General features: G+C 28.4%; 4 protein-coding genes and 1 pseudogene across 4 annotated transcripts; 4 read left to right on the top strand and 1 right to left on the bottom strand.

Moving 5' to 3' along the window:
* The first annotated feature begins 2,874 nt into the window (after positions 1-2,874).
* LOC130962165 (bifunctional 3-dehydroquinate dehydratase/shikimate dehydrogenase, chloroplastic-like) lies at positions 2,875-10,733 on the top strand. The gene is made up of 10 exons (XM_057888283.1): positions 2,875-3,143; positions 4,550-4,661; positions 5,339-5,560; positions 7,174-7,514; positions 8,347-8,410; positions 8,589-8,697; positions 9,032-9,181; positions 9,757-9,905; positions 10,008-10,170; positions 10,580-10,733. The coding sequence occupies exons 1-10, from the start codon at positions 2,941-2,943 to the stop codon at positions 10,621-10,623; spliced, it is 1,557 nt and encodes a 518-aa protein (XP_057744266.1). The 5' UTR covers positions 2,875-2,940; the 3' UTR covers positions 10,624-10,733.
* Positions 10,734-17,272: 6,539 nt separating this feature from the next.
* On the top strand, positions 17,273-28,601 carry LOC130963530 (bifunctional 3-dehydroquinate dehydratase/shikimate dehydrogenase, chloroplastic-like; annotated as a pseudogene).
* Positions 28,602-34,106: 5,505 nt separating this feature from the next.
* Positions 34,107-37,697, top strand: LOC130960204 (uncharacterized). The gene is made up of 9 exons (XM_057885533.1): positions 34,107-34,416; positions 34,617-34,742; positions 35,470-35,531; positions 35,620-35,856; positions 35,942-36,112; positions 36,336-36,385; positions 36,721-36,853; positions 36,939-36,976; positions 37,068-37,697. Exons 1-9 carry the CDS (start codon positions 34,377-34,379, stop codon positions 37,162-37,164), a joined length of 954 nt encoding a protein of 317 aa, XP_057741516.1. The 5' UTR covers positions 34,107-34,376; the 3' UTR covers positions 37,165-37,697.
* A 12,576-nt stretch (positions 37,698-50,273) lies between these two features.
* Positions 50,274-51,223, top strand: LOC130960797 (uncharacterized). Its single transcript, XM_057886258.1, has one exon. It carries the CDS (start codon positions 50,502-50,504, stop codon positions 50,934-50,936), a length of 435 nt encoding a protein of 144 aa, XP_057742241.1. The 5' UTR covers positions 50,274-50,501; the 3' UTR covers positions 50,937-51,223.
* Positions 51,224-52,296: 1,073 nt separating this feature from the next.
* LOC130960773 (rho GTPase-activating protein 2) lies at positions 52,297-55,601 on the bottom strand. Its single transcript, XM_057886235.1, has 4 exons — positions 55,086-55,601; positions 54,071-54,191; positions 53,611-53,961; positions 52,297-53,337 (listed from the first exon to the last, which is right to left on the bottom strand). The coding sequence occupies exons 1-4, from the start codon at positions 55,418-55,420 to the stop codon at positions 52,729-52,731; spliced, it is 1,416 nt and encodes a 471-aa protein (XP_057742218.1). The 5' UTR covers positions 55,421-55,601; the 3' UTR covers positions 52,297-52,728.
* Positions 55,602-58,202: the final 2,601 nt, after the last annotated feature.

The following is a 58,202-nucleotide window of genomic DNA, read 5'->3' as shown; positions in this document are numbered from 1 at the left end:
CAAATAAAAGAAGTCCTTTTTTTTTGGACATGATAAAACTTAAAAGTCTCTCTCATCATCATTACACAAAGGGCCCTATGAGGAACACCTTTTCCAACAACATTGGATCAATAATGTAGTCATCAAATCACTGTTTTTAATTATTTTTTAATAAAAAAATACGAGGCTAATTTTTTTATATTGGCTTGTTATTGGTGTTTTACGTTAATATATATTATGATGTTTTATTGTAAGACCGTCATATATATGAAAATAAACAAAAAAAATTTTGAGTAATAATTTTAAAAATAATAAAAAAAATAAAAAATAAATAAATTTTGCGATTTCAGATATAACAAAAAGAAATAAGAAATCGTGAGCCACAAATTTAAAAAATTGTGATTTATATAATCATGAATAACAATTTTTTTTTGTTATATAAATTATGAATACTGATTTGTGTTATGAATAATTAACAAAATAAATACATTTCAACTCATATTAATATATTACACAATTTTATCTATCATATAAAAAATAATTAACAAAAATATCACAATGTTTGGTTTTACTTTGGAATAATTGATGGATAATGATGATAGATAAATTTATTATATATTTAGACAAAACATTGAAGTAATATTCATTTTGGTTTTTTAAACTTGTTTGATGAGTTAATAGTTTTTATTTATTTATTTTTAAATGACTAACTAATTAAGTCTCCTGTTTTATTTTTTGAATATCATTTTAATAACAATTCAAAGGTGTAATTTAGAATCAAGTATCCATTAAGGCAGCGTTTAAATGACAATATTGTACTAACAGATATATGATGATAAAAATTTAGTTAAAAACCAATAGAAACTATATTTTTTTTAAAGTATGAAACTCAATTTGTCATTTTAAAAAATATCAAAATGGACATTACTTTCTTATAATTAAAAAAAAAAACTGTAACTGTTCTTATTGTTTTTCAATTATGGAAGTAAGAGATCCAAATTAGTACCACATGCATCACGTGAAAGAATAGGACCCTCATTTGGACGCGTGGCAGTAAGTGATTAACCTAATATCAACATATAAACCATTAAAATTTGCATTTATATTTTTTGTTTTTATTTTTAGTATTTTTTATTTTTTAAATTTTATAAAAAAAAAATAAAAAATAATAAAATTTTATTTTTTATTTTTATTTATTTTTTTACAAAATTTAAAAAACAAAAAATATTAAAAATAAAAACAAAAATTAAAAATACAAACTAAACACATGCCTTATATATTGTGAATAATTGAGCTATAGTAATATAACCAAATGTTATGGTAGTCACTGTCGTTATCATAACCTAAGTATATTATTTTGATATGCGTGCCCATATGATATGATATAAAACCAGTTCCACCACTGCACTTATAATAATGTGTCCTTCATTGCTCATGATTTGCACATGGCATGTTAAAGGGGATTAAAAAAAAAACAGAAAGATAAAGAAAAGAGAAGTGTGATTTTTGTGAAAATAAGGTTTATATGGGTTGAAATGATTTAAATTTCATTTTTCTTGATTAAAAACCTTGAATATATAATTCAAATTCGGCGTATGAAATTATATGGATATGCTCTAATGAACCGAAGTAAAAATGTTTTAATTTTAAACGAAGTAGTAGTATGACCGAACAATGAGAATGTGACACATTGAGTGGTTTAATTGTTTGTTCAAACTTGGTTTACTCATTCTTTAAACTTTTTCATGTCACATTCCCATTGCTCAATCATACTATTTTATATATGAAAAATAAATTAACATTTTTGCTCAAAAAAATTTCTAGAAAATCGATATTAAAGAGTCATATATATTTCTATAAAAGTTTTCAATGATTGAACATGTATGGTTATAACATGAGATAAAATTGTCTAACTATATCTATATATAATGGTTCAATTTGGCTTGAACAAAATTAATAATTGGAATAGATTCCACATGCTAATTAACTATTTGTACACCACCAACAACAATAATAGTAATTGTTCTTGCAACTTATCGGTATTACTTCTGTCAAAATTTTTCAGACAGTGTCGGTACTTACCAAAGATATTCCGTTACTTAAATAAATATTTTTCTAAAATGAATTTTTTAGTGATAATCAAAGAATAATTTTTTTTTTATTTTTCTTTTGACAATCAACAATCCTATATATTCCCATCCGAAATATAATTCGTTGCAGAATACGAAATATTTAACTATAATTTGAAATCAATAAGATAATAATAAAATAATATTTAACAGAGTTATATGTTAAATTGAGATATTATAGCTTATTATTCAAGTGTTTCTTCTGAATAATAATAATAATAATAATAATAATTGTTTATACTCTAATCTAAAAATGTAAAGTCAAGTCCAATAAGAATAAAAATTCACCTAAAAAGGTAACTTTATCTATTTATTCGACCTCATAGAGATTGGGTACAATAAAGATAGTTTAACCCTACTCATCTGAGTAAATAATTATCTCTTGAAATATTTTTTATTATCTTTCTATTTTATTTAAAAAGGAGATCTTAACATATTTTTAAGATAAAAAAAAACGGTCATCTCCCATCAAATGTAAAACTACTCTAAAAATGATTATCTTTTTACTATAAATACACTAACGAAGTCTCATGTATATTTAGAATCCAATCTATTAAAAATCTACTTAAACTCTTACTAACTCAAGTATCAGAATATGAACGCTGTCCTAAAAAGAGTATGAACTTTAGGTTCAGACCCAAATTCATCCGTTTCAGGTAACCTTCGAAACAATAATAATACTTTATAAACATATAAAGTACCATGAAGTTATATATATAAATAGTTACACCTTGTTCCTTTGCCTATAAAGTTGTGGCAAATCAGTTGCAAAGTGATAGCATAGCATAACACTCTATTCTTCATATCATCATCACTTATTAATTCATAATTCATGGGATCCATGAACAATTACCCTCTGGTTTGTGCAGCACTTGAATGTGAAACTATGGAAGAAATGGCGTCTTCCATGGTTAAGGCCAAAGCAGAAGGTGCCAACATTGTTGAGCTATGCATTCATGCTTTGTCTTTCATTCACATTTCTCAACTTCACAGCCTCATCAACTTCAGAACACTCCCTGCAATTGTGTCTCTCAGGTTTTACTTTTCTTCTTTTATAATTTTTAAATAATAATATAATTATGCTTATTAATTTATTTATGCATGTGTTTCATTATTTTTCAGGCCAAACTCTTATTAAATTGTTAAAACTTCTTTCAAAATTTGGAAAGGACCATATCCTTTACTTTTTCAGATCTTAACGAGTTAGATTTTTTTTTCTTCTAACATTTATCATCATATATAAAAAATAATTATACTACGTGTATATTAAAATCAGTTATTAGTATAAAATATATATTGAAAACGAGTTAACAACATATGTATTTATACACAAATACATAGTGACTGATTTTAATATACAAATAATATTTTTTATAAAAAAAAATACTTCATAAATAAATAATTTGAGAATAGAAAGTAGCATTTTATATATCTTAGCTTCATTACTTTTTTTAAAATTTATTATATGAATAATTAAACTGAGTCATTATGATAGTGTGTGTATCAGTGTATATATTATTTTCATATTTTAGCTTGTTATGTTTTTTTATCTCATTTTTAAGTTACTTTACTAGTTTTTACACTTTTTTATTGTTTGCATCAGTACTAAATACTATCAATGAATTTGATCGGTTGTATATCAAGTGGGGTTCACTTGGAAATAGTGACGAAAATAATAAGAACAATTTGACAAACAATGCAAATTTGATTAAAAAAAAATAAAAATATTTATCGATTAGTAGATTATCTAGAAATTACGGATGATTAGCACAACAAATTACTTAAATGTTGGTCACATCATTTAAATTTAAAACATAATATAATTCTAATCATTTAAAGTTATCCAATAATTATAAATGCAGTCTCTTATTCTTAAATAAAAATTCTATTCTCATAATATATATATATTATTGGTCCAGTTTTTCTTGGTATTAAAATGTCTTTTTTTCATTATTGTTATTATTATGTCACATGCAAATGGACCACATTTTGGTACAGTTTTTATTTATGTACAAAAGTTACTCTTGATTAGTTTTGTCACTATTGATCAAAATAAAAAAAAAAACTAAAAAAAAAAGTTTTTTTGTTACTTTTGGGACTAAAATTTGGAGATCAAAAGTGGTAATAATTTATTGTTTTTTATTTGTATTTATTAATTACTGTTATAATAAATATATAATATTAGACACAATAAATTTATAATTATAAATATTATATATAAAAAATAAATATTAAATTAAATAAAATAACTTTTTTTTTTGGTGACTAAATAAAATAACTTTTGATTATTGTGTTGGTAGCATCAGTCAAATTTTAAATGCACTAAAATGTTAAGTAATAAATACCTTAGAACTAAGGAGCGACATTTTATAAGTGGTGTATAGCATATGATTATATTGCTAATTTAAGCTGATGTTTATTTCATTAATTGTGATTAACAGAGACCAATCACCATCAAGTATGATAAACAAAACTAAAAGCAAAGCTACATTGTTGGAAGTACTAAGAGTGGCAATGGAATTGGAGGTGGAGTTTATTGAACTGGATTATGAGGTAGTCATCATACATTTCAAGGATTTGGCTTCTTCTCACTTCTAAAGTGTGGGTATATGTAATTTCAAGGTTAATTAAAATAATTGCAAGATCTCAGTTTTTTTGTTTTATTTTATGAAGAACTTAATAATGATTTAAGACTTTATTATAAAAAATAGAATAAAATATATTTTTTTCTGAACTTTGTCAAAATTTTAAAAATATCTCTAAATTTTATTTTGTTTTAATTTTATCTTTTAAATTTTTAATTTGCATTAAATATACCCTGACGCGATAGATAAATTTTCAGACAATTTAAAACTAATTCAACAATAATACATGACAACTATGTTTAATTTATTTGTGTTTAAGATTTTTTTATAAAATTATTACTGAATTGATATTAAATTTTTGAAAAATTAGCCATTAAAAATATATTTTATTTAATGTAAATCGAAAATTTTTAAAATAAAATTAAAATAAAATAAAATTTAGGTGTATTTTTTAAACTGGTAACAAATTTCAAAGATAATATATATAGATATCAACACAATATAATGGACCATTCATTATGTTTTTCTATGCATCTAATCCAGCATTTATTAATTAAGTTTTCGGTAACATTATTATTGTGTTTTTTTTTTAAGAAAGATTTAAGAAACCTATTTTTTATTTTATACTAACCTTTTTATTTTCAGTTGGCTTCTGATATATGCATATTCCAATACAAAATTCAGAACCCCAAGAGTAAATTTATTGTATCGAGGTATATCAATGGAGGGAAAGCTCCATCAGCTGAGACATTAGGAGATCTAATTGCAGATATGCAATTTACAGGAGCTGATGTTATCAAACTCAAAATTGATGTTAATTACATCACTGATTTAGTGCCCATTTTTCGGATGCTCACACATTGCCAGGTATCAAATAATTTCTAATTAAATGACTAGTTTGTATGTAAATGAAGTATCATAAACTTGTCATTGGCCACATATTTTTTTTTTTACAAACACTAAAATTTAAATGCACATTTTATCTATATATTTTGTCTTTGACTATTATGTACGGACTGAATATAGATACAAATATATAAATTTTAAATTTTTATAAGTTATGAAGATAATATATATATATATATATATATATATATATATATAAATTATAATAATATTTTAATATTTTATTGATATTAAAATATAAATTAATATTTTAATTATTTTTAATATTTTTTTAATTATATAAAGTATTTAAAATATTTTTTGTTTAAATAAATAATAATATATTTTTTAAACTCATTTAAAGATTACGTATTAAGAATAAGATTAGACATACTGACACGTAATAGTATTTAAATATATTCAAATATGTTTGAAAGCTTTTTTTTCATCTTTTATTAAAACGCAGTTAAACCAGAAGATATGCGTGTCAGACAAATATCGATGAATATTATATCTAAAATATATCCAACACGTAAACATGACAACTCAGTAAAGTATTGTACCTTATAGTTTTTCAACAACTAAAATTAAATACATACTCTATCTATATTTTTAACTTGTGTGTATATAACCTGAGTCTCTAAAAATATACCAATATCAACATTTATTTTTCTAAAATTTTTTATACAACTTATTCTCACGTGACAGCAAGAGTTATATTTAATTTTTACCAGTGGTATTAACAGATGCCAAAATTATTTGGCGAAAATTATAAATTTATCACTAAATAAAGCGTTGTCAATTGTCAAAATATTTAACGGCAGTTTTAGACAATCATCGGTATAACTATCGTTAAACTATTTGCAATAAATTTCTTTAAAAAATGTAGACATAAATCAATTATGGATTATAAAAGAAAATATTTACCAAAATACCATTATTGAATAATTAATTGATTGTATAAATATGTTATTGTTTATTATGTACAGGGTTTAATTGCCAATTTTGCAAATAAGTTCTTTATATTCAACATGGAGCAATAGATAAGTCAAACCACATTAATTTACCTAAAAAGTGATAAATAAATATTGTAAACAAAAAATTTGAGAATTTGTATTCATATATACAATTTTGTATCTTAAAATTATTAAGGCTGTATTTAATTTTGAAAATAGGATAAGACGAAATACTAAAATTAAAATATAAAAAAAATATAAAAATTAGTGTTATTGTATTTTATTTAGTGATAAAATAAAATAAATTATAAAAATTTAATTTATTCTTATTTTTTGTTCTAAAAATTTGAAAAAAAAATATAATAATAAAAAATATAAATATGAGAAAATAACAAAAATAATAAAAAAAATAAAAAATAAATTATGTCTCTGTATTTTTTCTGTGAAAATAAATATAAAATACATTAATATAATATTTTTTTTTGTGACTATTAATATAATATCTTTAAACACATTATTTCTAACTATATTTTATCTATTAAATATAATTTTATGTCTCTATATTCATACCTCAATATTTCGTACCTAAACAAACGCAGCGTAATGTATTTCATGATTGTGCTTACACTTTACATGCAGGTTCCCCTAATTGCCATTGCAGTGGGAAGTAGAGGCCTTATATGCCAATTATTGGGACCAAAATTCGGAGGATTTTTGGTATATGGTTCTTTGGAGGGAAAACCAATAGCAGGCTTGCCAACTCTTGTTAGCCTTAAAAATGTGTATAAATTGGAGCATCTGAATGCCGATACCAAAGTTTTTGGGCTTGTATCAAACCCAGTGGGCCATAGCAAAGGGCCCATTTTGCACAACCCTACTTTTAGACATGCAGGTTACAATGGAATTTATGTGCCAATGTTGGTTGACGATGTTAAAGAGTTCTTCAAGACTTATACAAGCACTGACTTTGCAGGTTTCAGGTATACATTTTCTTAATAAGTATGCTTGAATATTGCATTTTTTAATTTTGATATGATTCTGGATTATGTATTTTACTGAAAAATAGTACAAATATGTGAATTACGCAGATAAAGTGATGTTTAAAATTTACTCTAACGTATTTACTTTTCACAATTTGCTCTAGTAAAATTATTTTTCAAAAATAAAAATAACAATTTACAATTAGCTTCAAATGAATTGCTTTTTTAAAATATTTAAAATAAATATAAAAATCATTCAAACAAATTTACTTTTTAGAAATTAAAAAAATTATAATTTGCTCTAACGTTTTCTTAATTCCTCATACTTTGGAATAAGAAAAAAAAAGAGAAAATAACAAATCGATTTCTAACTTTTTAGTTCTTGGACATTTAAGTCTCTGAGTATTTAAAAATACATTTAAATCTCTAACTTCTTCAAAATATAAACACATCAATCTTTGAGTTTAATTTGTTGCATTTTAAAAACTCTCCCCGTGTGCATATGTAACGACTAACGACCAGGTTAGTACAATAAGAATCACGTTTGATTTATTGGTTGGGTCAACCCAAGTGAACATGAAGGATCGATATGTCTAGATTTTGAAAAGATCATAGATTTAAATATATTTTCAAATTTTAAAAGACTTAAATGTCTGCGGATCAAAAGGAAAGAACCTATTTCTCCTTTTTTTCAAAAAACCATTTTGAGGATATCACTCAAATTTTTCCCATATATAATTTTTTCCCCTAAATGTTGATTACTATAATAAGTGAAATTATTATATACATGCATGGAAAAAAGGAGTAATTCTTCTACATGAAATTTATGCAGTGTTGGAATCCCTCATAAAGAGGCAGCAATCAATTGTTGTGATGAAGTTCATCCACTTGCTAAGGTTTGTAATAAACAATAATCATTGAAGATGTGTCAATTTACCTAAATGACAATCAGAAACTAAATCATTATTTAGGTGCACAATATTATTCTTCACATGAGCATTATTAATTTATTCAAATTTAATTAAGATAAATTTCATGTTAATGGTCTTCCATTTGTATTATGTTATTATGTAGTCCATTGGAGCTGTAAATACTATAATAAGAAGGCCTATTGATGGAAAGCTAATTGGTTACAATACAGATTGCGAGGCTTGTATCACAGCAATAGAGGATGCAATGAGAGGTACCTTCACAATCAAACCATAATTTCTAAGTTACTATAAGCATATCTTTCCATATACTAAAAGTCAGGGTAAAATGTATTTTTTTTTATTTTAAATTTTTTAAAAAATTCTTAAAATATTTTTAGTGTTTAATTTGATTTAGTTTTATCTGTTAATATTTGAAAAATTTTTTTAGGTAATTCCTCACGTAAAAATGTCTTTACATAAAATTGACAGCTAAAATATTGATACGTATTCAATTAAATAATTTACTAAAATATGTAAATCTATCTAACAGTTTATAAAAACACATATTATGTTAAAAAATATATATATATTTATTTGATTGAACAGGTAGAAAATATGTGAATGGCAAAGACCCAGAATCCTCTCCACTTGCAGAAAAAATATTTGTGCTGGTCGGAGCAGGAGGTGCAGGTAGGGCACTTGCCTATGGTGCAAAAAGTAGAGGAGCACGAGTCGTCATTTTCAATCGTAATTTTGGTAAGAAAAAGTATAGATAGATAATGAAAATACTAAATCTCAGATGTTTATTTCATTAGGTATATGGATAATTATTCTAATATTAAAATTTAGGTAGATAATTTGGAGGTATAGTATGTTTTAATTTGATTGGTGATTGTTCATATTGTTCAAAAAAATTATTAGTTACCTAACATAATCCTTTTGATAAAATACCTTAAATTTAACTTTTATAAGTAAAAGAAATTATCATCTAATAAAAAAATTCTTAAATGTTTCTAAAATCATTTTGAAAAATTAATACAGTATAAAATATTGAACTAGAAATTAAATTAAAGAATATTATTTTTTATTAAAAAATATTCACATGATGAAATCTTCACATAAAGATGATATTGTAAATTTTTAGATAGTTAGTCAAACATATTTAGTCAAATATATTAAACATCTAATAATTCATAATATTATTTTTATGTGAAGAAGTCATTAAGACATTATACAATTTTTTTTCCCCTTACATACATAGAATCTAAATTTTGTCCTTGTATATATGGTACATAGAAATTACAAGAATATATACGGTTATTGTTTGATAGAGAGAGCAAAAGCACTTGCACATGCAGTCTCAGGAGAAGCTCTACCATATGAAGACTTAGATAGATTCTCCCCACAAAATAATATGATCCTTGCAAATGCATCTTCTGTGGGAATGGAACCTAAGTCCAATGAAACTCCTATAGCCAAGGTTCTTCCTCTTATTATTACTTTTACTCCTACCTAACTAGCTACAACTTAAAATCATTCAATATGCATAATTCACATCATCTTTTAATGGTTGCATACATAGGGTGCATTGAAAGCATATGAGGTTGTGTTTGATGCTGTTTACACACCAAGAAATACAAGGCTCTTGCAAGAGGCTGCTGAGTCTGGAGCCATTGTGGTCAGTGGTGTTGAAATGTTCATAAGACAGGCTCTTGGCCAATTCCGACTTTTCACCGATGGATTAGGTACTAATTTTAATTAAGAAATATTAGAAGATTATCAGAATTTATTATTTTCGACCGTCATCAATCGAATTACTTTAGTCTAGTAATTTAATAATATACTTTTAATCTACACTTTTAAACATTGATAACTAAACTGTTGGTCAAAAATAATAAATTCTGATAGCGCTCGAACATTTTTCATTATGATTTATTATCTTTTAAGATGTTAATATCTTTGTTGCTGAGTAATTAAAGTGTTTTAATTTGTGAAAACAGTTTATTTTTTGTCTATTTCAATGTTTATATCCTTTTTAATTAGATGTAGTTATATTTGTATGTGTTACAACTTTATGTTGAGATTGTTACTAGACAAATTGAATTTATAACATCCAATTTTAATATGTATTTGTTTTTCTTTTCTCTTGTGCAGCTCCAGAGGCATTCATGCGCAAGCTTATTCTGGAACAATTTTGATTTCTTATTAACGTCATATTTCGTCCATAAGATGAATTTGTTACTTGTTCTCTTGTTAATAACAAAACAAGAAACATATTACGAAGAAATGTAATAATATCAATGCAGAGTGATATGTATTATTTATGTATAATAATGTTTGATGTTGAATGAATAATGAAAGTCATTATTTATGGATCATTTGCTCTCCTTTTTTCAAAGAAGTTAAAGAATTATTGTATAGAGTATAAATAATAATTTTAGTATATAATTTTTATGATCATCATTCATTTTAAACGTTTTGGGATAAAAATATGATAATTAAAATGTTAGAGACTAAAATAAGATTCACCTCAAATATTGGACACAAAACAATACTTTATCCCAATTTTAAATGTTTTTTGTTTAATTTTTAGATATTTTTTTTAAACTGATAATTTGAATTTTAAAAATTTTTAAAATGATTTTACAATAATTTTAGATATTTGTTATTATTTAATTTTAGATGTGTTTTTTTTATTTTAGATTTTTTTATCAGGATTTGAATATTTGTTATTGTTTAATTTTAGATGTATTTTTTTATTAGAATTCGGATATTTTTTTTAATAATTTGAATTGACATTTCTTCTAAAAAAATTCAAAAAGTAAAAAGTGCTAGTTGGCTTAGTTAGCTGGACATTTTGTTGATTATTTAACAAAATTGAAAAAATGTATGTTCTTCAATGGAAAAAAATGAGAGAGAAGAAAAAAAATTATATTATTTTAAAATAAGATAAAAATGGTAAAATTTATTTTATTATTATATTCTTTTTCTTATTTTCTTAATTTTCACTTATTTTTTTTCATTTTTAAATAAATATTTGAAATTTAAAGAGCAACTTTTCATGTTATGAAATGTGTTATTTAGATTTTTTTTTTATTAGTTTAATGTTGATAGTAATTAATTATAGTAGAAATACATAAAGAATATATAAAGTTAACTATAAAATGTAAACTCCGTTAAATTAGTAAATAATTAGTCAATAAATTAGTTTTTATTAAGGAAAATTAGAAATGCGAATATTATATCAAATTAGAATAGAGACATAGAACTCATTGAAACGAGAATTTTGACATTAATTTAAAAAAAAAAAATAGTCTAAGACTAGACTGAACGGACCGAACCGATTGAACGGGCCCAAACCGAACCCATAAGCCCAACCGGTTCAGCAATTAAATGAACCCAAGCTCTTTCTTCTCCCTCATTTCAGCAGAAACGAAGCTGAAGGCTTCCAGGGGAGAAGAGAAACGAAACATTCTCGAACCCTTACGACAAACTTCAACCGCCGTAGCTCTTCCGTCCGAGCTTTGATCGCCGCACTGTTTGCGACCACACGTCCACCGCGTCGAGCTCTACGTTTCTACCGGAACAATTTTATAGGTAAGCCATTAATCATTCTCAGCCACTCCTTTCCCCCAATTTTTTTAAAATTGAAAAGAGATGTTGAATTTCTTTACTTTTGATGTTTTAAGATCCAATTAACTTGAGGAGAACGTTCACTCTTGCTTATGTGAAGCTTGGGTAAGGTGAGGATACCATAATTATATTTTAATTTCATTCAATTTGAGTTTTGAGTATTAAACTGGATATATAATAGGAATTTGAAATTGTGAATACTGGAACTTTAAGAAAGTTGAGCCTAATGTTTATTGAATTCTGAGTGGCTATGTCTGTGTTGGGTAAATTGCTTTGGTCGCTACGTGAGAATCGGTAAAGGTATGATTTAAGTTTCGTGCATTTAATGTATAATGTTCTGTGAAAACTTAGTGTTCTTGATATTTATGATGTGATTTGATTATGTGATGGAGGTTGTTATTATATTGAGGTAACAATGAAACATGAATAAGTTGGTGGTTATGAGATTGCAAATATATTGAATAAAGCCATGATGAATTTCTTAAAATGTAAAATGTTGATGAGTGGTGATTGAAAGCATGGTGTAGAATATGGTGTAGAATTGTGTTGAGTCTTGTTACTAGCATATATATAAAGTTGGAATGGTAAATTTGGTAAGGAAGGGAATGGAAATTTTGGATGTAAATAAGGTTTAAAGGGGTTTTGCAAAAAGTTGGTTTTCAGCTGAACTTCGGCGAGGCATAACCTAGCTTTCGGATTCTCAATTTGCTTCCAATTTGTTTTAAAATGAAAATTGGGTTTATGAAATTTATGCCATTCGAAGAACGGGTGAAAAATATTTCAAATCAAAGAAGTTATGGGTGTTGGAAGATTGAAACTCAAAAATGGTTTGTTGCAACTTTGCAGCTTTGCTACTGATTCTGCTTTTTTTTTTAAAGAATGCATGCCCATGCATGCCCACGTGTACGCGTGGCATGGAATCTTGGCGATGCGTACGCGACTAGTCCCATGCGCATGCGTAAGGGATTAGCAAGCATGTCCACGCGTACGCATGACAAGGGACGTGTGCGTGAGCTGCACTTTCATACTCCCACGCGTACGCGTGGCCCTTATTTTAACAAACATGGTTTTCAATGTTTTAAACTGTATTTCAAACCTCTAAACCTCTATTTTCATTCCTTTAATCATTAATAATAGTGTTAAACTTGATATTCAGATGAAATTAGGAAATGGAGATAACTTTAGAGGTGAAGTAAAGCTGAAAAATAATGAATTGACTATGAAATGTTACGGATGATCATGTATGATACTTGGCATGATAATCAAATGAATGATCATGTATAATACTTGGCTTGAATGGTTAAATGATCTAAGATACAAGATTCTCTGGGTAAAGTACCGTGGCTTGCCACCACGTGTACCAGGTTGAAAACTCGATACTCTGTTGACCCTATGACGTAAGGGTGACCGGACACTTATAAATTCTTCAGAATGTTAATCCCCATTGAGCAATATTGATTATTTGAGAAAAAAGTCATGCATAGACTGTTGGAGATGCACGTCGAGAGATAGTCTAAGGTTTTCGGACTTGTCGGGTTGGCTGGATAATTGACAGATGAACCTCATCAGCTATAGAACAGGGATACATCATATGCATACTACTTGAATTACTTGTTTGTGTATTAACTGAATGTGCCTAAATGTACTTGCCATGTTAAATGTATATTTATTACCTGTAGTATTTGTAACTTTCTTGTGTTTATCTTTATCTGTTTATTTGTTTGTGAAAATACTGATGAAAATGAAGATATAGAAAAATGACAGTATAAGACTTAGGAAATAAAAAGGTTGTCTCTAATGATATAATATAAGAAAGATGAAGAATAATGCAAACGAAGAAAGGAATATTGATGACGCTTTTGATTTTTGGTGTGGGAGAGAGAAAGGTGTATATCAATATGGTGTGAGCATAGGAGTGTTTTATTTGGCTATGGGAGGACACAAATCGGATGCACCGATTTGTTTGTATTGTTTTGTTTTTTAAACAAACAATCACAAATCGGACGGTCCGATTTGTGATTTCGAAAATAAAAAAAAATAAAAAATATAAATCGTACCATCCGATTTGGAGTTTTTTTTCTTTAAGGAAATCGGACCCTCCGAGTTGTAATTTATTTTTTTCATCAAACAAATCGGACCGTCCGATTTGAATAAAACACCATATGAAAAAAAACACCTAATTTTTCAATAACAATGTATTACACATCTATTTAACCAATATAAAAAAAATTAGCCATATTGATGAGTGTGGTGAATTGGGCTAATAACGATAATTTCATCGCCTACTAATACACTAATAGTTAACAAGAATCGAAGAACCCTCTCTTATGGCCCAGAAACAAAATCAACTTTTCAGCAACTGTCTCTTCCATTGTATAAGAGACCCCAACAAGCATGTCCTTTTATTGAAAAATTCTATGGAAATTGGTAGTAATTTGTCCTCAATAATTTTTTTAAAAATATTAATATAATAAATAAAAAATAATTTAAAAAAGATATTATTTAAAAAATAAGAATAAATAAATTTTTAACTAATTTAAATTTAGAGACAATTAAATTTGTATATATTTCTGAACTTCACATGTCAATACTTTTTTAGAGTTAACCAAGAAATAGAATTGTTCACAAAAGTAAAAGATAGAGATCTAAATGGATCATTTTTATCTTAAAGAATTGCGTTATTATTTTAAAAAATAGACCAAATTAACTTGATAGTTCACTCTATATTCAATAAAAATAGGACGATTGAGATAATCGCGCATCTTCTAAAATTTCTCTTAAAAATGCATAAACCTCAATTAAAAGAAAAAATTGACCAAAATAATAGAAAGATATTATTTAAATTATTTTTAGTAATAATATATTAATGAGAGTACATAAAAAATACATCATATATTAATAAAAAATGATTTAAATAACACCATCTCCCAAACAAAACCTATATAAATATAACCATTTTAACTTAAAAATTTGTCAAAAAAATGCACAATGCAAATCACTGAAATCAAGGAACAATGAATGACTTGCAAGTTGCTTCGTTCTCTTTCTTCCCTCACCATGTATAAGCTGTCAAATCCTACTCGTAACAACACATCTTTCTTTCCTCACTGTGTATAAGCTGTCAAACCCTACTAGCAACAACGCACACTTCACCAAAATTCATCTCTCTCTTTTCTTAATTTTATAGACAGCCAAACGCGCTTCTTTCCGAAGAACTTGTCATTTTCAAGATGATGAAGAAATTCAGTCTCTTTGTAGCTTCTGTCGCCGTAAAGTTGACCACCACAGTTTCTAGTTCGTCTTCTATGCATGTCTCCATTCGGGTTGGTGGATTTCAGAGTGACCACGGAGGCTCTTCCTCTCCGAAAGATTCAGCTTTGAAAGAAAAATTCGCTCCAAGATTTGACGGGTTGAGGTTCATTGAGACCCTTGTCACTGCTCACAGATGAAACCTTTATATTTTAGGAAATAAGAATTTTAAAGCTTCTTACTCAATTATCTGTAGTACTATTTTTTCTTTTTGTTTACAGGTTTTTAGTCCCGTTAATATCTTTTCTTATCTTGTGCTGTCTAAACAAAAATTAAATTTTTTAACTTTTTTCTTTTCTTCTTCTTGTAGGATTTATTATAACTAGGAAAGGAAATTTAGAGAGAGAAGTTGTAATGTTGTGGAATTATTTTGTTTTTATGCTCTTGTTATTTGTACTTTTCTTTTTTTTTTACCTGATCTTGTGATGTGCTTCTTGTAATTCTTCTGTATAAATTTCTCAGGAAATAATAAAAAAAAGTTTCTACAAAAAATTTTATTAAATTATTATACTTTATATATTACGTACTCTTTCTGTACTTTTATTATAAAAAAAATATAACAAATAAATTATAACAAATAAGTCTATATTTACTGTTGATTAAAAAAAATAATCTGAGTAATATTATTAAAAGTTTTATTTATAGTTCAATCTACAAAATAAAAAAAATGGTATAATTTCATAATTTGATTACTTAATATCATGTATTGAAAAATTCTTCTATGACGCTGAAGATGAAAAATTTCAGCACTTAAAAAAACTAACGTGGTTACAGTGCTAGATAAATACGTGCTTTTCATAGAACACAGACTTCTGAAAATAAAACTTGCAATTCTGTTAGTTTGTGTTTTTTTATATTACACTAGTAATGATAAAATTAATAATAATGATTTTTTATTAGAAATAATTAAATTATTATATTAAATTATTTTCATAATCTAATAAACATAATAAATATCTTAATTTTAAAATATCAATCATGAAAACAGAACTTATAATGACTTAAAGTAAATTGTTATATATTTTTTTACTGATTATTATGCACTTTAAATTACATATTTTTGAATTTTTAACGAACATTTTTTTGTAAAAAATATTTGATTTTAAATTAAAATGTTAATTATTTTTTCAACCACCTAAAATTTTTAAAATAGAAAAAATTAAATAAATAATAAACAATTATATTGTACAACAAATTTGTTTGTGAATTTTTGCATTATCTTTTATTATAGTTTCTTAAAACGTAAAAAAATAATTTAATTAAAGTTAACTTATTTTTACAATTATAAACAAAAAAACCCAAACATAAAAGAGACGACGTTAATGTGTTATTCAACCTAAGCAACAAATAATATAAAAAAATATAGTAATTTGATTATTATTATTATTATTATTATTATTATTATTATTATTATTATTATTATTATTATTTGAGAATGTTTTTTTTGACAAAAAATACCAATTTTTATTTTATTATTTCTTTTTTTATTTTATAAATTTTATTTTATTTTTTGAATATTCTTAAAAAAATATTCACCTTTTAACCAATTTTTTCAAATTAACTATAGTTTATAGATCCTTAATTCTAATGAGAAGACAAATGATGTCATGAATGACAAATGTATAGTACTTGCTGTAAAAGTAAAAAGAACACACGCCATTTTTAATTATCTAGTACATAGTTTCTATAAGTATTGAAATTTTTTTCATCAGTATCATAGAATTTAAAAAAAAATATCAATAAAAATTTCAAAATATATAATTTAAAGTGCATAACAATCAATAAAAAAATACATAACAATTTATAAGTAATTATAAGATCTGTTTCATAATTAGTATTTTAAAATTATACTAAATATAATTTTGGGTCTCTATATTCATACCACAATATTTTATACCTAAACAAATGCCGCGTAATGTATTTCATGATTGTGTTTACATTTTTTTTTGTCATTACAAATACACTCACATACCCACTCACACACACTATCCTAATTATCACTGCTAGAATTCGAACTTATATGACTTTAGTTAGAGGCAAATACTTTTTGCCACTGGATCACATGCCTTAGCCACTGTGTTTACACTTTACATGCAGGTTCCCTAATTGCCATTGCAGTGGGAAGTAGAAGCCTTATATGTGCTGTGATAAGAACAAAAGTGGATATCTATTGAATGGTGTAACTTTTTTTTTATGATAAATGATCATGTTATTAAGAGAATCTCGTTAAATGACGGTTGAAAAATGAACTCTTCATACATGTATAAATAGGACATGATCTAAAATCATATACGTACAAGTAATAAAAATAATTCTCTCTCCTTTCTTATATTACAAATATTACTCTCTCCTTCTCTTTTATTTCTGTGTGGTTTTAACCGACAATAATTATAATATCTATAAATATATAGATTACTTATATTATAGTGAGATAAGAGCATATTTATTTCTCTATTTTATATTTACGTTTTCCTTATTTATTTATTTATTTCACAACACGTTATCAGCACGAAACTCTAACGAAGTTTTAGGAAGACTTCAAGTAACAAATTTTTATTATATCGAAACTCTTTCATCTTGAATATAATGCTCTTGATATATCTGAAAATAATTATTTATCATGGATACTAGATGTTAAAATCCATCTTGATTCAATGGATCTTGGAGATACCATTAAGGCTAAAAATAATGTATCCCAAAAGGATAAAGCCAAGGTCATGATTTTCCTTCATCGTCATCTTGACGTATGATTAAAAAATGAATATCCCACATTAAAAGATCCTGCAAATCTGTGGAAAGACCTTGAAGAAAGGTACAATCATGTGATACTTCCTCAAACCCGATATGTTAGGGAAAACTTTCTCGACCTTCTATGTCTCAAATGTGCTCCTGCAGTAGCAATCGAAAAAAAAGATTTAAAAATTTTTTGAGCTAATTTCTTACCTTCTTGTTGATGAGCGCAACAATCAGTTACTCTTAAAAGAATCATGAAGCGCGTCCAGCTGGCGCCACCCCATTTTCTGAAATAAATGCGGCAAACTACCTCAGAAGAGGTAAATGGCAAGGTTTTAGTAACAAGAAAAATTATGGAAGGAAAAGGAATTATGTTCAAAAGAGAGGATCTCACCACGAGTGGGATAAAGAAAGAAATAATGGACAAAGTAAATCAATTGAGGATAAATGCTTCCGTTGTGGTGGAAAGGGCCATTGGTCGCGTACCTGTCATACCCCAAGGCACCTAGTTGATCTTTATCAAACATCCTTGAAAAAGGATGACAAAGGAAAGGAAACAAATTTTGTTTCAAATTATGAAAATTTCACCACTCATTATGATGTATCTAATTTCTTTGAAGATCTTGAAGGAAATATTGGCTATTTGATCAATGATAAAATAGTTTAATATGTGTGTTTGTTAAGTATTTATGTGAATAATTTTACTGTGCATGTACTTTTACTCATTTTATTATTATTATTTATTTTTGAAGAAAAATGGCAAGGACATATTCTGAAGATATTTGTCTTGCGGATAGTGCAAGTTCGCACACTATTCTTAAAAGTAATATATATTTTACCCATCTTGTGCCAAAAGAAGAATGTATTAATACTATTATTGGCTCGGACAATGTGATAGAAGGCTCCGGAAGAGCTATAATTTTGTTTCCTGGAGGAACAAAATTCATAATAAATAATGCACTGTTGTCTACCAAGTCTCGAAGAAACTTGTTGAGCTTTAAAGATATTCGCCGAAATGGATATCATATTGAGAATATGAATGAGAGAAATCATGAGTACTTATGTATCACAACTCATGATTCAAATAAAAATGTTATATTAGAAAAATTGCCCTCACTTTCATCTGAGTTATATTATACCAAGATTAGTGCAATTAAATCACATGCTACTGTAAACGAAAAGTTTACTAGCCCAAATGAATTCATAACTTGGCACGACCGATTGGGTCATCCGGGAACAACCATGATGAGGAGAATTATTGAAAACTCCCATGGACATTCACTAAAGAACCAGAAGATTCTTAAAACTAGTGAATTTTGTTGTGCTGCATGTTCTTAGGGAAAATTAATTTTAAGGCCATCACTAGTAAAGGTTGGATTTGAGTCCTCTGAATTCCTAGAAAGGATTCAAGGTGATATATGTGGACCTATTCATCCACCATGTGGATCTTTTAGATATTTTATGGTCCTGATAGACGCATTTTCGAGATAGTCATATGTGTGCTTATTGTCCTCTCGCAACCTGGCGTTTGCGAGATTACTGGCTCAAATTATTCGATTAAAAGCACAATTTCCAGAAAATCCAATCAAATCAATTCGTCTTGATAATGTTGGTAAATTTACTTCCCAAGCTTTTGATACTTATTGTATGGCTAATGGAATAAGTGTTGAAGATCCAATAGCTTATGTTCACACACAAAATGGGTTAGCAGAATCGCTTATTAAACGCCTCCAATTAATTGCTAGACCATTGCTTATGAGAACAAATCTCCCAACCTCGGTTTGGGGCATACTATTTTACATGCTGTAGCACTTATTCGTTTGAGACCAACGAGCAGTGACGGATCCAAAAAATTTTGTTAGTAGGGGCAATGTATATATAATATGACTATAATTTTTATAATTATTTTTTGTTATTGTAAAATATAATTAATTTTTAAATTGTCTAACGAATAAATTTAAACACTAAAATAGTAAGTTAAATAGGTTTTAATTTTCTTTTGATTGTCAATACAATCAAATATTTTTCTTTCTATATATGTTATTAAATAATTATTTAAAAATTTATTTTCCATATGATTACGAAATCGACTCTTTATAATATTTATAGCTAAAGAAGTTTCTTTAACTATTGTTGTTGTTATTGGCAAACTTAAAACTAATTTAAAAAAAAACACTAATAAAAAAATAATATTCTTTCGAATCTCTGTAACAATATTTTTTTTGTTTTAGAAACTAAACCATTTGATTTTAGACAACTTTTTTTTGTTTTATTTTCATTTTTTTTTGTTTTTCTTCAACAATTGATTAAATAAACATATCAAAAATCTAAAATTATTTTTAAATATTCAAATAATTTAGATATCAATTTTTTATTAATATTAAACAAACTAAATATATTTTTTATGGATAAATTTTTATTTTTTATAATAAAAAATATTTAATAGAGTCAAATTTTGGCTCTTCATTACATTTATTTAATTTTTTTAATTTGTTAAACACCAAATTAACACATAAAAACTAATTTTATTTTAACATCATCTATAGTGTATCAACTTTTAATGATAATATATTTATCTATTAAAATTGAATTGATATACTTCGAATTGGTATTTTTATATATTTATTATTGATTAATATTTATGTTTTGAATTTTTTTTTCCATTCTTATACATTAAGAAGTGTGTGAACCAAAAAAAAGAATTTTGTGGGGTCAAATTTATTTTTTGAATGGGGGCAAATATATTTTTTTATATATTTAACATGAAACTTTATAAAAATTCAATGGGGGCACTTGCCCCCACATGCTTAAATGTAAATCCGTCACTGCCAACGAGTTACCATCAGTTCTCTCCTATGCAATTAGCATTTGACCAATAGTCAAATGTTTTCCATTTAAGAATATTTGGGTGTGCAATATATGTTCCCATTGCACCACCTAATCGCACCAAAATGGGACCCCAAAGAAAATTGGGGATATATATTGGATATGATTCTCCCTCTATAATGAGGTATCTTGAGATACAAACTGGAGATGTATTTAAAGCCTGATTTCTAGATTGTCATTTTGATGAATCAAAATTTCCAACATTAGGGAGAGAGAATAAGCTTCTTTAAAAGGAACTTAATTGGAATGCATCATCGTTGATGCATTTAGATTCTTGATCAGGGCAATGTGAACTAGAAGTTCAAAAGATTATACATTTGCAATTGCCTGATGCATTTTCCGATACAAAGAGGATAACCAAATCTTATATTCCAGCAAAAAATACCCAAATTCGAATTAATGTCCCAGTAGGACAAGTAGCCATTGAAGCAAATTCACGCCAGAAGCGTGGCAAGGCGGAAAATGCTCCAATTCGAATTGATGTCCCAGTAGGACAAATAGCCACTGAAGCAAATACACGCCATAAGAGTGGCAGGCCTGTCGGTTCCAAAGATAAAAATTCTCGAAAGAGAAAAGAGATAAATACTATTCCTGTTGAAAAAGACACGGTAAAGACACCTGTAGTTGTCCAAAATTCTGATATAATTTTAACGCCAGAAGACGTTTAGGTACCTGAAAATTGTGAAAATGATGAGATCTCGATAAATTATGTCTTTACAGGAGAGAAATGGGACCGAAATAAGACAATTATCAATGAAATATTTGCATATAATGTGGGATTAAATATCATGCATGAAAGTAAGGATCTTGAGCTAAGATCAGTCGAAGAATGTCGACAAAGGAATGATTGGCCAAAATGGAAAGAAGCCTTGAAGGCTGAATTAGACTCACTTGCAAAATGTGAAGTCTTTGGACCTGTAGTCCGTACACCTGAAGATGTAAAACCTGTTGGATACCGATGTGTATTTGTGAAAAAACGAAATGAGAAAAATGAAGTTATGTGCTACAAAGCCCGACTTGTGGCACAAGGTTTTTCACAAAGACCCGGTATAGATTATGAAGAAACGTATTCTCCTGTAGTGGATGCGATAACATTGTGTTATTTGGTCAGTTTATCTGCATATCATAAACTGCATATGCATTTAATGGATGTGGTAACAACCTATTTGCACTGCTCATTAGATCGGGATATCTATATGAAAGTCTCTGAATGACTAAAGATATCTAAACCATCCAGTGAATATTCGCAAGGGTTATACTCAGTTAAATTGAAAAGATCTTTATATGGTCTAAAGCAATCTGGATGAATGTGGTATAATCATCTTACTGAGTATCTGGCCAAAAATAGATTCAAGAATGATGATATCTGCCCCCTGTGTTTTCATAAAGAAAATAGCATCTGGATTCATTATTATTGCTATGTACGTTGATGATTTAAATATCATTGGAACTCTTGAAGAGATTCCAACAATTATAAAAATTCTAAAGGAAGAGTTTGAAATGAAAAATCTTGGAAAGACTAAATTTTGTCTCGACCTGCAGATCAAGCATACAAAAAATGGGATCTTTATTCATCAAACAACATACACAGAAATGATTTTAAAAAGATTTTATATGGATAAGTCACATCCATTAAGTACCCCAATGATTGTAAGATCTTTAGATGTGGAAAAGGATCAATTCCGTCCTAAAGAAGAGAATGAAGATATCCTTAGTCCTGAAGTACCATATCTTAGTGCCATTGGAGTGCTAATGTATCTTGCTAATAATACGCGACCTGACATATCATTCGCGGTGAATTTACTAGCAAGATATAGTTTCTTTCCAACCAGAAGACATTGGAGTGGAATCAAACAAATTTTTCGATATCTTCATGGAACGGTTGACATGGGATTGTTTTATCCCTATGGATCTAAGTCACAACTAGTTGGCTATGCAGATGCCATATACTTGTCTGATCTACATAAAGAGAGATCTCAAACAGGATACCTGTTTACATATGGTGGTACAGCTATATCATGGAGGTCCACGAAATAGACGATAGCAGCAACCTCCTCTAATCATGCTGAAATACTGGCGATTCATGAAGCTAGTCGCGAGTGTTTTTGGCTGAGGAGTCTGATTCAATATATTCTATCATCATGTGGACTGTTTGATCATAAGATAGCTCCAACTGTCCTGTTTAAAGATAATACAGCATGTATTGCTCAACTTAAAGGCAGATACATCAAAGGCGATAGAACAAAGCATATTTCTCCCAAATTCTTTTTCACTCATGATCTTCAAAATCAAGGGACAATTGATGTCCAACAGATCCGTTTAGGTAACAATCTGGCAGATTTATTCACAAAGTCACTCCCAAAATTCTCCTTTGAAAGATTGGTACATGAGATTCGGATGCGCCGATTTCAAGACTTTAAATGATGTCGGCAAGAGGGGGAGACTGTACTCTTTTTTCCTTAGCCAGATTTTTTTTCATTGGATTTTTTTTTTTACAAGATTTTTAATGAGGCAGTCCCCATCACAAAGGATACTGTACTCTTTTTTCTTCACTAAGATTTTTTCCACTGGATTTTTCTTTAGTAAGGTTTTAACGAGGCAATAATCCTAAATAGACATCCAAGCGGGAGTGTTATGATAAGAACAAAAGTGGATGTCCATTGAATGGTTCAACCTTTTTTCATGATAAATGATCAAGTTACCAAGAGAATCTCATTAAATAACGGTTGAAAAATAAACCCTTCATACATGTATAAATAGGACATGATCTGAAACTATATACGTACAAGTAATAAAAACAATTCTCTTTCCTTTCTTATGTTACAAATATTACTCTCTTCTTTTCTTTTATTTCTGTGTGGTTTTAAACTACAATAATTATAATATCTATAAATATATAGATTACTTATATTATAATGAGATAAGAGCATATTTATTTTTCTATTTTATATTTACGTCTTATTTATTTATTTTACAAGCCAATTATTGGGACCAAAATTTGGAGGATTTTTGGTGTATGTTTTTTTTTTTTTTTTTTTGTCGGAGTGTATGGTTCTTTGGAGGGAAAAGCAATAGCAGGCTTACCAACTCTTGGTAGCCTTAAAAATGTGTATAAATTGGAGCAACTGAATGCCGATACCGAAGTTTTTGGACTTGTATCAAATCCAGTGGGCCATAGTAAAGGGCCCATTTTACACAACCCTACTTTTAGACATGAAGGTTGCAATGGAATTTATGTGCCAATGTTGGTTGATGATGTTAAAGAGTTTTTCAACACTTAGGTTCAATTTGGATAAACAACTTAATTAAATTATTTTTAAAAAAATAATTTAAATAATAAATAATTATATAAAAATTAGTTTATAAATAAATTATTTTGTATTTGAGTTTTTAATTCTAAAAGTGCTTATTTTATAGAAATGTGATAAAAAATAGTAGTATTAAAAAAGAAGTCATTTTTTTAACTTCTCTATAAGCTCTTAAATAACTTCTTATAAAATTATAATTTAATTTTAAAAATTGCACCAAACATTAATACTGTTAATTTTCATAAGTTAAAAACTCAAAAAAATTACTTTTAAAACCTCCCAAACGGCATTTTTTATACAAGCACCGATTTCAGGCGTGCATTTTCTTAATAAATATGCTTGAATATTGCATTTTTTAATTTTGATATAATTTGGGATTATGTATTTTACTAAAAAATGGTCCAAATATGTGAATGACACAGATAAAGTGATGTTTAAATTTTACTCTAACGTATTTACTATTTACTTTTCACAATTTGTTCTAGTAAAATTATCTTTCAAAAATAAAAATAAAAAGTTACGATTCGCTTAAGATGAATTATTTTTTAAAATATTTAAAATAAAAAATAAAATTCATCCAAACAAATTTACTTTTTAGAAATTAAGAAATTTTATAATTCGCTCTAACATTTTCTTAATTCCGATCCCCATATCTTGGAATAAGAAACAAAAAAACATTATGAGGATATCACTCAAATTTCTCCCATATATAATTTTTTTTCCCTGAATGTTGATTACTATAATAAGTGAAATTATTATATACATGCACAGAAAAAAGGAGTGATTCTTCTAAGTGAAATTTATGCAGTGTTGGAATCCCTCATAAAGAGGCAGCAATCAATTGTTGTGATGAAGTTCATCCACTTGCTAAGGTTTGTAATAAACAATAATCATTGAAGATATGTCAATTACCTGATGCTATGCTTGTTTGAGTGGAAAATGGAAGGAAAGAAAAGGGAGAAAAGAAAATAGGAAGGAAAATGATTATTTTTCATTGTTTGGTTGGAGAAGAAAATTGAGGGAAAAGAAAATGGATGGAAAAAAAAGTGGTGGGGTCTACCAATTTTTTTTCTCTCAAACATTGAAAAGAAAATGGAGAGAAAACTAATGTTTCTCTCTCTACTTCCAATACTACCCCTTCACTTTTTTCAATATATATTATAATATAGGGATAAGATTGTCTTTTTATAACATTTTTTTTTCTTATTTTCCTTCCAACCAAACACGTCTAAAAAAAATAAAAATCCACTCAATTTCTTTCCTTTCTATTTCTTTCCTCTCTATTTCTTTCCTTTCAACCAAACATAGCCTAAATGACAATTAGAAACTAAATCATTATTTAGGTGCACAATATTATTTTTCATATGAGCATTATTAATTTATTCAAATTTAATTAAGATAAATTTCATGTTGATCTAATTAAGTGTGGTAAAGTATGTTCTAAATTATGGTCTTCCATTTGTATAATGTAGTCCATTGGAGCTGTAAATACTATAATAAGAAGGCCTATTGATGGAAAGCTAATTGGTTACAATACAGATTGTAAGGCTTGTATTACAGCAATAGAGGATGCAATGAGAGGTACCTTCAAAATCAAACCATAATTTCTAAGTTACTATAAGCATATCTTTCGATATGGTAAAAGTTAGGGTAAAGTATATTTTTTTTTATTTTAAATTTTTTGAAAAAATTTTAAAATATTTTTAGTGCTTAATTTGATTTAGTTTTATCTGTTAATATTTAAAAAAAAAATTAAGTGATTACTCATATAAAAATGTCTTCACCTAAAATTAATAGTTAAAATGTTGATACGTATTTAATTAAATAGTTTACTAAAATATGTAAACCTATCTAACCGGTTATAAAAAACACATATATATAATGTTAAAAAAAATATATTTATTTGAATGAACAGGTAGAAAATATGTGAATGGCAAAGACCTAGAAACCTCTCCACTTGCAGAAAAAAATATTTGTGCTGGTTGGAGCAGTAGGTGCACGAAGGGCACTTGCTTATGGTGCAAAGAGTAGAGGAGCATGAGTCGTTATTTTCAATCGTAATTTTGGTAAATACCTTAAATTTAACTTTTATAAGTAAAAGGAATTACCATCTAATGAAAAATTCTTAAATACTTCTAAAACCATTTTGAAAAATCAATACATTATAAAAATATTGAACTATAAATCAAATTAAAGAATATTATTTTTTAGGTTTAACTATTTTGTGATTTTCACTACAACAATATAAATTATTTTTGAGGGTTATAATGTGTAAAAGAAAATTAAAATTTGTCAAAAAAATAAATTTTGACACTATTTTAACTATGAGAATATGTTAATAAAAGTTTTGTCAAAAATAGTATTTTTAACATATAAGTGATTGTGAAAAAAATTTAAATCTTATTTTGATAAATATTGGCTGTCAAAAATAATTTGTTAGAAAATTTTGAGAACATATTTTATGTGATACTTATTAATTGTCAAAAATACTATTTATTTTGACACTTATTGACTATAAAATATTCTCAACAAAAAATTTTAACAAATAATGAGATGAGATCTTAAAACTAAAGAATAAATTGAGATTTTGAAGATAAAGAATGAGTAGTATAATCTTAAACTCAAAGTAGTGTGATATCAAAATTAACAGAGCCCAAAGAAGAAGAAAAATAGTTGAGTAAATTGAAAATAAATGAGTGTCAAAATTGAGGAGTAATTTTCTACGGTCAAATTATTTATCAAGAAAACATAGAAAATTTGACATTTGTGATATTTGTCAAAAATATATATTAATTTTGACATTTAATTATGGTGTTAAAAAATAAAGTGTTAAAATAACTCTATTTTCTTGTAGTGTTTCTATAATTTTATCGAATTTTTAATTAAGTCTATATATATATAGTTTTTTAATTGGGTTCCTATACCATATCAGATTTTGCAACTAAATCCCTGCCGTAATAAAAACATTGAAATTAATAGAATATTCTGTTAAACTATATAGAATATTCAATTAAGTGTTAGGCATATTCATTTTGCTTAACAGAATATTCCGTTAATTCCAATATTTTTATCATAATAGGAACTTAATTATAAAATCTAATATAATATAGGGACTCATAAAAAAGAAAAGAAGTACATAGACCTAATTAAAAATTTAATAAAACTATAAAGACTAATAAAATAATTAAACCTATTTTTTATTAGAAAAATTCACGTAATGAAATCTTCATATAAAAATCACATTGTAAAACTTTAGATAATTAGTCAAATATATTTAATTAAATATACTAAACATCTAATAATCCACAATACTATTTTTATGTAAAATGTGTTTATGAGATTATACCATTTTTTCCCCTTACATATATAGCATCTAAAATTTGTCCTTATATATATGCCACATAGAAATTTCAAGAACATATACGGTTATTGTTTGATAGAGAGAGCAAAAGCACTTGCACATGCAGTCTCAGGAGAAGCTCTACCATATGAAGACTTAGATAGATTCTCCCCACAAAATAATATGATCCTTGCAAATGCATCTTCTGTGGGAATGGAACCTAAGTCCAATGAAACTCCTATAGCCAAGGTTCTTCCTCTTATTATTACTTTTACTCCTACCTAACTAGCTACAACTTAAAATCATTCAATATGCATAATTCACATCATCTTTTAATGGTTGCATACATAGGGTGCATTGAAAGCATATGAGGTTGTGTTTGATGCTGTTTACACACCAAGAAATACAAGGCTCTTGCAAGAGGCTGCTGAGTCTGGAGCCATTGTGGTCAGTGGTGTTGAAATGTTCATAAGACAGGCTCTTGGCCAATTCCGACTTTTCAACGATGGATTAGGTACTAATTCTGATCGAAAAATATTAGAAGATCATTAGAATTTATTATTTTTGATCGTCATCAATCGAATTCATTTAGTCTAATAATCTAATAATATATTTTTAACCCACATTTTTAAAATTAATAACTAAACTGTTGGTTAAAAGTAATAAATTCTTATAGTCCTCTAGCATTTTTTATTATGATTTATTATCTTTCAAGATCTTAATATCTTTGTGTTGAGTAATTAAAGTGTTTTAATTTATGAAAACAGTTTATTTTTGTCTATTTTAATGTTTATATCCTTTTTAATTAGATATAGTTATATTTGTATGTTACATCTTTATGTTGAGATTGCTACCAGACAAATTGAATTTATAACATTCAATTTTAATATGTATTTGTTTTTCTTTTCTCTTGTGCATTGCAGCTCCAGAGGCATTCATGCGCAAGCTTATTCTGGAACAATTTTGATTTCTTATTAACATCATATTTCGTCCATAAGATGAATTTGTTACTTGTTCTCTTGTTAATAACAAAACAAGAAACATATTACGAAGAAATGTAATAATATCAATGCAGAGTGATATGTATTATTTATGTATAATAATGTTTGATGTTGAATGAATAATGAAAGTCATTATTTATGTATTATTTATGGTTAACTTCATCATTCTTTGCGCGCCATTGTCGTCATTTTTGTGATAAAGAAGAAAGTGTGAGTGAGTGAGCGAGCGAGTAAGAGAGTGAGAGTGCAATGAGCTGAGAGAGTGTGAAAAAAAAAAAAAGAAGCGGAAACAGTATTAATCGTGTGTGTGCGCAAGTTGATAACACCCATAGAAACTTTTTTTTTTTTAGAATAGCTAAATGAAAACCAAGAGAAACTGTATTTTTTAGAAAAACTATATCTTGTTAAACACTGAAAAATAAAAATAGATCTTTTTTTATAAAAAATGTCTTCTTTTAAGAATTTAATAACATCCAAATAAATACTAAATTTGTTATTTATTGATCAAGTAAAATTAATTACTTTTTTGAGTAATAAAATTCGCAAATAAGTGACTTAGCTTTAAAGAAATGAATTAGTTTTGAATAAAGACAAGTTTTAGGTAATGTTTGTTTGAGGAAAAAATATAAAAAAAAAAGAAAAGAGAGAAAAAGAAATTAGAAAAAAATTATTATTTTTTATTATTTAGTTGGAGAAAAAAATAAAAAAATATTAAATAATATAAAAAATTAGTAGAATCTATCAAAATTTTTTCCCTCTAAAAAGTAATGAAAAACTTACACTGTTATTTTATTTCAATATTATTCTGCTCTTTTTTTTAATATATTTTATAATACAAAATTAAAATTATTTTTTATAATATTTTTTTATTTTTTTTAAATCTTTTTAGAAAAAAACATATCTTATGTAACTAAAACTAATTGCAACCACACAAATCAAAATTATTTAATTAAAGCAAGTTGCTAATAATTCATGACTACTACTAATAGGAGAAAAAAAATAAGAAATTAATTTTTTTACTAATAATTAGTTCACAAATAATTGAAAGCAGAAATAAATATGATTTGGATTATTGATATTATGATTTATGAAGATAAAATAAAATATTGACTAATTATTTATAGAAAAAATAGTGTTAAATAATTATTTAATTGTTCACACATAATCATAAAGAATCTTTTATAAGTATGTATGTAATTGTAAATGAATTTATTTTGAAAAAAATGTTATGTCTTAAGTTATTTAAGATGTTAATAATTTGATGTATTAGAAGAGAAAGAAAGAATGAAAATTGACAGAAATTTTTTTTTAAACAAATGAAAATAGAAAATTAAATAAAAAAATATTTTGTGATTAACCTTATGTTATGTATGTACTCCTTATGTACTCTAACATATATAAAATATATGCATGTATGGATGTATCGAATTATATGTATTGAGTTGTTTTTATGTTATTGTATTACAAAAAGTCTATTTTCTTAATATTCTGGATTTAGGGTTGAAAAGGAGATTAGACCATCTCTTATAACAATTGGTACGTGCTCTTAGCTTATTTGTTCAATGATAGTAACTCCTCTTTGCAAATCTTGAGGATAGTGCAATGATGGTGATTTCTGCACTTGCAAATTGAGGATTAGTTCATCAATACCGTATTTAGAGATGTCTATCGCTGTATTTGATTGTTGTTTAACATAAATGAAATATAGATATAGATACATAATAATATATAGATATAAAAAGATACTAATTTTATATTGTGTTTGATAAGTTAAACAGAACATAACAAACAATTTATTATGATACTAAAATTTTAATTTTATCTTTGTTATTTTAGCATTTTAATATTAATAGAGAGCATGATAAAATTGTAAAAAAATTAGTGTCTCAAATTAAAAATTTGTGTGTCAGCATTTTAGAGAAATATAAAATACATATACTCCCGTGTATAATTGTGTCTTTCATAATTTTTGTTTCAATAAATAAACATTATACATGTACTCCCATGTACTCCTGTATCTATTTTTTATGGAGATATATACCAAAAACAAACACTACCTACATTAACAGTAGACGCAAGTACTGCTTAGGCTTAGATCAAAATTATTTTTTTTAAGAGATGGTGCAATGCGGGTTAAAGGAATCAACAAGGTAACTTTCTTAATCTTATATGTTTCTTAATTTATGTCAATTATTTTCTTTTTCTCTTAACAAATTTATGGTATTCATATATCATAAAAGATAACCCATAGTATATAAAATTCATAGATTGTGCTGTGCTCGAGATCCTTCTGTATTTATAGAAGTTCCTAATCGGAGAACCTATCTCTGAATTTTTATATATAATTAATCGGCCAGATATAGGTATTCTGCTGCTCGAACTGAAGCATAAGTTTGTATTTTTGAGTCTCATGGGTGTGAGAATTATTAGATGAAGACCATGTAGTAGATATTGTCATTGATGTCGGAGTCAGAAACAGAAAGATTTGTATTTTTCTTTCTGTAACTTGTATAATTCGTAACTCAATTTTTTTTCTTTTTTCTTTAATCTCTTACTAATATTATTGGTTTCTATTGATTTGGGTTGAGTATTTTATTTGGTAACGATCCTCGTTCATGTGATTGTGATCCTCCACCATTTGTGATTGGACCTTAAGCAGAAATTGCCAAATTTGTAGCATTTGTTCACAGTCTATAATATCTATGTTTTGGCTGAGTATATGAAAAGAGAGAGTCTTTGATTTTGATTTTGATTTCGATTTCCTTTAGTATTTGAGTTGAGTTGGGGAGGCATCCCAGTGACCAAGTTCATAAAACTAGAATTTCCTTGGATTCTAGTTAGGAATAAAAATAGTTGGATGGATCCATATAGTGAAGATATGGATTGTAACACAACTATCAAGCTCCAATATTTCTTTGAATGTATTGAAGATCACTTTATATGATAGCTCTCTTCTCTAAGTTTGAATGTGATATTTTGTTATTATTGTTTTCTTTGCATTATTTAATTACAAGTCTTTATTCCAAAATTAAAATTAGTATTCAAACATCATAAATTTCAATTGTAAGATCATCATCCGACAAAGACACAAATTGCCATATAGTCATGATTTTCCTCAACGTACCAATTAAAAGCTAGAAATCATACAAACTAGTAGCAAAAGTGATTAAAACAAGAAACATATTAAGAAGAAATGTAATAATATCAATGCAGAGTGATATGTATTATTTATGTATAATAATGTTTGATGTTGAATGAATAATGAAAGTCATTATTTATGGATCCTTTGCTCTCATTTTTTCAAAGAAGTTAAAGAATTATTGTATACAATATAAATAACAATTATTAATATATAGTTTTTATGATCAATTTCATCATTCATCTCCCTGATAACAATTTTGTTCATTCTAATCCTTCAATTGTACATTTAAATTTGCCTATAAGTAATGTAACATTAATTAGTTGCGGTAGACATTTTTCTCGCTCGTTACTTAAGTGGTAATTCAAATTTTTAAATTTTGTCCTTAGTCATAAAATACATATTATTACATCATTTTAATTTCTTAAATATTTTTTTAATTACAACAATTCAGTTATTGAAAAAATATACGCAAATCATTTTATTTTCTCAAAAGACGTATGTGCCACTAAATAGGAAATAATATTTAATTTGATCCTTAAATTTATATACGAATTTTAGTTTAATTTTTGAATTTTTAATTGTTTTTATTTTAATATCTAAATTTTGTGAATATAATTTATATTAGTCTTTGAAATAATTTTTTACGCATACTTGACGTGGATAACCGAATATACATTAAATTTCATACTCAAATAGCTCAAAAACAATTTAATAACTGATATTTATTGAAATTTTTTCTTCCAAAATAAGTGATACAACATCAATTTTGAGTTACTTGAGCGCCAAAACTAAAACATCGTCATTTTATAAAATTTGAACATGATATTTATCCGATCTATATTAATATTCTATTAATATTTGTGTGTTGAAACTTATCCAAAAATATTAAAAATAAATCTTCTCAATTTTTTTTAATAATTGAAAGAGTAAAATGTAATCTTTTTTTATTAATTTTATAAGTGTAACAAAAAAACATGAAAAAAATATTAAAAATTAAAAATTATATTTTATCTTCTCAATTTTTTTTAACAATTGAGAAGAGAAAGGGCAAGCAAAAGAATAGGAAAGGTAGTCTTCTAAAGATTCATAAAAGGATGGCTGATACAGATAGGATTGAAGCACTTCGACCAACGGCCTATGCTGATACAAGAGGAACTCGAGATAGCACTTCGCCAGCTTCGATAGATGTTGGGTATACGTGACGTGTGGCAGAGCCGAGGTAAGGCAATAGGTTGCTCGATCTTTTCCCTTATTAGTTGCCTAGCTAGCAAGAGCAGAGCCGATAAGGAAGTAGCGAATCAAGGCATGCAACGAGCAGAAGTCATGATAAAGGGTCCCGGTCTCGGAAGAGATGCGGCTCGTCACTTCTTTTGAAAGTCAAAAACGGAGTTTGGTTGCTCGTTCTAGTGCTGAAGCAGAGTACAGGGCGGACGCGAAGGCCCCAGGCCGAGATGGCTGAGTGGACTAAAGCGTCGGATTGCTAATCTGTTGTACGAATTTTTGTACCGAGGGTTCGAATCCCTCTCTCTTTCCGTTGCGTTCCGCTTTTTGAACAGGGTTCTATGGTCGGTCCGCGACCCCTGGATGCCGAAGGCGTCCTTGGGGTGATCTCGTAGTTCTTACGGGGTGGAGACGATGGGGTCGGTCCATGGATTTTCTTTCCTTTTGCCGCATTTCGTTCAAAGGGTTGGGGCAGCATAGGAGAACTTTTTTGCAGCTTCGGAACTTCAAGAGCGAAAGACCTACTTCTTTCTAGGAAGCTAGCTAGCGGACTCATTCAAGACCCCCATCTATTGGGGCACAGTCACCCAAACTGACCAGAACTCAGACTTGGATTTATGGACAGCAGACAGCCATTGATCAGCAGGTGGAATGGGGACCTTAACCATCCTAGGTTTCTCTGGAAAGTTAGGCATCTTCCCAACGACGCAATTATTAGGGGCGCACTCTACCACTGAGCTAATAGCCCGTCGTGTGGGCCTCCTGCTGAGGCCCGCTATGCCAAAAGCGAGAAAAACCCCATCCTTCTCTTTTTGTTGTATAAGTTTTGTATGAGTCTTTTTCATTTCTATTTCCATTACGGTGAAATTCTTGAAGATTGACTTGCTATTTTTTATTTATTGTATATTGGATTTTTGTAAAAAACAAAAAGATCTATTTTCTAAAATATTAATATCAGTCAGTTTACAAATTTAAAAAATAATTAAAAATTTAAAGATTAAATTAAAGTTTGTGTGCAAATTTAACACCAATACTCAATAGGGATCAAGCTTATATATATATAGTAGAGATTAATGCATGTGTTTCTGTTGCATTAAAAAAAAAAAAAATAAAACACTCTTTTATAGTTTTATAGTTTTATATATTTATTTATTCTCTCTCTTTTTTTATCCTTTTTTTTTTAATATTCTTGTTAATGTTGTCTTCCCCGAATCAGAAGGTGCGGTTGTTTTTCTGAAGTCCCTACGGGGCACCCGATAAAATTGGTGCTCTTTTTCTTAACCTTTCTCTTCATTTTCCCTTCAGAGAACACAGATCTACACACCCTTTTTTTGTTTTTGTTTTTTCTTTTCTTTTTCTTCTTAACAGGAAAAAACAAATGGCTGGAAATTCAACTTCTAATAATTCGGCAGCTTCAGGTAACTTGAGCTTCAGTTTCTGAGACCCTTTTGCTTGCAATTCAATAAAGTTTTCATCTTCATGATCTCTGCATGTTGTGCCTATCATTTTTTTTTTTTGAATTTTCTCAGCTGTAAAGTTGTGATTTTTGAATTTGTTGAAATTCTGAGAAGAAGTTAACCAATAATAAATAAATAAAAATGTGCGCGTGTGTGTTCAGGAACTAGTAATATTAATGGGAATGGTGAGAGGCAAAGTTGGGCTACATCACCTTCCACTGTCTTCAATCATTTTGGTACAAGTGGACTTTCTGTGGCAGTTGCAACTGCGATCACTCACCCTTTAGGTTCTTCTCTCTATCTCTTACCTTCCCAAATATTTGGATTTTTTATTCCCAAAATTCAATTTTCTTTATTTTTTATGTTTGTATTGATTGGCTGTTTGGTTGGGTGTCATTGGTAGATTTGTAGCTTGTTTTGATTTGATTATAAGCAGCTTTTAATCCAACATAAAGTTAGTCTAATGCATATATAAACTGGTTGAAGATCTAATATGTCTTGTATATTTGTCCCTCTTGGTTGTTTTGCAATTTATATTATATCCCTTGTTGTTTGCATTGCAAGAAAATGATTGTTGTGTTAGTGGATTCAATTGAGGAAGCAGCTTGTTAACTCAAGGCATATGAATGAAAGGCGAACCAGGGATAGTTCAAATGAACGATACTTTCTGAAATGTAACCATATTGCAACCTATTTTTCGCATAGTCGAGTTCAGAAACAGAAAATGTAGTTTATAACAATGTAGAACTCTGTCTATGTTTGTATTTCTTGTGGATAAGCATGGTTCATAAGTCGAAGCTGCATTTAAGAAAATGTTTTAGGTAGTAACGAAGTTAATGGTTTCGATGAAGATGCTGTCAAAAAAAAAAACTTTGTTATGTAAAAATTGGTGAAGGCTAAATGAGATTGAGACCTTGAACATGTTTAGAAGATACTAGTGTATTTGGGATCCGGAAAAACTGAAAACAAAACCGGTAAGAACAGCTAAATATCTTGTTTTTACTTTCTGTGCAGATGTATTGAAAGTAAGGCTGCAGATGCAACTCGTTGGCCAGAAAGGTCCTTTGACTGGAATGGTAGTGTGCCGAGTTCGACCTTACCTATGAATGACCTCCGTTATCACATTATAGTTACAGAACTTTTATCATTTAAGCATTTGTTCAGGGACAATTGTTTTTAAGTGTGGTGAAAAACGAAGGACCAAAGTCTTTGTATTCGGGCTTGACACCTGCACTAACAAGGTCAGTTCTTTATGGAGGACTACGCTTGGGCTTGTATGAACCCTCTAAGCATGCTTGTGATGTTACTTTTGGCTCCTCCAATGTTTTAGTTAAAATCGCTTCTGGCATGTTTGCTGGTGCTATTTCGACTGCGCTCACCAATCCAATTGAAGTTCTTAAGGTGTGTTACTTTCTTGTTTTCTTCTAATTTAGTTTAATTCTTTTTTGCCTTTTTTTCCTTTTGAAATCATATTCCACACAATCAGGTGCGTTTGCAAATGAATCCAGAGATGAACAAGAGTGGACCGATAGTAGAGCTTCAGAGAACTGTATCGGAAGAGGGAATCAAAGCACTTTGGAAGGGTGTTGGCCCTGCTATGACCCGAGCAGCTGCCTTGACTGCATCGCAGCTTGCTACATACGATGAAACCAAGCAGGTCAGCTTCGAACTGTATAATTCTTTTTACTTATATCTTAAGCAATTCATATTGTTGATAATGATTGTTATCCACATAATTGAAAACTAAATCTATATTTGGTGATCATAGAGAATACTTCTGCTCTGTTGTACTTAATCCTCATCCTAATTTAGTTCTGTCCTCGTTGTCAATACTATTGTCTCTCTGCTTTCATAATTTATTTTGCATTTTTTGTATGCAGCTTTTAGTCAGGTTTGCATCTCTTGAAGAAGGATTCCATCTACATCTGATGTATGGCTCTCCTTCCAACTCTTTTCCTTCTTCGGATTCTTGGTGTAAACTGAATCATAGTAAACCGAATATGGTTAAGAATCCCAAATTTATGAGCAACAACTTTAGATTAACAACGACTGAAGAAGCTTGGAAAAGAAATTTAAATTATAAAATTAGGACAAATTAAATATGTTCCGGAACTGATGATATTGAGTACAACATATTGAAAACTAATATCTTGTAAAAAGGTGCCTAACTAATTTTGTTCATATGATTAACTTAGATCAATATTATTTGTCTTTAGACTGGCACAAGATTCAATTCTGATCTAACTGTAATTCTACCTTATATAGCTCAAGCACAGTTGCCGGCATTTTGAGCACCATCGTAACTGCTCCCATAGATATGGTTAAAACTCGTCTCATGTTGCAACGTGCATCGAAAGGTTCTAGGCTCTATAAAAGTGGATTTCATTGTGCATACCAGGTATTCATGTTGTTTTCACTCTTATCGCCCAAGCCTGCCATGAATTGCATTTGTGTTTTAATGCAACTTTTCATTTGTGGTTCAGGTCCTACTTACAGAGGGTCCAATGGCACTTTACAAAGGGTGAGTTTATGTTCACTACTAGCATTCTTGGGGTTCAGAGCATGCATATTTTGTTCACATAGTTTTAATCTATACCATACCGTTCTGCCAGGGGCTTTGCGATATTCGCAAGAATCGGGCCACAAACAACAATTACATTTATATTATGTGAAGAGCTAAGAAAACTTGCTGGATTGAAGGCAATCTAGTACCATAAACCAACTTTGATTAGAATGATTCTTGATAAGTGCTGAAGAAGCAAGCTACTCTTCTTAGTTCTTGCGAACAAGTCCATTCTTTTAGATAGATTTTTATTCAGTTAGTTTTGATTGGTGATTTGAGGCACATACCCCAGAGAACAATATCACATTTTTTTTACTGGCAATCAGGTAAATTCTTTTAAGGGATCCATTCTAATCTTAGTATGTTGTTGTTATTGTAATCGTCGTCGTTGTCGTCATCGTCATCTCCATTGTTTTGCTGGAATAAGTTCCAGGGTAGTTGCTAGTAAAGGAGTCTAGGGTTGTTTTGGTTCCCAAGTTCCAACCCTTCTATTACTATGATCATTGTATTACAAGAGGGTACTCTTGTTTTTGTATTATTATTGTCATTATTACTGTAATAACATCACTGTAATATAGAAATTACATTAGTCACCTCCCCTCAAAAAAAGAAGGGTTGAGTGAGATTCAATATTATTTTTTTGTATATTAATAGTTTCCTTGTTATGACTCTCAAATAGTAATATATTGCCTTTGGCTTAAGATATTTGATGAATACTCAAAATTAGTTATCCAATTAGTTATTGTATACTATTTTATCTATATTTATACTTATTATTTTATATATTTTCTAAATAAAGCAATCAGCTACCAGGTTAATTAAACGTTTCAAAGTATAATAATCAAAATATGTCATCACAGAATAATCAATTTTTTTCCCTTATAGTAGCATATAATTTTTAACTCCGCCTATGTTACACTTGCGGTACATAGCCGGTCCCAAACCCGGATAAAGGAGGAGGGTTGTGTTAGGTCTTCGGCAACCAACATAAAAACATAGCCGAACCCCCATGACATGAACCAAAGACATTATTGCGTTAAAGCTAGGTCGTTGTCCGGAAGCAACGCGTCGTATGGCTCGAGTACGGTGTCAAAGCAAGAGCCGCTGCATCGGTGCCCGGATGTAGTGTTAAATGAGCAAGGGTTCTCGCGTTTTCGTGAATGGACGAGGGTAAATAAGCTAGTTCACAAAGTAAAAGGTAAAGGTCGAAGCGACAGAAGGTTGAGATTTGGGACATGGAACATAGGCACTCTAACAGGAAAGTCCATGGAGGTGGTGGATACCATGACAAGGAGGAAGATTAACATTATGTGCCTACAAGAAACGAAATGGGTTGGTGCAAAGGCTAGGGAGTTGAATACTTCTGGTTTCAAACTTTGGTATACAGGAAAGGTGAAGAATAGGAATGGGGTTGGAATAATTGTGGATAAGCAGTGGAAGAGGGACGTAGTGGATGTCAAGAGGGTGGGAGATCGGATCATCTCTATCAAACTTGTGGTGGAGGGAGGTGCTTTCCATGTGATTAGTGCCTATGCACCGCAAGTGGGTTCGGACGAACAACACAAGATAAGGTTTTGGGAGGAACTAGAAAGTTTAGTTCAAGGCATACCTTTGGGAGATAAGATTTTCTTAGGAGGAGATTTAAATGGCCATGTTGGGAGAGAAGTGACTGGATATGGGAGTATTCACGGAGGCCATGGTTTCGGGGTGATCAATGCCGAGGGTAAAATTATTTTGGACTTTTCTTCAACCTTTGATCTTCTCATCGCAAATGCATGTTTTAAAAAGAGAGACGAACATCTTATAACCTATAAGAGTGGCATGACAAGCTCTCAAATCGACTTCTTCTTGTTGAGGAGAGTTGACCGGAAATTTTGCATTAACTGTAAAATCATTCCGGGAGAGAGTTTGACAACACAACATAGGGTGCTCGTCATGGATTTTCGCGTTGAGCAAAAGTTGAGGAAAAGACATTATACGAAGAACACAAGGACGAGGTGGTGGCCGATGAAAGGTGAGGAACAGAGAAAATTCCTAAGACGGGTAGGAGAAGAGGCAAAGTGGGAGGGGAACGGAAGCGCGGAAGAGATGTGGAGGGAGATGGCAGAAGTTATTAGAAGAACAGCAAAAGAAAGTTTTGGTGAATCTAAAGGAATAGGACCAAGAGACAAGGAGTCCTGGTGGTGGAATGCGAGTATACAAGAAAAGATAAAGATAAAAAAGGAATGCTTTAAAGAGTGGTCTTTATGCCGCAATGCAGATAATTGGGAAAAATATAAGGCGGCTAAGAAAGAGACAAAAGTGGCTGTAAGTGAAGTAAAAACAAGAGCATATGAGGGTCTCTACCAGTCTTTGGGCACAAAAGAAGGAGAAAAAGGTATATATAGAATCGCAAAGAGTCGGGAAAGAAGAACGAGAGATTTGGATCAGGTTAAGTGCATAAAGGATAAGGATGGAGAGGTGTTGGCTCAAGAGGAGAAGATTAATGAAAGGTGGAAGAGTTACTTCTACGAGTTATTTAATGAGGGACAGAAGACTCTTCCGAGCCTTGGTCGATTATGCACAAGGGAAGAAGATTAAAACTTTGACTACTATCGAAGGATTCGAGATTTCGAGGTAAAAGAGGCTTTAAAGCAGATGAAAAATGGCAGGACAGTAGGACCTGATAATATCCCGATTGAGGTTTGGAAAGGTCTTGGAGAAAAAGGCATCAACTGGTTAACCAAGCTTTTTAATGAGATTTTAAGGTCAAAGAAGATGCCTGATGAGTGGAGAAAGAGCACATTGGTACCTATCTACAAGAATAAAGGGGATATACAAAGTTGCGGAAATTATAGAGGGATTAAGCTTATGAGTCATACTATGAAGTTATGGGAAAGGGTGATAGAAAGGAGGTTGAGAAAAGAGACACAAGTAACAGAGAATCAATTTGGATTTATGCCAGGAAGATCTACCACTGAAGCGATATACCTATTAAGAAGGATGATGGAGAGGTATCGTAGTAGTAAAAGGGACCTACATATGGTGTTTATTGATTTGGAAAAAGCGTATGATAGGGTACCAAGGGAGGTCTTATGGAAGGTTTTAGAAAAGAGGAGAGTAAGGATCGCATATATTCGGGCAATTAAGGACATGTATGATGGGGTCACAACTAGTGTGAAGACTCAAGGTGGTGTGACGGAAGAATTCCCTATTGGTATAGGATTACACCAGGGATCATCCTTAAGCCCATACCTTTTCACATTAGTCCTGGAAGTACTCACAGAGCACATCCAAGAGCCTGTGCCATGGTGCATGCTTTTTGCCGATGATATCGTCCTTATGGGAGAGTCAAGGGAAGACCTAAATAAGAAGTTGGAATTATGGAGAGAAGCCTTAGAAGTGTATGGTCTGCGCATAAGCCGTAGCAAGACGGCATATATGGAATGCAAGTTCAGTTCGGGAAGGGAAAACCCCAATATAGAGGTGAAGGTTGGAGAAAACATCCTAGAAAAGGTTAAGAGTTTTAAGTATCTTGGGTGCATCATACAGGATAATGGAGAGATTGAACAGGATGTAAATCATAGGATCCAAGCAGGTTGGTCAAAATGGCGGAGTGCATCTGGTTTTATATGCGACAAAAAAGTGCCTTTAAAACTTAAAGGTAAATTCTATTGCACCGCTATAAGACCGGCTATGCTGTATGGTACGGAGTGTTGGGCGGCTAAAGGGGAGCACGAACATAAGCTGAGTGTGGCAGAAATGAAGATGTTGAGATGGATGAGTGGTCACACGCGATCGGATAAAATAAGGAATGAAGATATAAGGGAGAGAGTTGGAGTAGCACCAATTGTGGAAAAGATGGTTGAATCGCGTCTCAGGTGGTTTGGACATGTGAGATGAAGACCGATAGAACATCCAGTCAGGAGGGTGGATGAGATGGAAGATGGACAAAGGGCGAAAGGCAGAGGAAGATCTAAGAAGACTATCCATGAGGTGGTCAAACGAGATCTACATGTAAACGGTCTTTCTGTAGACATGATACATGACAGAGCACAATGACGTCATTTGATTCATGTAACCGACCCCACTTAGTGGGACAAGGCTTTGTTGTTGTTGTTGTTGTATAGTAGCATATAATTTTTCTTTCATAAATACCAAATATGCTAGTATAACATAGCCGATTGATGATTAGTTTTTGTGTGTTTTATATAGTATGGTTGTTTAGGTTAAGTTTAACATGTCTATTATATTCACATTTATTCATTTTCTGTAATATCCTCTGCACAAATTTAAACACTCTTAACAATGATACGTAGATTAAAGTTAAAATAAAGTAGTAGTTAAAAAAAAAATTGATAAACATAATTGTACTCAAACTTTCGATTTGAGAGTCTTTGTTAAGTGTGTAAATATATATATTTTGAACGAACTAAACTCTAATTAGAGTAGACCATGATATTCCAAATCACAGCAACATATTTATGAATGCTTGTTACAATTAATGATTTCCTGAGAGTCAGAGAAAGTTACTGCTACACCTACACTATAGAACATCAATGACACTGACGAGACGAATGTGTCATGGGTTTCCATGGTCCATTATTATGTCAACTTGTATTCATTCATTCATGATTCATGTTTTCCAATTTCAAGGTACCACTGCCTTCCTAATAATGACCGCAAAATAAAATAAGAGAAAATATTATTTTAGTCCCTACTGTTTTAAATATTATCTCAAAAAGTTTAAAAGTCTTATTTTAGTCTAAAAATATTTTGATCAAATTTAATATTGTTTCACCGTTAAATTTGACACGAATAATTAGTATATTAAAGAGTCAATACTGTTTTATTTTAGTAACTAAGTCGATCCACTAATAATTACTAATTAAAAATTTTTTCTTTCATTCTAGATCTTGATGACTGATTGATAGAATTTTAATATTTTTTTATATAAAGGACATCAAGAAAAAAATTATTACAAAAAAAAATTATTTATATTTCTCTAACACATAAAAAAATATAATTTAATAACAACGTTATTAATATTTACGTCACGCGTTTCATTAGGTATCTGTATCAAATTTGTTTAATGAAGGATATATTTTTTTTTTATTTTAAAGAAGATCTCTTATAGCATGAATTTTAAATCATTTTACATCATCATCATGATCTATCTTTTCATTCTTTTGTCATATCATTGAAAACATTCTTTCATTTGTTTAGAAGCTTTAATTTTTAACTAATTTTAAGTGGTTACCACATTTAAGTTTTTTTTTTTTATCAATGTAATACTCTCACTTTTTAAAAATATATTATTTTACTTTTTTATTTTTTATCTAAATATATATTTTTTAATAAACCTAAAAAATAAAAATTACTTGTTTTAAAAAGAAAGAAGTTATATATATTATCATTTGATAATACAATCCGTCCAAATAATTATCCAATGAATTAATATATAACTTTGAAGTAATATAAGTGAAAGTTAATCATGCTTGCTCGTGTAATCTAGGGTCTAATATAAGACTTTGGAAGGAAGCATATATTAAAAAAAGAGAAAAATATATGTTTATTTCCATTAGATCAAGTGAATTTTTTGCTCAAAATGTACGGCTGATAAGAAAACCTTTACAGGATTTGGAGGAAAGAAAAAAAAAATTATGTTCTTCAATGGTAAGAAACGGGAGAGAAGAAAAAAATTAATTATATTATTTTATAATAAAGATAAAAATGATAAATATTTAGTTCATTATTATATTTTTTCTTATCTCTTCAACTTTCGGTTTCTTTTCATTTTCAAATAAATATTCGAAATTTAAAGAGCAGTTTCTCAAGTTATGAAATGAATCAATTTACAATTAGATACATATTTATAAAAGATTCTTCATAATTACGTGTGACCAATTAAATAATTTTTAACACTATTTTTTTTATAAATAATTAGTTAATATTTTATTTTATCTTCAATAAAGTAGCAATCCAAACCATGTTCACTTCTCCTTTTAATTATTTGTGAGCTAATTATTAGTTAATAAATAATAATAATTTTTTTTCTTTTTCCTCCTTTTAATTAGTAGTAGTCATAAATTATTGGTAACTTGCTTTAATTAAATAACTTTGATTTGTGTGGTTGCAATTAGTTTTAATTACACAACATACGTTTTGCCTAAGTGGGACACTAAAGCTTGCCTATAACCAAAACTAATCCATTTCTTTAAAGCTAAGTCACTAGTTATTATTTCCGAATCTTATTATTAGAGATTTGGAGTAAAACTTTAAAATAGTCTTTGAGATTGACGTCGTGTACTAAAATTGTCTTTGAGATTCCAATTACATTAATTATGTCTTTGGGATTGACAAAAATGCACCACGTTAATCCCTAACCCATTTTCTATTAACGTCGTGATGACATGATTTGATAATGTGGCGTGTTAGTGACACGTGTCACTCTATGATTTGGCCACGTGTAATAGTATGATGTGTTGACCAGTTAACATGCCGTGACACGTGGCATGTTAAGGTAGATGGTTGCGCCACGTGTCACAATACTATTTGGCCACATATCTGTTTGTGCCACGTGTCATAATAGTATTTGTCCACGTGTCATCCATTATGTCATGATTGTAGATGCACCAATTAATCCCTCACTTTGCGTTAAGTGACTCATTTTAGTCCCTAAAATTAAATGTCCTGCACCAAACTAGTCCCTTCACTAGTTTTTTTTCTATAAATTCAAAATTATCAATATCTTTGAATCTATTAATTTCAATTCTATTTTTTCACATGTTATTTAAATATAAGTGTTTTTATAAAATATTTTTTCTCTTGCAGGTACCTTAAACTGCTGTCTTAGAGTTGACGTGAAGATATTTTAAGCACCCTGACGACCATCTCCGACCTCTTTCGTCTAGATTAAAGAGGTCGGAGATGGTAGATAGGGTGCTTGAAGTACCTTCGGTCTAGTCTATTTACACACAATGAAAACGTGTATTTCATAAGAACTGAAAAATGTATATTTTAGTTATTGATTTCTTGTTAAAAACACATTTTTTAAATGAAAAAATGTGTCTAATCAATCATATAATTCATTTCTTATAATAATATACTTATATATTATTAAATTTACCAATGTTTAAATTATTATAGAAAAAAATTATATAACTAAAACTAAAATTTTAAAATTTTTTGTAAAAGCACTTGTATTTAAATGATATGTGAAAAAATAGAAATGAAATTAATGTATTTGAATATTGAAAATTTGAAATTTAAAAAAAATGAGAAAAAACTGCTGAAGGGATTAGTTTGATGCAGGACATTCAATTTCAGGGACTAAAATAAGTCATTTAACGCAAAGTGATGGACTAATTTGGAGCATCTACAATGATGATATAATGAATGACACGTAGACGAATGTTGTTGCAACACGTTACACAGGCCAAATAAGATTTGTGACATGTGTCACAACTATCCATGTCAGTATGCCATGTGTCACTGGTCAACATATGATTATACCATTACACGTGGCAAAATCATGGAGTGACACGTGTCACTAACATGCCACGTCATCAAACCATGTCATTACGCCGTTAATGAAAAATAGGTCAGGATTAATGTGGTGCATTTTTGTCATTCTCAAGAACGTAATTAATATAATTGAAATCTCATGGACGATTTTTGTGCACGACGTCAACCTCAGGATCATTTTAGAATTTAACTTTAGAAATTTGATTAATTTAACTTGATCAATAAATAAAATATTTTAAGTGAATTTTAGGTCTTTTATTTAAAGATAAAAAAGGAAACAAAAAGCTATGTTTCAAAACACAAAATTCATATATTTTATATCCTTTAAAAAAAAATATAGCAGATCAGAAACAAAACACCAAATATACAAAATAATTAATAATAGTCTTTTTTATATTATTGTTATTTTTTTCTTTTTCTTTTTCGTTTATTTTTTAGCAAAACCGAAACTCAAGTCATTGATTAAAGAGGAGGATAGATCCAGTGCTCCAATTATCTACCATTTGTAATTTTATATTTAATAATAAGATCTAATGATCCATTTCAACTTTTTTAAGAGCAGTACTTGTCACCCACTAATAATGGTGGCTCCATCTTCTTAGATTTACTTTGTTTTTTTATGATGTACTTTTTACCATGCTCAATTCACTTCAACGAACATAAGCAATGTTATAAACATGTCTAATGTCTTTTTGTGGAATTGTGTATATTTACATTTCTTAATAAATAAGTAAGAGTATATATTCAAAATATGTTTTTAAGAAATTTTGTGGTAAACATTTTTTATTTTTATAAAAATTTTTTATTACGTTAAAAAATTTATAAATTTTATAAAAATAAAATATATAAATTTTTGTTACACTTTTAAGAATTTATTTATTTAAATGACAATAATAAATCTAACTAAAATAAAAATTTATATATTTTATTTTTATAAAATTTATAGATGTTAATATAATAAGATTTTTTTTTAAAAAAAAAAACGAGTAAAATTTTTTAAAGATATACTCGATGACTAATTTTTTTTTAAAAAATAAAACAATTTAAACTCATAATTTTTAAATAAATATAAAAAAATATATCATTTAAATTATATCTCGTTGACATGCTTAACGACTAACTAGGGGTGGCAATAGGGCGGGTAGGGGCGAATTTTTGCTCTACCCGATCCCGCCCCGCCGTACACCAACCCGCATAAAACTCGCTCCGCTTCTACTTACAGACAGTAAAACGCTGAACCCTAACCCGCCCCTGCGGGTACCCGTCCCCCCTACCCGCCCATATAATTATTAAAATCCAATAAATAAAATTAAATTTCAAAATTTATATAATCATCATCATATACATAACATAAATTAAAGTAAAAATTTAAATATGATACAATATTATTAATTATTTACTAATTATTTTACATATATTATACATATTATATATTAAAATAATATATATTATATATATAGCGGGCAGGTAGGGGCGGATATTACCTAAATCCAACCCCGTCCCGTCCCTCTCAAGAACCCACTCCGCTAAAAATCCGTCTCGATACAGGACGAGTAATTACCCACTCTAAACGGATAAGGACGGAGTGAGTATCCGCGAATTCGGGTGATATTGCCATCCCTAGGACTAACTAATAATAGAGTTGTGTGTCATGTCATGTGTGAAGTGTGGTGTGTGTATAATTTTAGGGGTATATTTACGGTATTAACCCTACGGAAGCATCTTATTCTTGGCATGTGCTGAATGAATGGAAATGGACCCAATTGCCCACGTGTAAAACGCACATAATTTGACTTTTCTAATTTCAGCATACCTAATAAGACTAGACAACACCATACTTCCAGAAGATAATTTAATTTCAATACCTTATTCACTAAATATTTTTTAATAAAAAATTTATTTGCATAATTTTCTTGAATTTTTTTATATCTTCTATTTATGATATAAAATATTTTCGTTGTCTTTTTTATACATTATTAATTATTTTTAATATTCAAAATAAAAGTTCACAAAAAATATATCTAAAAATAATATATAATATTTATTTTTAGAATATGTTATGACATATATTCTTTGAATTTTCTACAATAATTATCCATACTTTAGATAATTATTTTTTTCATAATAATTATTGGTTTTGACCTTTTTTATTTGTTTAAAAAATTTAAATAAATTGGGTCAAAATATATTGGTTTAATTTATGCTTATATAAAAAAAATCAAAATGATAATTATTATTAATAACTTTTAAGCAAAAACTTTTATCTATACGACAATAAACACAAGACTTAGCAATTATTACATAAAGAAAGTTTTCAACCACTACAGTATAATATATTAAAATTAAATTCATTTTAATATTCATACATATAATCCTAGAGCTAGCTAGTTGTCATGTTTTTTCTCTTTACATGCATGAGGTAGTTCATTACTTGTAGTTGTAGATGTACCTTTCTTCCCCCCTTCATTGTTCTTCAATTTCTTCTTTCCTTTGCTTAGTGATGTTTTACGTTAAAAAAGGTAAGAGAGAGCAATTAAAAAAAAAGTTTGTATGTATTTAAATTGTATAAAATAAAATAATATAAAAAAATACTTATAAATACTAAGAGAATCGAAATAATAAATATATAATATTTTATAATAAACTTTTTGATATGTTAAATAATTTTAATGAATGTTAATTAATTATAATATATTTTAATATTCTATTATTGGAGGCTCCAATGATGATTTGAAATAAATGAAAATAGGTCAAAGGATTCAACTCACAAGAGAGTCCAAAGTATTTTTCATTTTTTCTATATGCCGGCTACACTAGTTTTGTGTAACACGTAATTAACTTTGTTTATCCAAATTTAATTTGTCAAACACGGAATTAATGGTAAATCAACATGTTTAAATTTATATACTAGGGACTAAGCATGTTGTTTAGAAAATAATGCGTAGGAAAAACTTCAATGTTTATCTTACAATTTTCAGAAAGCAAAACCATGTGCACTTTTCTCCATAAGTTTAATGTGCTAAACAAAAATATAATTTAATTTTTATGTATTTTTTTTGAAGACCAAAAGATTCTAACAGAAATTAAATAAGGTGAAGCGGCTAAAATAACTAAACTTCAAGGATTTGTTTTGCTCACTTTTTAGGTTAAAATCTTAAGAGGACTTTTTTATTTTTTATTTTGTTTTGCTTGTTAAAATGCTTAATTAATTTTTTTATTTAACTTTTGTTTATTTATTGAATCTCCATATATTAGTTTTTTTTTTTCAGTTTATAATTATTGAAAGCTCAACTCCTCCAAGTGTTAGTTGGATGCGTTTAACTAGATTAAAGAACAGTAAATTAACTAAATCCCATTTCAAACGAAAGCCTTGATTATAGGAATTTGCTACCTAAGGCATGGTCATATAAACGATTGTGCTCAACTACCATTCAATAAAAGCAATATTAAATTTTTAGATAATTATTTAAATAATAAATACTAAGGTGATAATACATTATTTTATATTTGCATACATTTTTTAGCAATAACATATTACAATTAATTTTTTTGTAAATAAAAAATGATGTCTAATATTACATAAGAAACAGGTGAATTCATTTAAAAAAAAAAAAAAAAACCTTACGGGATAACGATAGTAGCACACCCCACTAAATTGACAAACTAATAATAGAAATAAGACTAAATTACGTGGATACTAAAATTAGTTACTAAAATTTAGAGAAAATTACATTTTCTTTTTCTGCGAGATGGTAAAATGACATTTTTCACTTCTCTATTTTATAAATGTACATTCCTCTCTCTTTTAACTTTTAAAAAATTATTTCTTTAATTTATTTTAAGTTTTTTGTGTTAACTAATGTTAACTTTATCCATTTTTTAAGAAAAAATAAATTATTTTTTAAAAATACCCATTAGTAATTTTTTTTATCATTAAATTTTGCTTACCAAAATATCCTTTAATAAATTATTCTTTTATTAATTAAATTGTATTTTTTAAAAAATTTAATAATTATATATTTTTTTTCTAAAATACCCTTCAATAATTTTTTAATTATTAAATTATAATTTTACCAAAATTTTTGTTAACAATTTTTTTATATTTTACTATTAATTTTTCGATATCTATATATGTTATTTTAACATTAAACAAAAAATTTTAGTAAGATTATTTTTCAATATCAATATATATTAATTGTTATATATATTAACAGTGGTAAAATTTTTTTATTTAATGTTAAAATAATATATATTGATATAAAAAAATAATAGTAAAATATAAAAATAATTACTAACAAAAATTTTGGTAAAATCACAATTTAATAATTAAAAAATTATTAAAGAGTAGATATTTCAGAAAAAAATAATTTAATTATTAATCTTTTAAAAATTATTTTAATAAAAATATAATTTAATCAATAAAAAAATAATTTATTAAAGAATATTTTGGAAAGCAAAATTTAATGATAAAAAATAACATTTTTACTAATGGATATTTTTTCTTAAAAAAATAAATAAAGTTAATATTAGTTAACACAAAAAATTTAAAATAGATTAAAGATGAGGTTTTTTAAAAATTAAAAAGAAAAAAATTGTACATTTATAAAATAAAAAGGAGGAGAGTATTATTTTAGTATCTTACAGGAAAAGAGAATAAAATTTTTTCTAAAATTTATTATAAGTATAAAATATATATTAAAATATAAATACATATTAAAAATAAATTATATCGTATATATATTTATATATAAATATATTAATAATTAATTTTAATAATTAATTTTAATGTATAAATAACATTTTTAATAAGAATAACCTTTTTTGTCATCAATTTTTTTTTCTTCTTTCTTATTTGAAGCATGGGGAACTTTGTCACGTTGTCACCTGATAGAAAATTAACTTGATTTAGTAAATAAATTAAGGCTTCTAGAAATATTAGGATCATGATTATATGACATATATAATATAATATTCCCCTCCCCTTTTCCAAGACCCAACAGAAAACAAATTTCAAAATTTTAATCAGTAGATAATCAATAATATTTTAAAATATATATTAAAAAGATAGTGTTTGACTATTAAATTAAAGGTGTTTGTTTGAGTGCCTATAAAAAGTTGCCTAATTTATTAAAAAAAATAAATATTAATATTTAATTTAAAAAATATAAAAATAAATAATTTTTAAATATTTAAAATTTACTTTATAAGATAATTCGGCAAATTCGATACCACACTTATAGGCATCAAAAAATTTACCTAAATTAAAAATATTGTCTAATATAAATTAAATTACTGATTTTTAATATCTTTTCCTAAAAAAAAAAAGTTAGGGACTAGTAATTTTTGTGTTTTTTGATCAGCACTTAACTATCAAAAGAAAAATGAGTAATTTTTCACTATTAGATATAATCTTATACCATTAAAAATATTATTGATGTCCAATTAATGATTACAAAATATCAAAGTTGCTGCCCCTAGCATTACTCTTAAAAAAAAAATCTAAAACAGATGATGAATAATAATACATAAAGGGATTAGCAAGATGATGAGATAAGGCTCAATGAAATAGAAAATGTTCTAGAAGAGCGCGTGTATGCAAAATTCAAATTCCTATTGGCTACTACTATATTTGCAATTGGGCATGCACTAATTGCCACCACCCTTCTAGAAGCTTTTCTCAACTTCATTCATCAGTAACAATAATGAGAGAGAGAAGGCAGAGTCACATTATATAAGTTTAATTTTGAAAAGATTTCATCATAGTCTTTGTCACCAAAAGTGTCTAACAAGTGTGGTCCCACGTTTTCTAATTCCAATAATATATTATTATGGTTTTCGAAACCTTTTATTTTCTTTATTAGTTATATGTTTATGCCAACGTTGTTGCGGTGTTCATTTTCATTTTTCAGTGGCTGTGGTTCTATAGGATCCTAGGAACATTGAAAGTTGTTCATATCATATCATTCATTCTCTTATTATGGATGTGAAGGGTAATAATGTCACTCCAGATTTTTCTTCTTACATTCTCTTTGAGGCCAGTGGGGATTCTGAAGAAGCTGATTTTGATCACAACAAAATGGTTTGTGAGATTTCAAGGGTAGGTAGTTATGTTCATCATGGTCATGAAGATTATGATGATGATGATGATGCTCTATCTTGCAGCTATGATAGATCTGATTATGATGATGATACATGTAATGTTGCTGAGGTCAATTGGGATGATGATGATGATGATGATGGGGAGAAGAAAGAAGAAGATGTTGTTTTTGGAACATCATATTGTGATGAAGAAGATGAGGTTTTGCAAGAACAGCACCCAACAAGGTCATTTGTGTCATTTGCTTCAAATCAAGAATCTTTGGATGAAATGGAAAAGAATAGGTTGTTCTGGGAAGCATGCTTGGCATCTTGATTTCTTTTCTTCAGATCTATTTTTGGTTCAAGTTTTCTTATCTATTCTGGGTTCCTTTTTTTTAGCTCTTTTATTTGTCATTATGAAAATTTCTTATATTTTTCTTTTGGCTGACACGGATAAAAGAAAATGAATCAAATGGCTTAGAAGAGGAAAAAAAAAGAAAAAAAAAAAAGAAAGAACTCAATGTAAATTTTAGAAACTTAGGCAGCTAATTAGTGAATTTAAATGTAAATATGTAATTTCTCTGCAAATGGTTACATGAATGCTATTTTTATTTGTTACAATGAATGTTTGTTCACAATTACTATTTGTTTCATTTTAATTTTTATATGATTTTATTTAATTATAGGGATAGAGACAGCAGGTTGAAGCTGGAAACTATTCTCAATTGTAATATTCTAAATTCTAATTTTGATGAATTTCTTGAGCTTACAAGTATGAATTTGACGAATTCTTTGAAAGCATTTATTTATAAAGGAAAAATGTTAAAAATGAATACTCATTTAAAAACAACGGAAAGAGTATAATGTTAAGAACATTAAAGTTGGTCAAGTTCCAACTTACTTTTCCCCAAAAAGTGTAAACTAAAGTTCATAATCTCAGAATATTAGCTGACCTCGTCCATTTAATTTTTAATTTCTTTATCTATTATCATAAAAGATTACGATAAAAAGATTATTTTAGAAAACATTATTTTTTCAAAATGAAACTACGTCTAAAATATGAACTATGTTAGATGTACACTAAAATCAGCTATTAATATAAAATATATATTAAAATATAAATATACATTAAAAATAAATTAAATCATATATATATTTCTATATAAATACATTAGTGGTTGATTTTAATGTACGAATAATATTTTTGCTAAAATATAACCCGTACAAAAATTAATAAATAAATGACTATGCTATTTGTACATTAATTTAAAAATTACTATTAAAGTCAACCACCGGTATATATGTTGATATATAAATATACATTGAAAATAAATTAAACCGCATATAAATTTATACACAGATACATTAAAGATTGATTTTAGTGTAAGAATAATATTTTTATAAATAAATCATTTTAACTTGAAAACCTAACCCATCACAACTAAACCATTTCTAACCATAAATCTAACCTGGTTATAAGAATTATTTTGGTTATGTTTTTGGTTTACTACTCTCAACTAGATCCAATACACCTCTTGGGGTATAATTGTGTCGCGGGATATTCAAGCAAGATCATATTCCACCAAATTCGAAAAAAATCTGGTACAAATTCCTCTTATATCCCGTCGAAGATTTACCATGTTGCCATTGTGAATGGAATATGAAATCCAACAAATATTGATCATACACAGGAAACATAGCAAGCATCATCTTAGACCTACATCATTATGCCTATTCCCAAGGAATTCATCAATCTTACAACTTTTCACAGAAGTGAAATTTGTCATGGTTAGAGTTGTCTAGTACTTTTTGAACATACAGAACAAGATCAAATTCAGCCTAAGCTGAACACAGTAACCTTCCAACAATCCACAACAAGCCATACAGTTCCTACTTCATGTATTAAAATTTACACAAACAAAACCTGCTTGTTGAGACAAAATATGAAACAAGGAACTTAGAAAAGAGAATGTTTCGTATACTCATTCTGTCTCATACACTAAGCTAACACACCTCTCTTTTCTATTACATGGGAGGAAGGTGTGTAGCCACTGAATGTGGGAGGCAAATGTGAATATACATGACATGTCTCTTGAAAAAAACCTACTGAAATGAAATCCAGTTTTTCAACTAGATGCAAGCAGCGGCGGCGCAGAATCGGAAAACTTATCGATCATCTTCACGTCATTGGTTCCTGTACATTCTATTGACGGGCTGTTTTTTTCGATGTTTGAGCTCACGGCAGCCACCCTTGTCCTCAACCTTTCTCCATCAATGGAACTTAAGCTGGAATTTATGGTTCCGTCGGCAATTGATGCAATGGATTTGATGCTAAAATCTGAGCAACAACTTATAGGGTTAATGTACTCTTGCAAATAGCCTGAAGGTTCTTGTTGTGAGAACCCTTTTGTGTTATCATCATCCAACTGCTTCAAGAAGCATTCTTCAATCTCGCTTAAAGATTCAGCCTCCCTTTCTTCCTCCCCTTCACTGCTATGGCTATAGTGAGGGTGATGATCGTCATAATCCGACTTAGTCCCTCTCAATTCACCACTGGTGTCCGTTTCTCGCTGACTGTCATATTCTTCCTCGGACTGGTGATTCGATGAGCGAAATGACATGGGAGAATATCCGGTTGTGGTTTCTTCACGTTCTCTTAGATTCTTCATTATCAGTGTCTTGAGCAAGTTCATCACTTGAACCGCATGCATCAGGGCAGTTAGAGGATCAGACATCTGTTTCAAGAAACAAAATATAAAATATGAACACAATTAGACTAATGCTGTCCAAAGTTATTCAATAATGATATTCATCACCTTGTAAGATAATCAAACTCGTAAAGATTTGAGCAATGTTAACAACATCAAAGAACTTGTGTAACCTCACTAGTATGCAAATTGTTTGATATTGAAAACTACGTAATGACGGCAGATTATTTTGCTTCTAATTCAACAAAACTACATATCATGTTAATATATTATCATCCCCCAACACATGAAGTAGCATACCTGAGTCATGTTTGGGGCAAAAACCATTGCAATATTTCTAGCATTCATTTTGTTACACTCCTCCTCTTCCACAACATCAGCCATGAGATCAATAGCCCAGCTGAGCAATGCAGACTCCGTTGACTTTAGCTGCTTCACGAGCTCAACGGACTCTTCTTCTGTGTTGCACTGAAGAACTTGCTCTGGCGAGAGTCCATCTAGTATCCCCGAAGGAAGCTCCCGGAACCAGGCTTTAATTAGCCCGGCCAAGCAATGGACATCGATGTTGTCCGGCACAATGCCTCTGTTTAACTGGTCCCTCACATGCTCCTCTTGACTATTTTCCGGATTTATCCGAAATATACCTTCAGCCTGAAAATTCATTGAAAATACAAGTAAAAAAAGCTCACCTTAAACTGAATGTTTTAAAAAATCTGGTCCAAATTGCAAAATATATTGCATTGATTTCAAATTTCAATACCTTTAAGCCTCCTTGTGAGTATAAACGGTCCTGCATTAGCAATAGAATAGTGGGGACACTGTTTCCTTTGGAATCATAAGAACACTGCATAGATTCTGCTGAGACCCCAAACACACTCACACTGCAAGCATAGATTGCAGCAAATCACAGCTTAGAATGTTGCAGTGAACATCGGTATACACGAAAACACAATAGACAATGTCTAGAGGAGAACACCTCTTTATTTATTTTTTTACTTTCAAAAAATAGGATTGAGCTAATGAATTTTGAAAAAGTAATGGTAAATTCAAGAAAGTATAAATAAGATTGAACAGTACATTACATAATTCAATGAATTTGTAGAATGCAGTACACTTTCCAGTCTCAGGAGGACCTCATTTCAAATGAACAATGGTGTTCTCATTTTCTGAATTTACACAACCCTAGGAAAACCATGCAATCTACATTCGGATTTTTTTCTAGCTTATTTTTTACTTTACACTGAGAAAATATATTTTTTTATTAATAAACGGTAATTAGGCTCATCACCTGTATATAACTTAGTTCTGCATCCTCTATTTTTATATAAAATAAAAAATAATAATTTTCTTCCATCCTCTATTTGTATAAGTTAAAATGAGCAGCTCCAATGCTTTTTTCAAATCAGCTAGAACCATGGCTTTCAAAAGAGCCTTATCCTTTGAATTCTTTCTCTTCCAAACGACATACTCATCAATATTCAAAAGCAAAAAGCACAAGTTGAGGTGCAACAAAAATAACAAAGGTACATTTGAAACATAAAATTAATCTAGAGATACAACAAAACAATGATTAATTTTCCTTTTTCTAATTTTATAAAAAATTTAAGTTATAATAAATACACACAAAGTTTCCAGTTTTGTTTCAAACAAAAGAAATTGAAGTACCTAGCATTTGAAATTTCAATCAAACAAAGCAAAGCCCTTAAAATTAAATAAAGTAAAAATCTAAGAACTGTTAATTATTTTTAAAAAAAAAAGTAAAATAAAATGTTTACCTAGCACTGGGAACGCGACCGGGGATCTCAACTTGGAACTCAAGAGGGAGACCGAGGAAGCCATTGAATCGATCAAACGTTACGTGTGTGATGTGCTGGACGTCTGTCGGCCATCCGATCTCCATCTGGTGATTATGATGGACAGTGGAGATCACTTCTTCTGATGGTCTGTCTACTCTGCAAGCCACCATAGATTTTCTCAGCGCCGCTATCAATAACGCCACTAGTGACAGCTGTCTCTGCTCTTCTTCTTCCGCCGCCGTAGCATCAGGTCTCGCTCTCTTCCCTCCTCCACCGCATCCGCCGCCTCTCGTTACCATCACTAACCCCGGCATTCTCTCTCTCTCTCTCTCTCACTCTCTCTCTCTTCTGAGTTGTGAGTAGTGGTTAGTTAATGAATGTGGATTTGTTGGGTTGCATTGATTTCTTATTTGTTGATAGTAATGAATGAAGCTTTTGTTTTTTGTTTTGAAGGCTTTCAATTCAATTCAAACGGCCACTCCCATTTTCAAATTTCTTCTCTCTCTCTCTCACGAAATCTCTCTCACGAAATGTCACTTTATCTTGATATCGAGCTTTCCATTTTCGGTCTCCGATGTTGAGCTTAATTACCGCATTTGCCACTTCCTTAACCCCTTCCATCAGGCTTACTACTTGTACTCTAGTACTTACATTACATGTATTTTTCATTTTGTATTTACAAAAAGAAATAAATTATTTATTTATTTTTTAAATTGATCTTTTAAATATTTTTTTAAATTAAATTCCTTCTTAAAAAAATTTAGGTTAGTCACATTAATTTTTTTTGTTATTTTCATTGTCGATGACATTAAAATTTGTTAAAGTAAATTTAAAATAAAAAGATAGTCATAATTTTATGTTTCCAACTTATTTTTTACAAATTTTTCAAGTGAAAAAGAATAAAATATTTTTAAATAAAAATAAAACACTGTTATAATATTAGTCTATTTATCATTCTGACGACAAAGGGAAAAAATGTATGAAAAATTCTATGATACTGAACATAAAAATTGTTAGCACCTAAAAAACTAACGTAATTATAATATTAGATAAATACGTGTTTTGTATAGAATCCAGGCTTTGACAATAAAATCTGCATTGCTATCGGTTTGTGTTTTTTTATATCATACGACTAATGATAAACTTAATATAGTGATTTTTTTCTTTTATTAAAAATAATTAAATTATTATATTAAATTATTTTTGTAATATAATAAACAAAATAAATACCTTAATTTTAAAATATTAATCATGAAATAGATTTTATATATTTTTTTATTGATTGTTATGCATTTTAAATTATATATTTTGAACTTTTAACTATTTTTTTTAAATTCTATAATGCTGATGAAAAAATTTTTCAATAGTTTAACTATGTACCAAATAATTAAAAGCGGGCGTGTGTTGCTTTTACTTTTACAACAAGTACTATATATCACATATGTCATTTATGACATAATTTGTCTTCTCATTAAAATTAAGAATTTATAAACTATAATTAATTTGAAAAAATGGTTAAAAGGTGATTATTTTTTTAAGAATATTCAAAAAACAAAATAAAATTTATAAAATGAAAAAAGAAATAGTAAAACAAAGATTGGTATTTTTTTGTCGAAAAAGACAGCCTCAAAAAAAAATAATAATAGTCAAATTACTAAACTCTTTTTTTTATATTATTTGTTGCTTAAGTTGAATAACACATTAACGTGGTCTCTTTTATGTTTGCGTTTTTTTGTTTATAATTGTAAAAATGAGTTAACTTTAATTAAATTATTTTTTAAGAAAGTATAATAAAAGGTAATGCAAAAATTCACAAACAAATTTATTGTATAATATAATTGTTGATTATTTATTTTATTTTGTCTATTTTAAAAATTTTAGGTCGTTGAAAAAATAATTAACATTTTAATTTAAAATCAAATATTTTTTACAAAAAAAATGTCCGTCAAAAATTCAAAAATATGTAATTTAAAGTGCATAATAATTAATAAAAAAATATATAACAATTCACTTAAGTCATTATACGTTATGTTTCATGATTAATATTTTAAAAATTAAGATATTTATTATATTTATTAGATTATGAAAATAATTTAATATAATAATTTAATTATTTCTAATAAAAAAACAAGAAAAAAAATCACTATTATTAACTTTATCATTACTAGTGTAATATAAAAAAAATACAAACTAACAGAATTGCAGGCTTTATTTTCAGAAGTCTGTGCTCTATCTAGCACTATTACTACAGTAGCTTCTTTTAAGTGCTGAGATTTTTCATCTTGAGCATCATATAAAAATTTTTCCATACATGATATTAAGTAATCAACTTATAAAATTATACCAATTTTTTTTAGTCCGTAGATTGAACTATAAATACAAATTTTAATAATATTACTTAGATTATTGTTTTTTAATTATCAGTAAATGTAAACTTATTTGTTATAATTTTTTTATAATAAAAGTACAAAAAGAGTACGTAATATATAAAATATAATAATTTAATAAATTTTTTTGGCAAAAACTTTTTTTATTATTATTTTCTGAGAAATTTATGAAGAAGAATCACAAGACAAGACGCACATCACAAGTTCAGGTGAAAAAAAAGAAAAGTACAAAAAACAAGAACATAAAAACAAAATAATTCCACATTACAATTTTTCTCTCTAAATTTCCTTTCCTAGTTATAATAAATCCTACCAGAAGAAGAAAAGAAAAAAGTTAAAAAAATTTTAATTTTTTTTTCTCAGATAATAGAAGTACTACAGATAATTGAGTAAGAAACTTTAAAATTCTTATTTCCTAGAAAATAAAGGTTTCATCTGTGAGCAGTAACAAGGGTCTCAATGAACCTCAACCCGTCAAATCTTGGAGCGAATTTTTCTGTCGAAGCTGAATCTTTCGGAGAAGAAGAAGAGCCTCCATGGTCACTCTGAAACCCACCCTGAATGGAGACATGCATAGAAGAAGATGAAACAGAAACTGCGGTGGTCAACGCGGCGACAGACGGAAGCTACAAAGAGACTGGATTTCTTCACCATCTTGAAAAGGACGAGTTCTTCAAAAAAAACGCGTTTGGCTGTCTAGAAAATTAAG

The sequence above is a fragment of the Arachis stenosperma genome, chromosome 2 (assembly GCF_014773155.1).
Source record: "Arachis stenosperma cultivar V10309 chromosome 2, arast.V10309.gnm1.PFL2, whole genome shotgun sequence".
In the NCBI taxonomy this organism is placed as follows: domain Eukaryota; kingdom Viridiplantae; phylum Streptophyta; class Magnoliopsida; order Fabales; family Fabaceae; genus Arachis; species Arachis stenosperma.
This window is presented reverse-complemented; position numbering and strand designations above follow the sequence as displayed.

What these genes read in the sequence shown, in the direction of transcription:
- LOC130960773 (XM_057886235.1), bottom strand. Translation starts at nt 55,420, where the DNA reads ATGCCGGGGTTAGTGATGGTAACGAGAGGCGGCGGATGCGGTGGAGGA. An exon ending in ACTCACAAGGAGGCTTAAAG is followed by an intron (nt 53,962 to 54,070) that starts GTATTGAAATTT and finishes ATGAATTTTCAG; the next exon opens with GCTGAAGGTATATTTCGGAT. An exon ending in TTGCCCCAAACATGACTCAG is followed by an intron (nt 53,338 to 53,610) that starts GTATGCTACTTC and finishes TTCTTGAAACAG; the next exon opens with ATGTCTGATCCTCTAACTGC.
- LOC130962165 (XM_057888283.1), top strand. Translation starts at nt 2,941, where the DNA reads ATGGGATCCATGAACAATTACCCTCTGGTTTGTGCAGCACTTGAATGT. An exon ending in GGATGCTCACACATTGCCAG is followed by an intron (nt 5,561 to 7,173) that starts GTATCAAATAAT and finishes CTTTACATGCAG; the next exon opens with GTTCCCCTAATTGCCATTGC. An exon ending in AAGTTCATCCACTTGCTAAG is followed by an intron (nt 8,411 to 8,588) that starts GTTTGTAATAAA and finishes GTTATTATGTAG; the next exon opens with TCCATTGGAGCTGTAAATAC.
- LOC130960797 (XM_057886258.1), top strand. Translation starts at nt 50,502, where the DNA reads ATGGATGTGAAGGGTAATAATGTCACTCCAGATTTTTCTTCTTACATT.
- LOC130960204 (XM_057885533.1), top strand. Translation starts at nt 34,377, where the DNA reads ATGGCTGGAAATTCAACTTCTAATAATTCGGCAGCTTCAG. An exon ending in GGATTCCATCTACATCTGAT is followed by an intron (nt 36,386 to 36,720) that starts GTATGGCTCTCC and finishes TACCTTATATAG; the next exon opens with CTCAAGCACAGTTGCCGGCA. An exon ending in GATTTCATTGTGCATACCAG is followed by an intron (nt 36,854 to 36,938) that starts GTATTCATGTTG and finishes TTTGTGGTTCAG; the next exon opens with GTCCTACTTACAGAGGGTCC.